The sequence below is a fragment of the Phaseolus vulgaris genome, chromosome 10 (assembly GCF_051622355.1).
Source record: "Phaseolus vulgaris cultivar YP4 chromosome 10, ASM5162235v1, whole genome shotgun sequence".
In the NCBI taxonomy this organism is placed as follows: Eukaryota; Viridiplantae; Streptophyta; class Magnoliopsida; order Fabales; family Fabaceae; genus Phaseolus; species Phaseolus vulgaris.
Genome location: NC_143507.1, coordinates 3,264,504 through 3,336,592, shown reverse-complemented (window position 1 = coordinate 3,336,592; position 72,089 = coordinate 3,264,504). Strand labels below are relative to the sequence as shown.

The window sequence follows — 72,089 nt, the reverse complement described above, 5'->3', positions numbered from 1 at the left end:
GCTCCAAGTAGGTGTCTCTTCCACTCTTCCACTCTTGAACCTCCAAGTTCGATTGCCACCTGTCTTCTTCTCATAGATACCAAATCTAAGCCGAAAAACAACATACACAATGATGAATGTCTGGTAAAACTTTCAGACCAAAAGACCCAAGCAATAGGGCATAGTAACTCCCAGATCGAGAGTGAACAAAACCGGTTTTCCGAAAACAAAACGTCCCGCCTTTTCTTCCCTAATCTCATTTTTGTAATTTGTTTATAGACGTGCCTCCTTAGCTGGGTGCAAACAACATATGAAAGTACTTGTGTGATTTTTTTCAATGTTGTATGGACGCAAAATAAAATTGAAGAAAGTAAGGCGGAATTTCACAAATTTTTGTAGAGGAGATAGCCTTAGTTTGCATAAAATTTCTGAAAAATTCTCCGGAAATAATTTTTTGTTGGAATTCCATGTAAGAATCTCCACTAAATTTGGGACAAAATGCGAGAAAATTCGAGTCAAACGGATGAGTATTCCCCTAGGAAAAAAAGTCAAATACTTTCACACACAGACGAACCTTCCTTTCAGCCCTGGTAGTGATCAATAAAAAAATTATTGCAAATCTTGTGGAACGAATTTGGGGCTCAAATCTCAGCCGAAACTCAACACACACAAAGAAAAATGTCTGGTAAAAATTTCAGACCAAAAGACCCAAGCAATAAGGCGTAGTAAGTCCCAGATCGAGAGTGCGAAAAACCGATTTTTTGAAAACAAAACGTCTTGGCCTTTCTTCCCTATATCTCCTTTTTGTGATTTGTTTATGGATGTGCCTCCTTAGCTGGGAGCAAACAACATATGAAAGTACTTGTGCAACGCAATATGGACGCAAAATAAAATTGCAGAAGGTAAGGCGAAATTTCACAAATTCTGGTAAAGGATAGCCTTAGTTTGCACAAAATACTTGTAAAAATCTCTACGAAAATAATTTTTTGTTGAAATTCCATGTAAGAATCTCCATTGAATTTGGGAAAAAACGCAACAAGTCTCGAGTCAAACGGATGAGTATTCGCCTAGGAAAAAAAGTCAAACAGTTTCACACACAGACAAACCTTCCTTTCAACCCTGCCAGTGATGAATAAAAAATTTATTGCAAATCTTGTGGGACGAATTTGGGGCTCAAATCTTAGCCAAAACTCAACACACACAATGACAAATGTCTGGTAAAAATTTCAGACAAAAAGACTTAAGCAATAAAGCGTAGTAAGACCTAGACCGAGTGTGAACAAAACCGGTTTTCCGAAAACAAAACGTCTTGGTTTTTCTCCCCTATATCTCCTTTTTGTGATTTGTTTATGGACTTGCCTCCTTAGCTGGGTGCAAACAACATATGAAAGTACTTGTGTGAATTTTTCATTGCAGTTTGGACGTAGAATAAAATTGCAGAAAGTAAGGCAAAATTTCACAAATTTTGGTAGAGAATGATAACCTTGACCTGCACAAAATTTCTGAAAAATTCTTCGAAAATATTTTTTTGTTGAAATTTCATGTAAGAATCTCCACTGAATTTGGGACAAAATGCGACAAGTCTCGGGTCAAACGGATGAGTATTCACCTATGAAAAAAATCAAACAATTTGACACACAAACGAACCTTCCTTTCAACCCTGGCAATGATGAATAAAAAATTTATTGCAAATCTTGTGGGATGACCTTAGGGCTCAAATATCAGCCGAAACTCAAAAAATACAATGACGAATGTCTGCTAAAAATTTGAGACCAAAAGACGCAAGAAATAAGGCGTAGTAAGTCGCAGACTGAGAGTGAACACAACCGGTTTTCTGAAAAGAAAACGTCCTGGCTTTTCTTCCCTATATCTCATTTTTGTGATTAGTTTATGGACGTGCCTCCTTAGATGAGTGAAAACAACATATGTAAGTATTTGTGTGAATTTTTTCATCGCAGTACGCAAAATAAAATTGCAGAAAGTAGGGCAAATATTCAAATATTTTTGTAGAGGATAGCCTTGGTTTGCACAAAATTTCTGAAAATTTCTCTGGAAATTATTTTTTGTTGAAATTACATATAAGAATCTCCACTGAATTTGGGACAAAACGCGACAAGTGTCGGGTCAAATGGATGAGTATTCCCCTAGAAAAAAAAAGTCAAGCAGTGTCACACACAAACGAACATTCCTTTTAGCTCTGGCAGTGATGAATAAAAAATTTATTGCAAATCTTGTGGAATGAGTTTGGAGCTCAAATCTCAGCCGAAACTCAACACACACAATGGCCAATGTCTGGAAAAAATTTCAGACCAAAAGACCCAAGCAATAAGGCGTAGTAAGTCTCAGACCGAGAGTGAACAAAACCGATTTTCCGAAAACAAAACATCCTGGATTTTCTTCCCTATATCTCATTTTTGTGATTTCATTTATGGACGTGCCTCCTAAGCTGAGTGCAAAAAACATATGAAAGTACTTGTGTGAATTTTTTCAATGCAGTATGGACGCAAAATAAAATTGCAGAAAGTTGGGCGAAAAATCACAAATTTTGGTAGAGGATAGCCTTGGTTTGAACAAAATTTCTGAAAAAGTCTCCGGAAATAATTTTTTGTTGAAATTCCATGTAAGAATCTCCACTGATTTTGGGAAAAAACGCGACAAGTCTAGGGTCAAACAGATGAGTATTCGCCTAGGAAAAAAAATCAAACAGTTTCACACACAAACGAACCTTCCTTTCGGCCCTGGGATTTACTACGCCTTATTGCTTGGGTCTTTTGGTCTGAAATTTTTACCAGACATTTGTCATTGTGTGTGTTGAGTTTCGGCCGAGATTTGTGCACTGAATTCGTCCTACAAGATTTGCAATAATTTTTTTATTCATCACTGCTAGGGCTGAAAGAAAGGTTCGTCTATGTGTAAAACTTTTTGACTATTTTTCTAGGGTAATACTTATCCGTTTGACCCGAGACTTGTTGCGTTTTGTCCCAAATTCAGTGGAGATTCTTATATGGAATTTCAACAAAAAATTATTTCTGGAATGTTTTTTAGAATTTTTGTGCAAACAAAGGCTATCCTTTACCAAAATTTATTAAATTTCACCCTACTTTCTTCAATTTTATTCTGCATCAATACTGTGTTGAAAAAATTCACTCAAATAGTTTCTATGTTGTTTAAACCCAGCTAAGGAGGCACGGGCATAAAAAAAGAACAAAAAGGAGATATAGAGAAGAAAAACCATGACGTTTTGTTTTAGGAAAACTGATTTTCTTCACTCTCGGTTTGGAACTTACTACGCCTTATTGCTTGGGTCTTTTGGTCTCAAATTTTTACCAGACATTCAACATTGTGTGTGTTGAGTTTCAACTGAGATTTGAGCCCCAAATTCATCCCACAAGATTTGCAATAAAATTTTTATTCATCACTGCTAAGGCTAAAAGGAAGGTTTGTTTGTGTGTGCAACTGTTTGATTTTTTTCCTAGGTGAATACTCATCCGTTTCTCCCGAAATTTGTCGCATTTGTTCCAAATTCAGTGTAGATTCTTACATGGAATTTCAACAAAAAAATTATTTCTGGAGAATTTTTCATAAATTATTTGCAAACCAAGGCTATCGTCTACCAAAATATGTAAAATTTTGCCTTCATACTGCGTTGAAAACATTCACACAAATAATTTCATATGTTGTTTGCAACCAGCTAAGGAGGCTAGTCCATAAACATATCACAAAAAGGAGATATAGGGAAGAAAAACTAGGACTTTTTGTTTTCGGAAAATCGGTTTTCTTCACTCTCGGTGTGGGACTTACTACGCCTTATTGCTTGGGTCTTTTGGTCTCAAATTTTTACCAGACATTCAACATTGTGTGTGTTGAGTTTCAACTGAGATTTGAGCCCCAAATTCATCCCACAAGATTTGCAATAAAATTTTTATTCATCACTGCTAAGGCTAAAAGGAAGGTTTGTTTGTGTGTTCAACTGTTTAATTTTTTTCCTAGGTGAATACTCATCCGTTTCTCCCGAAATTTGTCACATTTGTTCCAAATTCAGTGGAGATTCTTACATGGAATTTCAACAAAAAAATTATTTCTGGAGAATTTTTCATAAATTATTTGCAAACCAAGGCTATCGTCTACCAAAATATGTAAAAGTTTGCCTTCATACTGCGTTGAAAACATTCGCACAAATAATTTCATATGTTGTTTGCAACCAGCTAAGGAGGCTAGTCCATAAACATATCACAAAAAGGAGATATAGGGAAGAAAAACTAGGACTTTTTGTTTTCGGAAAATCGGTTTTCTCCACTCTCGGTGTGGGACTTACTACGCCTTATTGCTTGGGTCTTTTGGTCTCAAATTTTTACCAGACATTCAACATTGTGTGTGTTGAGTTTCAACTGAGATTTGAGCCCCAAATTCATCCCACAAGATTTGCAATAAAATTTTTATTCATCACTGCTAAGGCTAAAAGGAAGGTTTGTTTGTGTGTTCAACTGTTTAATTTTTTTCCTAGGTGAATACTCATCCGTTTCTCCCGAAATTTGTCACATTTGTTCCAAATTCAGTGGAGATTCTTACATGGAATTTCAACAAAAAAATTATTTCTGGAGAATTTTTCATAAATTATTTGCAAACCAAGGCTATCGTCTACCAAAATATGTAAAAGTTTGCCTTCATACTGCGTTGAAAACATTCGCACAAATAATTTCATATGTTGTTTGCAACCAGCTAAGGAGGCTAGTCCATAAACATATCACAAAAAGGAGATATAGGGAAGAAAAACTAGGACTTTTTGTTTTCGGAAAATCGGTTTTCTCCACTCTCGGTGTGGGACTTACTACGCCTTATTGCTTGGGTCTTTTGGTCTCAAATTTTTACCAGACATTCAACATTGTGTGTGTTGAGTTTCAACTGAGATTTGAGCCCCAAATTCATCCCACAAGATTTGCAATAAAATTTTTATTCATCACTACTAAGGCTAAAAGGAAGGTTTGTTTGTGTGTGCAACTGTTTGATTTTTTTCCTAGGGACTTACTACGGCTTTTTGCTTGGATCTTTTGGTATGAATTTTTTACTAGACATTCTTCATTATGTGTGTTGAGTTTCGGCTAAGATTTGAACCCCAAATTTGTCCCACAAGATTTGCAATAAATTTTTTATTCCTCACTGCCAAGGTTGAAAGGAAGGTTCATTTGTGTGTGAAAATGTTTGATTTTTTTCCTATGTGAATACTCATCCGTTTGACCCGAAACTTGTCGCGTTTGTCCAAAATTCAGTGGAGATTCTTACATGGAATTTCAACAAAAAATTATTTCTGGAGAATTTTTCTGAAATTTTGTGCAAAACCAAGGCGATAACTCTATCAAAATTTGTGAAATTTTGCCCTACTGTTTGCAATGAGAAATTGCAAATCCTCTCATTGTTTTTGGTATCCAAGTTTTTGGTATTAATACTCGTACTGGTATTAATTCCATCCTAACTTCACTCCAAGTTTTTGGTATTAATACTCGTATTGGTAAAGTTCTTCGTCCTCTTCCTGTTAGATGGGAGTTCTCTTCACTAGGTTGGCTTAAAATTAACACTGATGGGGCTGCTAGGGGATATCCTAGTTTAGTTACTTGAGGAGGTATTTTTCGTGGGAGTATGGGGAAGTTTATTGGTATTTTCTCTACATTTCTTGAAATTCAAACTGCTATGGTTGCTGAGGTTTATTGGTGCTTACTAATGTATGGCTTGAATGTGATTTTGCTTTGGTTTGTGTTGCATCTATTGCTATGACTAATGTTCCGTAGATGCTTTGTAATCGATGAAATACTTGTCTTAATTACTGTGGAAAAATCACGTTTAGGGTTACTCATATTTTTCGTGAAGGAAATGTGTGCTGATAAGTTAGCTAATTTAGGATTTATTCATAGAGAATAATTTCATTGGTATAATAGGCCTTCATCTAGTCTGTTCTTAGAATTCTTTATAAATAGGTATAGTCTACCTATGTATTATTTTTGTTAACATGAGTTTTGGTCTAGTCCCTCCATATCTTTTTTGTATTTTCTTTTTTTTAATAATATTTTTTTCATGTGATAGCATATGATTGTTGTTACTTGAGGTGTCAGTCTAACTGAGATGACAAGTTGCATACTAATGCCTAATATGAAAGCTTTTATAAAAAGAAATTGTTTGAAGAAGAAAAAGAAAATAAAAATAATTTCCTTTTATCATTACATATACTTTTAATATATTATAGTTAGTAATTCTTAAAAATGTAAACAAACTTTATTATTTTTGTTTGGAGATTAAAATCCAGATAAATTACTCCCAAATAGTTCAAATTTAATATATAGGAATAAATTATAAGCTTAAAAAATTATAATTATTTTTAGTAAAATTACACTATTAAAAATGGAAAGAAAAATATATTGTACACTACTTAGAGTGCTATGAACATGAAAAACCATGACGAAGAAGAAATGCCAAAAAAGAATAATTATAAGTTGTAAAGGAGATAAGAAGATAGTATATATAACACATAAGTGACTTAGTATAAAATAAAATTATGAGCTTATACTAACTTTTGATATCCTTTACATTATCATTATTTAACTATTTGTTTATGAAAATCTTTATAACTCTACATAAACCTTTTTTATGGTTAACATGTTTCTCTAATTATTGTAATTGATTAAATTAATTAATTATTAATTAGTAATAGTTTTGGTATCAAGAATGATTTATAGGTATTTTTTTAATTCATCCAAGTATCTATGAAGGATAAACTTGTTTGAATAAGAGCAATGCAAATTGGACACACTACCTTATTATATTCGACTTGAAGATTTGAATATGTAACATTTATTATAGAAAAGGGTATGAGCTAGCAACACAACCACCACACCTTTTCTTTAGTCCCAATTAAGATGATATTGTTTTAATATATTAAAATTATTTTATATTGATTAAGAATCAAAATTAAAGCTAATTTATAGAACATCTCTTAACACTTTGAAATATATCAAACTAACACAAGTAAATAATAATGTTTTTACAAAATATTGAAAAGATTTATGTGTATCGTTTCGTTCCTATTAATCTTAATATTTTTAATAAAAATTTTCATATTAAAGATTAGAATAACCTCATTAAGTCTCTTTCTTCAAACTATTATAATGGAATCATAAGTAAACTTTGATGGACCTATTCATCTTAATCACTAAAAAGCATCCCCCATTGATCAACATCAATATATGATTTTATTTTATTTTGAATACCAATATACTCTCTTTTTTATAAAAGAAATAATACCAACACTATTATATCTAATAATAAAAGATACGTTACAAGAAAATTATTTAATAGTAATTAATTTTAGAAACAAAAAATAATTAGTCAATGTTTAAATTAGATAATATTTTATAAAATAAAAAAATTATTGATATTTAGAATAATTTTTTTTTAATAAAAATCTATAAAATAATTTCTAAATCAGTATCCAACATTTTAGATACAGATATTTTAGCTCTTACCTAATTAGATTCTAAATTAATTTTTAATTTAAAATTACAAATTAATTTTAGAATCTAAAATCATTAATATTAAAATTTTAATAGTTAATATATGATACTAATTTAAAATTTATTTTATAAATTATTATTAATAATTAAGTTATCTTAAATATCAATAATTTTTTAGTTTATAAAATAATATCTTTGTAATTAATTATTTTTTATCATTGTTATGAAATGATTTTTTTTATTTACCAGTAATTTGCCTTTATGTGTAAAATGTTTGTAATGATATGATATTTTTTTATCATTTCAGTCCTTTTCTGATTTACAAGAACATCTTAAAATGGGAACAGGTAAGAAAAGAAAGAAAAAGAAATCCAAAAGTTATAGAAAAAATGTGGATTTTCATTCTCCAATTATTTGTGTTTCTTTAGGACTACTACTGTATATATTCGTATTCAATCACACTTTCCAAGTTCTATCTGCAATTTATTCTCCATTTCATTTCTTGACATGAAAAGGGGACCTACAAATTTGTTCTTCAATTTGGCCATAAGTCTTCGTATATATTCTTAACAAAATGGACTGCAATATTCTTTTGGTTAGATAAGAATGAATATATATATTATGATTTATTTTATTCATTTGAATATTTTATTTCACAAATTCATTTAAGATACCACAATCAATTACTTAATTGATTGAAGTCTTAGAAAAATAGAAAAGTTAAAATTAAAATTAGATTACAATGAAGATGAAACTTGATTAAAATGAAGATGAAATTTGATTAAAATGAAGATGAAATTTGATTAAAATGGAGATGAAATTTGAACAGGGAAATTAAAATTATATTTATTTAGAAATTGGAGGATGGAAGAAGATAATTGTGGGGTGTAGAAAGGTTTGAGATTGATATTAATGGTGGGGTTCTTCTGAAATTCTACCACTTGTTGTGGACATGGAATCCCTTTCCATGTTGTGACCCAAAAGCTCATTGACTACCTTATTATAAAGATTAAGTAATTGATAACTTTTTAAATTAAACTTAAAAGAAAATAAAAAAATAAGTTAATGTATAAGTTAATTTATAGAAAATTTAATATTTAATTTCTAAAGTTATACAGTTTAATTGGTTCATAAGTTAAATTTTAACTTATAAAAAAGCTAATTTTTATTCTTATTTTTATTTTCTAAAATTACTTTTGGAGAAAAATTTTCTTAAACAAACCATAACCTTCATTTGTATCACTTAAATATAAACCTTGACGAGTAGGTCTTATCGATTGTTAATTTAATTATTCAAAGACTAAAAGAAGTAATATGTCAGAACACAGCAAAATAATTGAATTGTATTTTAAGATTTTTGAATTTTTTTAAAATATTTATTTTAATAATTACGAAAAGAGAAATTTTAATATTGTTTATTTTAAGATATGTGTTTGAGGAAACTTGATATTATAAAAAAAAGAAAAAAAAAGAAAGTGAATACAAAGAATATAAGAAGGAATAATTTTATTATTATTTTTATTGAAATCAAAACAGAGGTTAGAATATATACAAGTAGTACATTTATTCTAGGTCTAACTAAAGAGAGAAAATGTAAGGAGTCAATAAAGGCTAGAATCAGAAAAGACAAAATAAAGGTTAAAACATTTGTACAAATACAAATAACTAAGAATTAGAAAAGAAAAAATTGATATTAACTTCCTTTTACAAGCCCTGTATCCATATCCTTTGATATATCCCCTGCAAGCTAGGGAGAAAATATGGATGAGATCCAACTTGAAACAAATACTCTTAAAATATTGAGAAATTAAGGTTTTGGTATAAATGTCGATTAGTTGCTCTAGGGTGGAAATGGGAAGCAAATGGATGAGACCCTTCTTCAATTTTTTCCTAACAATGTGACAATCTATTTCTACTTATTTTGTGCGTTGGTGAAACACTGTATTTACTACATGTATCTTGTTGAGTCATTATCATAGTATAAAAGAGATGGTTGTTCAAAAGAAACTTTGAAATCTTGAAGAAGATAAGTTAGTACATGTAACAGTGGCCATTTCCTTGTATTAAGCTTCAGAGGAACTCTTTAATATTATTCCTTTCAAGATATGAGAGAATTTCCAAGATACACACTAAAAGTAGTCACTGATTGTCTTGAATCACTGCAGGTGCCCCAATCACTATCACAAAAGGCTTTTAAATGAGAAGAAGTGTCGGAAGAGAAAATAAACTAATATATCTGAAAATTCTAATTGTTACGTATAGTGAGCAATTGTAAGCTTAGCAAGAAACTAAGAAAGTTGTTGCACATAAAAGGTTATGTCAGGTCGGGTATTAGTGAAATTCGAAAGCGCTCTAATCAATCATTTGTAGGCTTGAACATTTGTGAAATGAACACTTTCAATAGAAGACAATTTTGCATGATTATCAATAGGAGTGAGTGCAGGTTTGCAGGCTAAAAGACCTGCATCTGTTAACAATTCCAGTACATATTTCCTTTTATTCACCATTATCCCTTTTTTACTTCTTATTACTTCAAAACCAAGAAAATATCTTAAATCCCTCTTTTAAAACCAATAATAAAAACATTTTGATGCCCAGATCAAATTTTCTTCTATTTGTTCACAAAGTGATAGCATAGCATAAAGATCCAAGCACCTTTAATCCATTAAAATCTACTACAGCTTTGTAAAACATTTCATGAGGAGAAAAATAGTTTGAAATAGGCGTGGGAAGCATGTTTATAATATGCGCAACATATATCACAAAATATAACCAATAAATTTTGGGTAAATGAGATTGTATCATGAGAGTTATGAGAGTTCTTGCTATATTTAATAAATTATCATTCCTTATTAAGTAATTTGTAATGTAATTTTATGTTCCAGACTACATAATTTGGAATATTGACACAGATCTGGAAGAAAGTTATGGATAACCCAATCCATAAGACATATGAACTTTTTATTTGGATACATATTATGTAATTTGTATTAGCTTTCGGTTTACATAACCAGAATATATTATTTGAAATAATTGGTTCTAGATTACATAATCTGGATTACATTTTTTCATTTCAATATTTCCTTTCGATTTATTTAATCCAAAATATTTTCAAAAACGAAAAAACTCAACAACAAATAACTCGACTAAAGCAAATGCGTGCTTGGGGTGCAAAGCTAGGGGGTGTCGTCGTGAGAGAATAAACAAGAAATAGTAAGGTGAATAATTATGTAGGGTTTTGGGGTTTTAATTATTTAATGAAGAACAAAACAGTAATTTCATATTTACTATGGGGTGCAGGAAGAAGCAGCCTTATTTCTTTTCACACCCTTTTCTATATATTCACCATGTTTACGCATAGAAGCCTGGGCCCATTCGGCTGGCTAGAAACTTTTCTATTTACCACTCACTTTTTATTTATTCATTTCCTATCTTTTATTTTCTTTAAATAAATGTATAGGTCAGTTCGTTTGACCCAATATTTCTCTGATATTTGCCACCTTTTTTTTTCATGTACAATCATTAATGCTTTTTAAAAGGGTAAAACATAAAATATAATTAATAAAATAATTTTTTTGGAACTTAGATACTTATATAACCGCACGTGTCATCTTGTGTTTGATATTTTAAATAAACACAAATTTTCATAAAAATAATATATTTTTGTCAAATAAAATTTATGCATACACTTTATAGTATCGTGGTATAGTTTGAAATACTGTATGATTTGTAAAGATTCTTTAACATAGTTGCTTGCATTGTCTCATACTCTAAAAACGTGAATTATAAAAACATAAAACCTAAAATGTATAAAAACTTCAAAAATTAAAAAATATCAAATAGATGTATTGTTTGATATTAAGAAATATGTGATTCTTGATTTTCTATTACAAATAAAAATATGTAGGAGAAATGTCAATCCTTGTTTATTTAACTTTTTCAAAAGCTCAATTTCAACTGACGAAGTCCAGTTCACACCGACACAAAGTTCACTTTTTTCAAATACATCTTCTTGACCTGTACAACTACGTAAACTTTGATTTATTTATTATGAATGAAATATGTAGGGACCAAGGTTAATCCTTACAAGCCCAAATAAAAAATTTTAAAAATATTTTCTTTATTTTCACATGCACTTTTTTCTTTTTCAGGAAAAAAATAAACATTCTAAAAAACCACATTTGTTTTACATATTTAATTAAACGTATCGCCTTAGGATGAATGTTGTAGGATGTTAACACCTTACCTACATACCCTAAATCCCATTTTGCAAACCTTTTTTTTTTTTTGGTTTTCTTGTAATTTTTCATAATAGACTACGGTGGTGACTCCTCTGTTTTTTTTAAGTTTTTTTTACGATCCCTCATGACCTTCGGTTGCGACACCAACCATAAAGAACCTATATGTATGGACACCTATAAATAAAATAATACCTCTTGCAGATGTTCTTAATTCAAACAAAAAGACCCCTATCATGGTACCTGGACCTTAAACCCTAAACTCTAAACCTGAACATAACCATGTAACTCTAATAACTTTTATCGTATTTTCAAGAATGAAATTTTGAACTCAACTAGGAGTGAGACTAGGTACTCATGCTTAATTTTGAAAGAAGATAAATAATAACCATAAATTACTATGTTCTCGGTTTTAAGTGATAGATTACACAAATAATTCTCCCAATCATTGATTATTTGGAACCCTTTTACATTTGTTAAAAAATAACTAAATTTAGTTCAAGTTGAGGTAAAGCAATATCAAAACAAAAATGTTTATTATTTCTATTGTGCGTGTATAGACCCTTGAAAATTTTATAAGTATTTGTAAAAATATTTTATAAGATTTATCAAACCGTTTTCTAGAGTTGACTTTCTATTTCAATAAAATCCTAATCTACTCATGTACCCACATTTATCTATTGATTAACTCCTTTTAGTAGCCTTTATTCAAATATCAAATTAGTCTTAATAAAGAGTAATGTAAAAATATGAGAAAAAGGTGAATGACAATTTTTTGAAATGGAAATTGCACACATAATTTTATGTCACATTACATGATACCATAAACAACTACAACAAAAATTTAAACTCTTGGTTGGATCATAAGCTGTTTGACAATATGCTTAAGATGAAATTTAAGGCTTCTAACAGTAGAAACATGTATACTTTGTTCATGGGAAGAAGAAACTTTGGTCATTTGTTCTGAATAGAATTAATTTTCACTAATTGAAACTCTAATATCTGCTCTACAATCATCTTCATTTTTCCCTTCATAACAATCAGCCACTGCTAACTTTTGTACATTCTTGTAGTTATACTTGTGAGCAAAGAACACAAACATGAACAAGTTCACTGAGGTGATGACTGCCATAAGCCAAAAGAATTTGTCCAAGCGGCTAGTATTCAAATCCTTACCAAACCAACTCTTCCCATTCTTACCTGTCACATCATCAACAATCGTTATCAACAAACTACTAAGAAAACTTGCAGCCCCAATCACACTAAGGTAAAGTGCTATTCCCAAGCTTCTCATTGAGTCTGGCACTTGATCATAGAAATACTCTTGCAAGCCAACAAGAGCAAAACCATCACCAAATCCAATGATTACAAATTGTGGGGCCAACCAAAAGGCACTCATTGAGGTAGAACCCTTTATTGGCCCATTCATCTCAACAGCATGAAGCCTCTTCCTTTCTACCAAAGCTGCTACTATCATTGAGAGGACTGAGAAAACCATTCCAATACCAATCCTTTGGAGGATGCTGATTCCTCTTTCATTTCCTGTTAGCTTTCTGAACGTTGGCACAAGGATATTGTCATACAGGATCACTGAAATTATCATCCCAATAGCAGCAAGAGTGAAAATTGAAGCGGGAGGGACCTCAAACCCACTGCCTATCTTTCTGTTCATGATGGCACCTTGCTTGATGAAGAAAGTGGATGTTTGTGCAGCACAGATTCCAAATGGTAAAGTGAACACCCAAATGGGGATCATGTTGATGATAAGCTTCAGTTCTTCAACCTTAGTTATGGTTGCAAGTCTCCAAGGACTCTGTTTCTCTTCTATGTTCCCTTCATTTTCAATAATTGCTGCCTTGTCAAGAAATCTGACAAAACCAATCATAGGAAAATGGTTTCAGTTACTTAAAAAGAACACATTAAAACTCTTGTACTTTTTCAACAAAAAAGTTGGTTTTTAGGGAGTGTGTGGAGGTATTCCTATTTGAGAGCTAAGAAACTAACCTCTCCCATTTAAAATTCATATAAGAAATTTACATTTCTCAAGAAATGTTCATTCCAGTCCTAACACATGTTTCAGGACATACATTTTTCAATTTCTTAAAATGAGTGTCATGTATTTGAAGAACCAAATATATGAGCTTCTGAATTGAACTTTGTCAAATGTAAAGATTAAGATTTTGTACTTACTTGAGTTTCTTGGTGTGAACCAGACATCTTTCACCATTTCCCTCAACCTTGGAAACTTCATACAATTGAGTTGGATTGGAAGGATATGGAAGGTTTCTTTTGGAAATAGCAGCAACAAGAACCTGCAACATAGGCTTCAAGGGGCTCCCAGTTGGACTCCTATAACGATAAGATGGTCTTCCTATCAAGAAAATGAGCAATGAGATAGCCATGACCACTGTGAGGATGATATAAGCAGCCCCCCAATTGATATGATCTTGTACGTACACAATCACAGTGACTCCTAGAATGATTCCACTGCACAAGCCACTGTTCCACCAATTGAAAAAGGACATTTTCTGCCTTCTTTCTTTGGCATTATTATCATCAAATTGATCAGCACCAAAGCTTTCCAAGGAAGGTTTATGGCCCCCAGTACCAATGGATATCAAATAGATGCCTAGGAAGAAAACCACTTCATGAATCCTCCTAGTTTCTGTGCATGTACTAGTATGATCACATGGTCTCAATCCTGGTACGAACCATGACAGAGAAAGCACAACCAAACCCTGTTGTTTTTTGCCACAGAAAAACAGTTTTTAGTAGTTAATAATAACTGTAACATGATGCTAACTAAGTGCTTAATTGAAAGATGATCGGTTACCATGAGATAAACAATGCATGATGCTATCACAGTTGAGTAACGCCCCAAGTAAGCATCAGCTAGGAATCCTCCTAACAATGGCATCAAGGTGGTGACACCAGACCAATAGTTCACATTCTTAACTGCTGTCTTAAGGTCTTGGTGAATAACTTTTGTGAGATAAAGAACCAAACTAGTTGCTATTCCGAAGTAGCTCAATCTCTCACTAAATTCAATTGCTGCAGATCAGAATAAAAAGAATATATTCATGTAAATTTATCACTCCATCATCATCATCACTAGTATCATTGAAAAGAATGAATGAACTCAAAGTTTATGAATATATGCAATGCATGGCTAGTTGTGGACCAGCTCACGAGTGATTGTGAACTTGTGGATTCAAGCAAATGGAATAACTCTAGTGTAGAAATTAAATGGTTTCAATAGATATATATGCTTCCTTTTTTACGTTTGAAAAAGAGAAAAAGTTTGAAAGAGACCAAGCATCCTGAGCCCACATCGAATAGCTTTTTAATTGCCCTAGAAACGAGCACGCAGGTGTAGTATATTCTTGTTCAATGAGTTTGGCACGCACAATATGCGGTAAGAATAATAATCAACTTAACTTTAGAGTTATCATACAGGGAAAACCCATTATCTCATATAACCTTTTCACACTCATCTTTCTTCTATATTCATTAAATAAATTTTATTCTAATTATTATATTATTTTTGCAGTTTAATATTTCATTATTAAAGAATAATTGACATGTGAGTGCTGAAAAGTTAATGATTGTAACAAAAAGGTTGAGCACCTTAAAACTAAAATGTTTGAGAGATCAATAGTAAAAATATAATAAAATAAAAAGAATGTTATGAACTAAAAGTGTAAATAATTTTACACAAATCATCATTTATAATTATAAGAACTAAAAAAAATTATTAAATAAAAACTAATTTTAAAAAATTATTAAATAATAATAATTTTTTAAAAATAATAATTAATTATTATATTAACTAAATTAAATATTATTTTATAAATAAAATTAATTATTAATATTTAATATAATTTTTATTATCAATAAATAATTTACAAAATTAGTATTTAATTAATTATTTAAATCTTAATTACTATTATCTAAATTTTAAAATTAATAATTAAAATTTTGGTAGGATACCAAAATGTTTTTAGTAAATATTTTAGCTTAAAACATGGATAACTACTCATTAAGTGGAGCATCTTTTTCACTAGTAATAGTGAAGAATATATAATGCCTATTTTGTGTAGTCCATATCCATTATATTTACTAATAATGAAATAAAAGTATATATCTAGTTGTAGGTAATGGGACCCACCCATTTGTAGGTTGTACTAGTGTTGACCATTTGAGTGCATGGTAATTATCTCAATATATATATATATATATATATATATATATATTCTTATTTCTTAATTTGATTAGTATAGCCTAATAATTACAAGATTTAGGGTAGAATATATATGGACATATAGTGCAGAACATTCAAGATTAGGAAGGACAAAGATGTAAGCAGCTTTATCCTAATTAAGCACTAAACAACTACTTGTTCCTATTAGTAGATAGAACTAAAATATAAATTCTTTCTACTTTGTATATGCATATTGTTAAAAATTAAATTGTTAATATGAAAAATCTGAACATTAAAGGAGTGTAAACACCAGAAAAAAAAGTAATAAGTAAATAAATTATGAATTAAATATGTTTTTTTCTTATTTGTACTTCCATCATTCATATGAAACTGATTTTTATCATTAAATTTTAGATTTTTATTTATACTAATAAAATTATTAGAATAAGTCACTCACAGTTTTCTTAGATTGACAAATAAACTTTTAATATGGATTAAGATCTTATAATATTTTATGTTAATTTATTATTAATATAAATATTATAATATTATAATAGGATTAATGTTAAAAATTTATTTGTTATGTAAAAAAGTTATTAGTAAAAATTTATTTCAATAATTTTATCAGTACAATTAATTAGGAGATTTAAAATTTGAATTCAAAAAATACAAGACAAAAAATATATATAAAAAGGAAAAATATATGAAAAAAAAAGAGTATATGGAATTGATGCTACTACAGTTTGAATTTTAAGGGCTAATGTACTTTTGTTAATATTAATATCATTAGTCTATTTCAATAAAAAAAATTGCTGTATATAGTAACCATCAATTATGAATCCAAAAGTATGTATATCATTCAAACTCTCCATTATATCGACCATGACTATTCAGATATTTTATTGGGTATTGAATTTTTTTTATCTTTCTACTGTACTTTTAATTCTTCTATGAAAAAATATAAAATATAAAAATTAAAACAATTAATTTCAATAATTTAACATATTAATATAATATTAAAAAAACTATTATTATAAAATCCACTACCTCAATTATATACTTTAAAATAGTTTATATATATATTATATGTGTGTGTAATATTACACTAGTAGTATGATTGACATTGGTAATATGATATACAAATAAAAAATTGTTTGCATGATGCTTTTAGGGTAGTGAATCTAGCCTTTGTAAAGGGATTTTTAAACTCTTAATGGGATAGGTATATCATATAAAACTCTATAGAAGTACTCATTTTCTTGAATCATACAAAAAGTCTTCCACCATCTAAACTTGGTTCGTATCAGGGTTGAATTAATACTTGAAGTTGTGATAAATATTTTGGGACTAATTTTTTCCTAACAAAATTAAAATAAAATAAAAATAATTATTTTTTATAAACTAAAATTAACTCATAAATAAATTATTGTACCGATATACAAATAAATTTTAGAATTGAGAATAAGTTAAATTACAAACGATATTGTATATGCCAATTATTATTAGTTTGTACTTTGTTTATAATAGATTCACCTTCTTATGTTTTGTATAATTTAATTTTTTTGTTTGTTTGGAAGTGTTTTTTGTTTTTTCTCCATATGGGGACATGGGTTTGATTTAGTTCCCTGTGTTTGTTTGGATTTTTTTTTGGAATGATGACAAATGAAGGTTGAATTTTAAGATGTTAGGTGAGATGTCAAAATTCACAATAATGCATAGCATGAACTTTTTAATAAAAATAAGAATTAAAATTTTCAGAACCCTTTTACAAATTAATTTATGCATAAGCTAGTTTAGTTTATGAAGAATTTAGTTTTTTTTCTACTTTTAAAAAAATATTTATTGATAAGTATTCATATATGTGCTAAAATATAAGAGCATTCTCATTTCCTAATTTTCTAATTCAGAAAATAGTTTGTAGTGATTAATATAATAAAGTATATTTAATTAATATATTCTTTGCCTGAAATTAATATTCATCACATAAAGAAGTGTTTATAAAACAAACACGCCATAGCAATAACATGGTGTTTAAAAGTTTTAGTTCAGCTTACATACTAAGTCAGAATATAATTTATTAATATGCAGCACCTTGCACGAGCTTTTACATTCAATAAAACAACTCATTTGGTGAAAATTTAATTAATAAATTAACACAAAAAGTAGATAACAGTATCAAAGTTTTGAATACTTTTGTTGTATTTTAATAAGTATTTGTTTTTACACAGTTTGTTCATTAAATTATTGGATTCAGCTTCTCTAGAATAAAAAAAAATATAGCTATAATCATATATATATGCACACTAAATTTGTAATTTTTATTTTATTTTATAATATTTTGTAAATTAAATTAAAATAGAAAAGGATATTTCAGTTGCAGAGAAAAGTAAAAATAAAAAATAATTTAAGATAATTTTCATTATATAAATGAATTAAACATGTAAAGGTCAAAATCAAAATTTTAATTAAGTTTGATTTAATAAATGAATTAAGTCTGAGTTATCAATTCTAAACTTTATAAGAATTTGGTTTAGCTCATCTTGTTTACTACTTATATGTCACTATAGTTTATTTTAAAATAAATAATTGATGATTGTGATAAAGTCAAATAAACATATAATATAATCTAAAACTAATTACATTGTGAATAATTATTTTCTATATTTAGTATATTACTTTGTTTCAAGTGAAACCCTCAATTAAGTTGTGGGATCCATTGTATTAAGATTAATTATATGATTAAAATTAGTTTATTCATACCATGAAGCACGTAAAACTATGTTAAAGATTTTATATAGATTAAATATAAGTGACGAAATCTTCACTCGAGATGCTGAGTAGTCAAGTTACAATTTATATATTAGAAATTGAATAAAAGTACAATAAAAGTTTTGTTTTTAACCATTAGGGTGTTTAATAAATATAAATTCTTGGAAAATACAGTAAAAATATAGCAATAACATGAAATATTTTAATTTGAGAAAACATTGTATTAACTTTTTCAGTAGTATTGTGAAGAACGATTAACTTCTTATAAACCACTTGTAAAAAAATGATTAAAGCTGGAACAAAAAATTGGAGAAGCTAAAGTAAAAGAAGAAAAGATTGAGTAGTGTTATGAATGATGGTGGTGTGAGAATCTAAAGGAGTTAGGAAGTGTTCCTCACCAATAATGAAGAGAGAAGATTTCCATGAACCAGTTGAAGCTCTCAGAGGGACTCTTCCTCTGTGATCCAAAGAAGAATCAAGAACCCATTTCATCTCATCATTGATTTCCTCACAATTTCCATCAACTTTGTTCTTCTCCATGAAGATGAAGATGAAGATGAAGATGTTGCAAGTAGAATACTTGCTTTCTTTTGTTCAAGTTTTTGGTGAATATTGGATTTTGTGGTTTGCAGTGAGAAGCATCACCATGGACCCTCCTTATATAGAGGAAGATAATTGCCTTTTTGACCCACCAGTCTCAGCTGAGGTAGGGTTTGAAAAAACTGAAATCTCTGTCAAATATTGCGATTTCGACAAAGACTTCTTAAAATATATATATATATATATATATATATATATATATACCTCAAGTTCGAGAGATAGTATCGATATGTGTTTTCACCTCAAGTTCGAAAGATAGTATCGATAGAGTCAATCACCACATTCGAGATATTGTCTGCTTTGAAAGTTGATGTTTCGTCACAGTTTTATCTTGAAAAGACACCTCGGTAGGTTAAAGAAGAAAGAAATATATAAAGTGTCGTTAAACTCTACGTATAAATATATTATTTTTTAAGAAGTGATAGGTTTGTACTTTTGAAATTATCTATGAAATGATAAGAGGGAATATGGTACAATTTTACGGTGTACGTTTGAGTGTATGTAATTATTTATGAAATGGTTGTTTTTATAATTTTTTAATGTAAGATTTTATTCTTTTTAATGTTTATAAAATTATAAAGGTGGGTCTTATAGGGAAAGATATTGTTTTTAATCTTTGTTATTTTGGACATGTCAGAAATTTTTTTAATAGATGGTTAAGACGTTGTTAGTGAATAGCGACAGAATCTGAAATTGTAAAGTAAAATTTTGTATACTCTAAAATACCAAAGAGTTATAAAAATTAATGGCTTAGAATGAATATATGGCATGGAACTAAAAGAATTTTTATGTCCTACTACGTGTTTGCAAAATCTCAGAAGATTGTGTACATATTTAAAGATATAAAAGGTAGAGGAACAAGATTTTGGGTTTAAGGAAAATTAACTTGACTTTTTAAGAAGAAAGCAAATAAACTGTAGCGAAAGAAAATTCAAACACCATATTAAAATTAAAATCTGATAAATTTGTTATTGGGTCATCTCATCACGTGTTCAAAACATTTACACTAAAAAATCCGTATTATCTATGGATTTTTACCCACGGATCTGACTCCGTAGATAAATTCAGCATTACTTATGGATATTACTTACGAACAACATTACCTACGGACATTACTTATAGATTCTGTATCCGTAGGTAAATTCAGCATTACCTACCAACTATTACTCACGAATCTTATTATCTACCAACTTTTATCTACGAATCTTTATTACCTACCAACTATTACCCACGAATCTTATTACCTACCATTTTTTACCTACGAATCTCTATTACCTATCAACTATTACCCACAAATCTCTATTACCTACGAACTATTACCCACAAATCTCTATTACCTACCATCTATTATCATAATAATTATATACATAATATTAAAAATATTAATATAATATGAAGAATTATAAAATCATAAATCATAATATTAATAATATTTAATTTTAATTAATAATATTAATAATAATTAATAATATTAATAATATTTAATAATATTTAATAATATTTAATAATATTAATAATATTTAATAATATTAATAATATTTAATAATATTAATAATATTTAATAATATTAAGAATATATAATAGTTTTAAGAATATTTAATAATATTAAGAATATTAAAAATATTTAATAATATTAAAAATATTTAACAATATTAATAATAATAATGATATTAAATATATGAATAATGTTATTAATTTTTATTTTATTAATTATATTTATATTCATAATTATACTTATAAGTATAATAATAATCATAACATGATAACAAAACTTAACTGGTGTAATGTGTCCCACCTGTTGCAGTTTAGTTTTAATATTAATTATAATTCTCATATCATATATAATAATTGAAAAAAAAAAGATTCAAATAATAATTAAAATTTTAAAAATAAAGTATATTAACATTACCTACGGACTGCAGTTAGTGGGTAAAACTACTGTTTTCGTTACCCACGGACACATTATCCGTAAGTAAATTACCGACACCCACATTACATACGGATTTTTTTCCGTAGATAATGTTGATTTACCTACCAATTTTGGCTGTTACCTACGGATTTTTTCCGTAGATAAATTAGATTTTTCTTGTAGTGTTAAAATTTTTGGCTAATTCTTTGTCGACCACTCACCTTCCTTCTTCCTTCTCCATTTTCATTTATGTTAATTTCATCAATACTCATTTTTTAATTCCAACAATACTCTTCTGAGTATGGTGGAGAGTGTGACACATTTCTCTTTATGTTCAAATGATGATGGACGGTGGTGTTGTTGATGATTAAAATATATTTTTATTAGTTGTGACGGTGTTCTCGTTTATTTATTTTTTTCCATTTTTTTTACAAGTCACAATACTAAAAAAAGACTAAGACTAGCGAAAGTGCAAAAACAAAGTATAAAACTCAACAAAAATGATCGTTGTATTGGGAAACTTTAAATACAACAAATTTTCTCGTCAACCCTCTTACACACACTCAAGTGATGGAACTGTTATCTCAAACACAACGGCTGAAGAAGAATTAAAGTGTTACAACCTGAAAGAGAGATACGAGAGTGTGAAGATGCAACTGAGATTATTTAAAAAAGGTGATATTATACTTCATTTTAGATTATTTACAAATTTTAAAAAGTTGACTTTTCATAATTTATATTGAGGTAGGGAAGAAGGTATGGAAGTGTGGAAAGAATTTGTCTAAATTTCCGTTATATTTATTTGATTGCTTGATTTTTCCTTAAAAATTAGGCCTTATTTCAGTCTTTCTTTAACTTTCCGACATAAGTTTTTGACTAATTAGCTTTTCAATAGAGAAATACCGTTATAGATTCGTTAAGAATAATTAGTGGAAATCTTTGTGTAATTCCAATGAGTGTGAAAATTGTTAGCAGCCACATATACACTAAGTATAACATTAATCTTTAGAATATTAGGAAAAAAATGGTTAACTGAAAAAAAAAAGTGATGATATATTGACAAAGAAATAGCATGAGGCCTTAAAATTGAAGCCATATAAAGATGCCCTTAACTTGCACTTGGAAAACGTCATTGTTGCAAGGGAATACATTCGACCCATTTTGTTGCATAGGACCACAGCACTGTTCAATTGGCACAAGATTTTCGTGTCATAAAGAAAAAAAGTCCCTAAGTAAACATCTCAAGGTTTTGTCGACCCTCATGTTGATGGATACATTCAACAATTTTCTTATGTAATCAACTATAAGTAAGAAAAAAATTAGTATAATTGTTGATACTTTATCTAGAAGATGTACTTTCTTATGCAATTTTAGAATTTTTAAGATTTAATCACATTAAGGAGTTGTATGAAAATGATGATAACTTTTCTTTGATTTTTAAATATTGCTTTGAAGGATTCATAAAAGATTTTTCAGACAAAGTGGATTTCTTTTTATAGATAAAATTCATTTATTCTACAAGGATCTTTAAGAGAACTCTTAATAAAGAAGACTCATGAATGTGGACTTATGGAGCACTTTGGAATTATTAAGACTTTGGATATTTTAAAAGAACATTTACAATTCCTAACATTTATTGGGAAGATATTTCAATAAAATTTGTACTTTGATTGATAAGAATAAGGAATAGAGGTGATTCCATTTTTGTGTTAGTGAAAAAATTTTAAAAGTTACTCATTTTATACTATGTCACAGAGTTAATGTTAACTGATACAAAATATTGTATAACGATATTTCATAGACTATGATTAATAAATAATAGTGGTCTATTTAAATATGGTAAATTTTTTTTACAGTTGTGGTTGCTCCTATTTTTTTACGTATGAATTATTTTTTATTACGCCATTTGTATAAATTTGAATTAGAAAAATCAGAGTCAAATAACCAACCTTTGTTTAAATTGATTACATTTTTTTAATAGCCCTTTTGGGTCAATGGTTTCTTTTCACCCTGAAACTTAATTAATATATTTTCCTACCTGTTAGCACACTTAGGAAAGGAGAACATAGATGCAATTTATATATAGAAACGGGGATGGTTGGTTTTGGTTGTTTTTAATATTGGAAGTTTAAATAATTCATTTTGTTGGAAATAGGAATAATCTATTTCTATTAAGAAAAAGAAAAAAATATGATGAATCCAGGATACGAAATGAAAATGGGAAAAATGTTAAGAGAAATTGGTAATTTGATAGCACAAATATAACCGTACTTGAATTGTAGGTATGTTCTTCTTCTTTTAAAGTGTGCATTTTGTTATCTAAAAAAACAATAATTTTTGTAACCTAATCTCATTACAACCCTGTAAAAGACCTTCAAGATTTGTGTTGTGATTGTGATATGAAAAAAAAAATGAAGGGCAACTATGATTTATTAAGATTTAGTGGAAATTGAGAGCAAAACACTACTCGCCTGTGAGAATATGAAGAGAAGTTCCTTACTAAAATTGTCATTTCATTGTTATAGTTGTTTATCTTGGAAATTGATTGCATTTATATCTTGCTATATTTGGAGTTGGAAGCATCACATGTTTCTAATTTAATCTATTGTCCATTGAATGAAGTTGTTTTGATAATTAAATCATGGTCTGGTTTATCTAGATTTATTTATTTTGCTTGAGGACAAGTAAGATTATAGGTTGTTAGAGTTGATAAGTGTCATTATTTAGTGAAATTTCATTCAAAAAGTTAGACATTTATTGATTTTAATTGTTAATTAAGTTATGACTCAACCCTAATTTGAAAAATTAGAATTTAATAATATATTTTGGAGTTATGATATTAATAGAATTATTTATTCCCAATTTTGTGTTATTTTCATGAATTTTACGATTGATGAAGCAAAGGGATATATTATGAATAGAGATGTCAAAGGCGTAAGGCAGAGAGAAAGAGGAGGGAGGAAACCTTAGGAGGCAGTCGTCAAGGATAAACGCTTTGGATCTTCTTCTTTTGCTTTCAATCATCTTTTGGTGAATGTAATGGCTATCATGAGTGACTATATTATTTATTTTTTTGAAAATACAATTCAATAGTATATGATAATATAAAAGTAATTAAATAATTGTTTTTAGAAAGTTATATTATATAGTTTTGTGTAAAATTATGAATATATTTATTTAGATAATGTAGAGCACAAACACAATTAACTAGATCATCTAATCAATTAACGTAATATGTAAATGGAAAAAATTGAGAATGTGAATGTAAGATGCACTAGAATAGAGTAGGAAAAATCACACACAAACAATATACACACAAACAATATACATGATTCAACTATAACCAATTTCCTATTATAATTTTTTAGATTTAAAACTTGAAGTTTCTATCTAAATCTTCACACTGAAACACTCAACTCTTAATTTAAATTGTAATTGTCAAGTTCAAGTTTTTAAATATAAGAAAAAAAATTGTCTCATAACTTTCTATTAAGGACGTTTCTCATACAATTAGTAATTAAACTTGAAATTGAATTTTATTATCAAGCTTGTTTGTGCGAATAATTGCTTCTATTGTGACCTTCGGTTCTGCAATATGAACATTTTTTTTTTGTTTATTTAGAATTGAATCATCTATTTCATGGATTAAATTAGACCTCATAAGCTTGGAAATATTGTGGAGACTGTACAGTGGGACGATAAATGTCGTTAGCTGTAAATGACAAAATGAGTAAACAACAATTACATGTGGACAAGACAGACGTATAGCTTGAAACTCCCCACAATTCTCTATTTATTTTCCAAATAATTAATTCTCATTTCTATTTATTTCCAAATGCAATAACAATTTTTTCATATTTTTTATTAATCTAATAACCAAATTAATATATTACATTACCGTCAAACATGATCCATATACAATTATTCATTTTTTTATTGCTTAAAACTAACACCCTTAGAAAATTATGTATCAAATTAATTTTAAACATTACATAACTTACTACTCAATATATAAATAAGAAATTTTTTACAAGAAAATTAATATATATATATATATATGACGTGGACAAAGTCGTGCCAAGTTGGCACGACTTCAGGGGTTGACGTGGTAGAAGTCGTGTCAACTTGACACGACTTCAGGCTGACGTGACAAAGTTGTGCCAATTTGGCACGACTTCTACATATGAAGTCATGCCAAGTTGACACGACTTGCCCAAATTTGTAATTTTTTTGAAAGCAACCCCATTTTGGTAAAAACGAAAAAAAAAGACCTCACGATGGTCAAAATCCCGTATATAGTGGTGCAGTTTCAAAATAACATGAGATGTAGAAAAATTAAACACAAGGATTAGACGATTAAAAACATTCGTTCCTCAACATACGCTGATATTATATGATACCCATTAGACAATTTTGAACTTCTAAACGGTCTAACACCTCTTCAAGAACTTGAACTTAGATTTTATCACAACCAATCTTCACAAACAACCTATTATATTTTCAAATATTTAAGTATAAATCTTTATGTATTATTTTATCGTGAATGAACATAAGTTGCCCTGATTAGGATCATAATTTATAACTAGCTGATTTTGATGACACCTCACATACCTTTCCTAGCATACGGCAACACCAATGAAAACTCAGTAGTAAGATTTGATTCGGGAAAAGCAAGTGTTTTTGAAATGATTACTTTTAAAAAATATGTGGAAGATATGTTGATTAAGAAGATACAAAATTATTTATTTTTAAAAATTAGTGGACAAATAAATACATTAAAACAGAAACGTGCATACTTTATATTCTAAAATGAATATGCTTTTACATAAGCACTTTATTTTTATTATAAATTTTCTCATACCATGTGTTAAATTTTTATTGTGTAACCTAAAAAATATACCACACCTGTCAAAACAAACAACCACTCCCACCCAACTAAACCCCGTGATTCTAATGATGTTTTCTACCGCGGATTTAGAATTTTCTCCCTTTATTTTATTTTATTTTATTGTAATGTGATCTTAGTGATGCATATGTTTTATTGGGATGCATATCCCCTTCACGTTTATTTCATTTTTTTTTGGGTTGTGTGAGTCGGTCAATTTAAGGATGAAGAATATTTAGACCGCGGTGGTTTGCGAGATTTTGAGTGATAGAAATAAAATTTTTTAAAGATGGAGTTTATTCTGAGATTTTTCTTTTGGCTCAATTGAAGGTATGGTCTTGGATCATTTTTAAATTTTCATCTGATTGGTGTTTTGATTTTTTAGTCTGTCTTTTTTCGCTTTAGCTTGTTTACGGCAGTTGTTTTTAGTAGAGTTTGTTTTGAGTAGTTATCTGGAAGGTATTGTGTTGTTAGATTGTCTTTGTTTCTTTTATATATGAGTTATATCATCCCGAAAGTGATTCATATATATATATATATATATTGTTTATTATTGATAAAAAAAAATTGTGTGAAGATTTGGTTTCTTCACAGTTTATTTTATTTTATTTTTTAAAGAAGATTTCAAATTATCATAATAAAGAACTTGATAATACTGCACCCAACCAATTTGAGTTGATAACTGTGTAATCAAAACCCTAAGGGGAGTCATGAAAAGTATAATTGAAGAAGTCAAATGGTAATTAAGCTGAAAAGTTTTGGTTGTGGCAAGGATTAGCAGCAAAAGGAATGTGGACTAAGCACTCCTACCTCCATCATGCAATCACTATAATGCAAAAGATAAGCGCTTCTTAGTTTAACAATTTTTGTAGCCCTGGTCAACCATAATTACAAATAAAAAAACATTAAAGGCCAAGTTGATGGATTAATGATTGTTACGTACCATATCAAACCAAATGCAACACATGGCATAGCACCAAGTCCTTTTTAGTCAAAGAATCATGTCATTTACATCTTGATCTTGAATTTGTTACTAATCAACATTGGAAGACTTAAATATTTTTTTTTTTAAATTATTTTTCTTCCCGTTCGATTTTAAGAAAATTATTAAAATAATTTTTTACCAGTTTTTTTTTATTTTTTAACGTAATAAACAATTTTTTAACTACCAATTATTTAGTTTTTAATTTGATAATAAAACATTGGTTGCTAATTAAATACCAATTTATAAAATTAATTTTGTTTTAGTTTCTAAAATGCTTTCTAATTTAGTTATTATTGTAACTAATTATTTTGTTCTCTAAAAGTTGGTTTCTATTTTTTTTAATGAAACTCACAAAAACTTATTTTAATAATTCTTTTACTACAAATATTAAAAAGGTTTAAAGTTTATCAATTTCATATAAAAATAAAAAAAAACAAAAAACATATTTAATTTATATAAAAAAAACTGAATTACAAGTAATTTTAGAAATAGTGAAATATATATATATATATATATATATATATATATATATATATATATATATATATATATATATATATATGGGACCACATTCCATTGAATTATAATAACATTATTAACATTCAAATTCCACTCTATTGTTACTTAAAATAGAAAACTGCAATCGTTTTAGTAGTTGGAATGAGATAAAGAAAAGGTTTAATACGTCTAATAATCACATAACATTTACAAGTTAAAAGCAAAGATAATTTAAATTCATATTATTTTTTAACCTTTTAAAATGTTATTTAAAAATTAAATTATAACAAAATTCTAAGTTTTAAAGCAGATAGATATATCACGACTGATCGTAACTTATTTCAGTATCTAACAGTTTTATATTATTTAAAATTGTGGTTTAGAATAATTAATTTTTTTTTTCTTTAACTCTTTCAAACATATTTTAAAAATAAAATTATAATAAAATATAAAAATATGTCATTATTACACATAATTTTAACATAAATTTTAGAAAAAGTTTAACCACATATTTATGTTAGGATAGCTTACACCAACACTTTTTTTTTATCAAGATTAGAAATAATTCTTTAACATATATATTATGTTTCACTAAATTCTATACTTATAAATAAATAAAAAACTATATTTTATATATAGATTATAAATAAATAATTTTAATCAATTAAATATTGTATAAAAAATATAAAATACCGTCATCCACCAGTAAGAAGAAAATGATTTTTTTATATGAAATGTTCTCCCTTATCTTCTATATGTTACTTATCCTCTTAAATAGAAATTTTCCAATTTACCCAATTCTTCAACGTATTGTTTATTACATCCATCTCACAAAGTAGCTTTTTAATAACAAATTGAACTTGAAAAATAAATTATATACTTGTTTAATCTTTTATATAAATTTACATCAAACAAACATGCTCAACCAAATAAAAATATATTTTGAACCTTCTATAAAATAAAATTATTCTGTTAAATTAAATATTGCTATGTAAAACTAAGGACTATAATAATAAATTTCCTTTTGCCTTGTTGTTGATTGATTATTCAGTCATTTACATTAAATATACACATTGAAAAGCATCTAAGCCCCCAAAATTGAACATTTTCCTCATCATCACCAACACCAGTAGTAGCAACCCTTCCATATATGTGAAATGTGCAAAATTATATATTCATAAATTTATTCAAAAATAATAAAGTGTAAAAGCATATTTAGAAAACTGATTAAACATATAGAAGACAAGTTGGTATAATTTATACCAAAAATTTATATAAAAGACATTCAAAAGTAAATTTATTCATAAATAATAAAGCATAAAAGCATATTTAACTGATTAAGAGATACATAGTATAAATATACCAAGAAATACAAGTGGCAATTTTTTTTTTTAAAAACCACCAAATTTTTACCAATTTTAGATACTATAAATAATTAATATTAACTAAATTAGAGACATTTTAAAAATTAAATTTTTAAATTAATTTCTATTATTATTAAAATAATTGGTAGTTAAAACCTTGGTAGCTAATTAAATATTAATTTAGAAATTATTTAAAAATAATAAAAAATAATTTAGAAATTAATTTATATTTAAAATATCTCTAATTTAATTAATATAGTAATTAATTATTTTTTATTATTAAAATTAGTTTCTATTTCATAATTTTTTTATTATTATGAACCATAAATTCTATCAGTTAAACACCGACAAAGATGGTAAATGATTTGTGGGAAAGCATTTTTTATGGGTGTTTTTTTAGTGCGTTGTTTGGTATTGGTTACCATGGGAAAAAGGTTCATATCAGAAAGTTCAAATAAGAACAGTAAATAACTTTAACAACGTTGCCAACAAGATAGGCAGTTTCTTATTAAGTGAAACATGTAATAAATAAAAAAATAGCCAGAAAAAAAATAGTTAATGTTAAAAGAAGATAATTATGGTTATATAGCCTAGAAACTAATGTTTGCATCAGTGTATAATCCAAGTAATAAGTAATGATATAAAATAAAGCTTGAGTAGCTGATTATAAACAGTATAGTTATAAAATATATATATGTTAATAAAAATTATATATTTTATAAGGAAAGATACTTCATAAAAAAAAATCCTTGCAACTAACTAGGGAGAATTTATATGAGGTTTTAGTCCTAGACCTAGTAGTTCAGCCACTAGTTTACTTAATGATTCTACATATAAAGAATGCTTAACAACTATCCAACATTAGCAAATAATTTACTTAATTATTCTACATAAATAGTTCTTTGCAACTAGTGATTTGAAGTTTAACCATTAATAAAGCTCTAGCTTTTTCATTAATTGTACAATATTATTTTATTTTTTAATTCAAAAAATTACATTAGTAAGTTTAATATGAGTCGATGACACATAATATGAGTCGATGACACATACAAAATACATCTCTATATATGTGAAGAAGTCAAATCACCATTGTATTGTCTCAGGTAATGAATGACTCAGTCAAGTGATGTAACATGATTGGATAGTCCTTTAGATAATTTAAGTGTGAAGTTATGATAATTGGTTCTCGAACGTTATGTTTTTATTCTAAATGGACGATGAGTGAATTAAGTAAATTGATCCTTGAGGTATTGTTCCTTAGAAGACCCAGTAATTAGTGTTAATCGACCCTGCAAAATCGATCCTTGGAAGACCTCATCAATCTCTACTATATATGTGGAATAACAACCCACTAGTATCAAGATTCCAGTGAGATTCCCAACTTGTAAAGTCCAGATTCTAACTATTGGTTATTAGACGTGATCTGAGTTGTCAATATCGTTTCATGAGTAATGTATCATTTAAACGGTTGAATCGATCCCTATATAATCACGTGATCGACTCATGGATGATCAAGTCGTTAGGTAAGAGTCGACCTCTGGGAGACCCCCTCAATCTCGACTATATTCGTAATGTAATAACCTACTATTAAGATCCTATCGCAACTGACCCCAAAATACAACCATTTGGTTTTACTATTACATGATATTTTGTGACGATTCCAAATTTTATTCAAGACTTGAATTGTCTATAAAAACAACATTGAAAGAAAAAGAGAAGGAATTTCTTACTTTCATTGATTTGGGAGGAAATGGTTCCTCATAACACTTTACCCAAAACAATTGGCATCCATCGTATAACAAGTAAAATTTTTCCAACCTCCAAAAAATCACGAGAAACCTTAAACAAACCTCGTTGTTCAATTTCTCTTCAATCCACTTACCAACGAGGTTTTCCCCCAATACGAGGTTTGTAATGTTGTTCGCATGTTTCATTGGGAGGTTCGGAAGACATACCGTAACAAAGAATAGAAGAAGTAGAGGTATGATATATCCTTCTCATGTTATTCCGCTCCACCAACAAGAAACGTTTGTCCTACACTCTCACCGTTAATCTTATGCGTCACTCACTCACTCTTCTTTTGTTATTGTTTGTCCGTTTATGTTGTTTGATGTTGATAAAATTTGATTGATTTCACGTAGCTAATTAGTGTTGATATTTTAGTATTCTTAAAAAATAAAATACATTTTAAACTTCATTCAAAATAGTTAGAATAACAAAAGAAGTTAATTAAATCTAAAAAATGGCAATTTCTATTCTAATATTTTAGTTTAATACAATTTTTTCTAGTAGTATAAAAACGAAATTTATAAAATAAATTAACAAATTATATATATATATATATATATATATATATATATATATATATATTTGAATATTTATATATTAAACATATTTTTAATTTTGTTTTTTTTATGAACTAGTAGAGTGATCCATTGGAGTCACAAATCACTACAAAAACTTGAATTAAGGGCGGCCAAAGACAGACGCAACGAGAAGAAAACTGACGATTAATCGTCGGATGTATACTGGATAAGCAGTTGACGTTAAAATTGTGGAAGCAAAATGAATTTGCGTTGATTTTGAACGAGACGCAAATATCGTGGGTTAAGTCCATGCTACGGCAAACGACATTATAATTGTGTGGATTAAGTCGACGAAAAAAGAAGACAATTTCGTCAGCTAGACTGACGAAAGAGTGATATTTTTAAAAAACAAAAAAGCATTATGTATCTTTTTCTTTTTCAATAGATCAAATAGTCTTACACAAATTAATTGTCAAGATTAAGGATAATTTAAATAATTTTTTTTTCTAAAACGTTATTTAATGATAAACTAATGCTATTTTAAAAAAGTTAAATTTAACGTTATAAATCAAACACAAACAGAATTAAAGTTACTATAATAACCTTCTAATGTAGCCTTCATACAAGCAATAGAGACGTATACGTATTCTCTCATTCTCACTATATGCATTTTATCACCCTTCAAGTACTATATAGTGCTCACGAAAACGACAAGACAATGCACATGAAGCACGTGGTCTATAATATAAAGGACTAAATCTTTTATTTAAAGTTGAAGTGAATCTGAAATGATTTCACTTTATGATCTTCTTATTTTTCTTGTTTTCACATTCACTATTTTCTCCATTATTTTAGGTCATTTGAGTTTATGATTTTTTATAATACGATCATAATTTATTTCACTTAATACAATTATTAAACATTAATTCAAGTGTTGTCTGCAGATTGGTGAGAGTGTTATAAGTGATGGAGATCCCACATCGACTAGAGATTAGAACCTTTCATTGTATATAAGTAGGTGCAAACCTCAACTTTATGAATCGATTTTATGGTATTGAGTTAGGTTTAAAGTTCACTTGGTAATAGTAAGTGCTCTCTGATAAGCAAACACTCTGTAATCTTTCTCACTGATTCACTTATGCAATTGTTTTTTTTTTTCATCACTTATCAATCAATCCAATTTTTTCTTAATCTCTCACTGTGAGACAAGTCCATTTTCTTCTGAGTTCAATCCCAATCCAACCTCCAACTCATCACAAATGTAATTTCTGTTGCGAAATTGGTCAGTAAAATAAGGCCAGCACAAGAAGGGCACCCCACCCCACTAGACAAACTTTCTATGTTAGAATTCCAGCCACAATAGCTAAAAAAGCAAGCAATTAAAGGGTGGTTTAGGATTTGGGTCAATGGTTTAGGGTCTAAAATTTAGGGACCAAGATTTAGGTATAGGGTTTATGATTCACCTTCAGTTGAGGGTCCAACAAAAATCTTACCTTTACTTTCAAAGAGTTCACAGGGGTATGCCATCTTATTGTATTGTCTTACAACCCAAGGAAAAGGTCTATTGGTGAGATCAAGTGAAGTCTAAGAGCTACTTCATTGAATTGGTTTTGGTCAAAAAGAGTGCAACTACCAAAGACAACATAAAAAACAGAACAATGGGGATGTCACCTCATGAGCCTCCACGTTCTGCTAAAACCCTTTTGGCAAAAGCTATTGCTAATGAATGTCATGCAAACTTCACGAGTGTCAAAGTTCAGAGTATAGTTACTATTTTGGAGGTAATAATTTTGTATACGAATGACTTTTATATTTACATCAATATTAATGAAGACTGAATATTATAATCTTTTGTAAAAATACAAACAAGTGAGAATGATGAATCCCAATTTCAATTTTTTCAATTGAATCAGAACAAATTTTTTACTTTGCTTTATTTACATTCTTACAATTTCATCATTTCCAACAAACTTTTCAACAAACTTTTAGATATTATTTTCTATTTAGTGAATATTATACTTGAGAATTCACCTATTCCTTGTGGGTTTGATATCTATCCTTAGGAACAAATTTATTACTTATGATACGGTACATTTGCAGTAAAATAGTCATCGGTATTAAGTATAGGGAAATCATATTTGAAGAAAGAATTTGAAATCCCTCACACGCTTCAGACATGCAAAAATAAAAAATCAATCAGAGCAAGACTTACCATATTGAGCATATAATGCATTAATGAAGAATATCGACGTGACAGATTGATCAAGATATTGAAGTTAAGAAGATTAAATCTACAACGTTCATATTTGAGAAATATAAAAAAATAATTTAAAATGTCTCACGCGCAAAGGCGAACAAAGATCAATCTAAGTAAATGTTTCTATATTTAGTGTCTAACCGCTACATGAAGAAGTGAAAAACCCTAAAGTCTCAATATTCATATACAAAAGTCTATATAAAGATCTCAAAGGTAAAGAACAAAAGATAAGAGAAATGTACAAAGAAAAACAAGCTTTCAAGAAGCACTTAAATGTGATTCATAGTTGTGTGATTAGATTTGTGCTACAGAATTTGTATTTGTGTATATCTTCACTTTCTCTTTTCAATTTTATCTGCTTTAAGATTATTCTTTTCTCTTTAAACACTTTATTTTTTTCATTCAATATTTATACACATATTATATTGTCTTTGAATGTTTGCATTTAGGAATAATAAAAAGTTTATATTTGTTTTTATTTTCTTAAAAAGGAATCGATGACCATTAATATTAAAATAATTATCAATCGCAAGCCTTTGTATAAGAATCTACTTTTCACTTAAAATACAAGAAAAACGTTGAACCATAGCAAATAATCTGAATGTTCAAGGCATATTGCAAAAGAACCTAAAATCTTGAAAAGATAATGAATGTTCTGAGAACAATTTCAATAAAATGAAGTTCATTCGAATTTATCCATATTTTACTACATATAACAAATCTAGAAATAAAAAACAATGATATCTAACGTTGTATACTACATGTGTTTTCTTTATGTTTAAATAATGTAACTCACTTTCAAGATACAAGAACCTTTCCAACAACATCTTTTGAGATCCTTTCATTGTTGGTATGTATCCTCAAGCCAAGCATGGATCATTCATTTTCTAGAACCTCAAAAGCTCCTTTGTCTCTTTTACCTTCACTTCATGATCCCACTGATGCATGAGCTGGCTCTGGTACCAATTGGTTTTTGTTTAACATTTTTCATCAACCAAATTCAATTCAATTATAATAATTCACAGACACCTACACCGACACAAACCAATAATCAAACAGAATCCTGTGTTGGGCTCTCCGGGAACCGAGGTATGCAGAACACCTTTTACTTAATGATCATCAATATTATGTTTTGCTAATCAATTAAAAACAAGTTTAAATTAATGGTATTGGTGCAGCTTCTACTTCAAAAAGTGTTTTGATGTCTTTCACTTTTTGTCACACTAGTAAATGCAAGCTCTACATTCAGAATGTTTCTATGTATATGGAGATAATATCACATTTAAATGTGGTTTGTTTTAAAGTTTTTTATAACAGTAGTTAGAACACCGAATGCCGAATACTAATTTTTGATTTGAGAGCTCAGAGTGTCTTTTGCATGTATTATCCGATTCTGGATTTTACGAAAACTGAAAGGCAGAGTGACAAAATGATAGCAAGGGTGTTTAGAAAGAAGAAGTTCCAATAGTTTTCTTGATTCCAACTCCGTTCAAAAAAAAAAAAAAATAACATCACAAATTGTATACGACAATAAAAAAATAAGAAAAAGTAAATAAATTATCAGTGATGGAGAATAAATTTGAGCAAGAAACTAAAGAAATTGGTGGAAAGGAATGTAAGCACTATTTCTTGTTGTATACTTTTTCTTCAACTTGCATTGATTTATTAAGAGTCCTTTCCTACCTAAAAAGGAATCACTCTCATTTATATTTTAGCAATGATTCTATTTTGTAGTAGGATTGACCTAGCTAGTAGGAAAAAGATCCAGCCACCGAAAGTGTGGTTCGATAGTATGCACGAACCCAATCTTATCATTAAACTCAAATTTTGACCAACAATAGGGAAAATGGAAAACCAGCCACTACAAAAAGCAACAACAAATAAATAAAAAATCACAATATCTTTTTGAGTACTTGATCAATGAAGTCTTCAAATGTGTACTTTGACTTGCTCGCTTATTATTATAAAAAAAAATTAAGATTATCAAAAGAGAAAAAGAAAGACAAAAGATACGAGAATGAATATTTCTTATATTTTTTTTCTTTACTTAAATTAAAACAGAGAGCTAGAATATATACAAGCAATACACTCATTATAGGTCTAGTTAAAGAGAAAAATGTAAAATAAAGAGCCAACAAAAGATTAAAAAATAAAATAAAGGCTACACATGTGTACAAATAAAAACAACTAAGAATTAGAAAAGACAAAAATTAATATTAGCTTCATTCTAGAAGCCTTATATCCATATCATTTGTTATTCCCTCGCAAGCTGGGGAGAAAATATTGATCACTTCAAAAGAACTCACCCAAGGCTCGCTTAAGCGAGTTCACTCTAGTGAAGTTTAGCCTTTTCTTGTCAAAGTCGCTTAAGGAAGTAATATCTCGCTTGAGTGAGATGTCACTTAGCCCAATCCCAATTAGGTTAAATATAAGGCGTGAGGTATAACCCTAGACATCATTGGGAGGAACTAAAGGAAAGAAACTCTAAAGGAGACAATTGTCAAGGAGAAACACTCTGGATATTCTTTTCTTGTTGTCCATGCTTGTAATAGCCACCATGAGCGGCTAATTCTTTTCTTTGGGATTGAGAGTAATTTGTTCACACTCATATGTATTGATGTGATATTTATCTATAATATTCAATTCTTGATTGATGATTGATATTATCATTTTATTCTCAAAGCTTGAAACTATATATTCATGATTTTGATCCTTAGATTTGACTGGAAAGTACTTCTAAGCATCTGGCCTAAATGATAATGCTTAACATATTTGAATGATAGGAATAAATTTGAAATGTTAATTACTTCGTAATGATAATGAGTTTTTATAAATATGCGAGGAATCAATATTTAGGAAACTCTCTTAATAATGTTGTATGTGAAGAATTGACATGAATGATTTTTATATGTGCATCAATGTCAATCAAGATAGAATATTATATGTTTAAAACTACAGACGAGTGAGAAGGATTAACCTCATTCCCAATTTTCTTAATTGAAATCTTTTACTCATTTATTTTGTTTTCATGCAAACTTATGTCAATATCTTTCAAATCAAATTATTGTACATACTCTTATACTTAGTGAATGATAATATTAGGATTTTAAATAACTTTTCCTTGTGGGTTTGATATCCGTCCTTATGGACAAATTATTACTTTTGACTCGGTACACTTTCCATAAAAAAATGTCATCGCCAAGTTAGGTTATTTTCCTATCTTGGTGCCACTCTTTCTCCCAGGGTTAGGTTTATTTACCCTAAACTATTCACGACCCAAATACATGGTTCAAAATAAATCCTATACTATTTTTGCCCAGAATACAAAGCCCAAAATAAATCCTACACTATTTTTGCCCAAAATACAAGGCCCAATAAACTCCTATACTACCATGTATATCTATTTACAAGGTTCAGGAGAAGGAATATTTTATTAAGACTGGGTCATGCCTCTTCAGTGTAGCTATTTTCCTCGTTTTTTGATGGAAACCGTCTAACCACACACAACCACAAAATAAGGAGGTTGAAGACCTAGAGTTTGTTTATGGACTTACTTGCAAATATGGGCCTAATTGGACTTTTATTTATCTTTGTAGGCCCAATCAAGAGGACAACTCTAGGACGAAAGAATGTATAGAGCATATCCAAGAAGATCTCCAAGTCATCAAAATTTTAACTAGAGCTTTGGTCAAAAGAACACAAGAAGACTGAGTTTCGAATGACTTTAAAAGAGACTAGTCAACATTATTTTTGAGCCAATCTTTAGCTTAAATAATTGTATAAAATTGTTTCGGATTTCATGAGCCATGTATTGGGCCTAGTAGCATAAAATAATTGGGCCAAGTAGTGTATGTTTTGGGCCAAGAGTAGAATAGGGTTAGAATAAGGTAGCATGAGATATTTAGGGTTACACTTGGGCTTCCTTAAGCCCATTGTAAACCTAGAACATCCAAGTTGAAGCAATAGGCACACCAAGGAGCTAGCTACACACATAATACACATTTAACATGTGCTACAGATGGGAGGAAGCATGGAGAGTGGGACTAACCACATGGCACACTCTCATTGGTTCTTCTAGATTTAGGATTTATTTTAAATTTGAATTATTTTGAATTTGACTCTCTTTTACGATGACCCTTGTCCTATAAATAAGTACGCTAGCCTCTTGTTAATCCAAATTAATGAGAGTAGTGTTATGTTGAAGAAATTCTCGGCCAACTTGTCTTCCTATCCCTAGGGTAGACTTCTTCTTAATCTCCTTCTACACCTTCCAAAGTGAGTAGGCTGAACCTCTCTCTTACCATAGCTCACCTCTTCTACTCCACGATTCCATAAGCTCCTCTTGAGCTGTAATTTGCTTCTGCTCAACCATGGAATCATATCCTTCATCTCTATTCAATAAAATTCAACACATCATGGAAAAAGGGCGCCATCATTTTGTTAGGTTTGATGGCTACAACAATAGGGGGGTGAATTGTTTTCAAACTATTTTCACAAATACTTTGCTTAGAATGAAGTTTTAACAAACAACACACAATAGCAGTTCAGAAAACCAATTCAATAGCCAAACAGAAACTGTAATAAGAATTTTAATCGGTTAAAGTTACGATTTAACTAGTTGTTTATGACAGCGGAAAATACAAACAATTTAATAAGAGATGAGATAGAGAAAATTACACATAGAGATTATACTAGTTCACTCAATCACAGAGCTGCATCCAGTCCTCAGTCAAACCACTAAGTTTTCACTATGCAATCAATCACATATTACACAAACACCACACACAATAAGGTGACTTTGAATCCCACAAAGCCTACTCACCCTTCTTGCACACCTCAAGCCAGAATCCCATTGACTTTATAGGATTTTACACAGTTATACAGAAATGTTATATGAACAATTACAAGAACTTGAACAGGATTAGAAAACACCTGGTAAGACACAATACACCAATACCCTATTGATAAGTTCTTTCAAAGACAGCAAAGCACAAGACAATCTTGCTAAAAACTTAGTTGAAACCTTTTCACAAACAGTTTCGTAATCTCTCAAATCAATCTCAACTCAAAGTTTCAAAGGTTTCTGTTTTTCATCAATCTCAATCACTTTCATCATCTTTTAAATGTTTGAACCAAACACATATTTATAAGACTTAAAATGCTAACGTTGGAGCAAATCAGTTAAAAATAGATTTTCAAAAAACTGTTACAAGCACACACATTTAATCGATTAAGACCAAGAATTAACCGATTGAATGCTTTTGTCAGTTATAAAACAGTTTTAAAACCTTCTTTGCCAACTAAGTTACAAACAACCGATTATCTCGACACTTTAATCAGTTGTTTTTCCCTTTGCATGGAAAAACACTTTAATCTTTAAAACTGATTGAAATGAGCTTTGTCTGAGATTCAGAAATTGATCTTACAAAGATTCTAAACCCCAAACCAAATCCTAAACCTAAAACATCACACAGTTTCAGGCTTCACTTGAATTTGGCACATCAAAGCTTCCCATCTTCAACACATTTTTCTTATCTGAAGGTATGGCAGGATTGCATCAAATGCTCTCGAAACACAAGCAAAGACTCAAAGAAATTTCTTTGGAATTTTTCTAATTATCTATTAGCAAAAGAAGAAGTCAAAACACAAAAGAATTAGACAGCAAAAAGAAGCATATATGATTTAGCTAACATGTTTTTAAGTAAGAAAAAATATTTTAAAAAAATTATGACTACTCTAAGGATTTTATGAATATATTAAGAACGAAACACAACTTTAAACATATTTAAAGACTCGAGAAAAATTAAAGTCAAGTAAGGTGCAAAAACTTAAATCAAACTAGACTAGCAAAGCATGCCCTAGACATGGCATATCAGTGATTAAGCATTTGAATCAACTAAGGAACAAAATTGACATGGATTAAGCAAGGAATTTAAATTAACCTAAACATAAAATAACATGCAAGAGATAAAAAAAACAAGATAAGAAGAAGAAAAAAGATGAAGGAATGATCTCTTAAAGCCCGACTCTTAATGCCAAATTGATGGAAGCATCTTCATGGCCAACGAAAGGCTAAAGAAATTATTAAACTTTTTCTATCTTTCAAGTATGAAACTTGCCACTTGGTTGTTCTTCTAAGGAATGATCCTTGGTGAAGAGCTTAGGAGAACATGACTCTCATTTTAGTGACTTCAAATGAACAAAGTGATTGCATAATGTTATATCAACTCTCATTCAAATTCAAAGTTTCTTTGCAAGAGGAAATGTGCTTTATTTATACATGCCTAACTACAAAGTATGTGGAACAAAATGTGAATACAAGGTTGCACAGCTAGAGAACTTCGATGCTCACCTAGAAGTCTCACCCCAAGCAAATCAGTAATAAAATAGACCAAAATGTGCACTAACTTTAAAGAGTGTATGTTGGCTGAAGTTTGACTTCGTCTTCTAAGATTTTGACCATCTAATAAGGCCCAATTGAGGCCCACATTTACTCTACAAAACTACAAAAGTGAAATACCAACACCAATACATGTATCTATAATTTTACAAGACTAAAAATGGTGAAGGGGAAGTTTTAATAATTTAGACTCTAAATAATGAGTTTTTTTTTTCTTGACTTCTTCAATCCTTATAATTATGGTTATTGTCAGAGATCCAATTTGAGCTCTTCCATATGGTTCTCCATCAATTTTACCTTTCTTTTTTAGTTAACAATAAGCTGAGTTAGAGTGACAATTTCTTAATAACTTTGATTCAAATAGAATTAGAGTAACAATTTCTTGATAATTTTAGTTAGATCAAGAGATTGTGATTTCGCTCTAATTCTTCTTTCTTTCTTTTAATTAAGATAATTTACTAGTTAATGTGGTTAATGACGTTTGGGGGGGCGATTTGGGTTGGTGTTGTGAGTGGAATTTGGAAACATAGGAACTCGGTGACCTTCGACAGGGGCGTGGTAGATGCGCTCGAGGTATTTGCACTGGTACAGGTAAATGTTTGGTTTTGGATTTTTGCAAAGTCCTGTTGTAATTCCTTTACATACCCAATTGGGTTTTGAACCCAGTGGATTGTATGAGGCTGGTTGTTTAATACTTTCTTGAGTTTGGTTTGGTTGTTCCTTATTTAAGTTGGAAGGTGTTCTTTGGTTGGAGGTTGGTAAAGCGCTAGCTCTTTATGTGTAAGGGTTGGACCACTCCTAAAGTGGTTTTTATTTATTTATTTTTTATTGCTGATAAAAAAGCTAGTTAAATTTATGAGTAGATGTATATGAACACACTACTATTTTAAAAAAAAATTGAAATACATATAAAATCATAAATACCTAATAAATAAATAATATATATCACCAAATTTTTAACTTTCAATATTACTTGTCAAATTTGTGAGCAATTCCATATTTATATTTGTGGCTTCTAGCCTCGTACAATACTACCAAGTAAAAACAGTAGCATTTTCATTGCTATTCTTTACAGCAGATCTATTCTATTGAAAATAGTCAAAATACATAAAGGTTTTTCTTTTGGTGTCTGCATGAAATGAATTTTCCATGCTGTTGTAGGACATGGGTGTACCCATTTTCACTTGACATGGAAAACAAAAGGGTTTAAAAATCAGGCCCTTTCATTGCAAATTAAGCAGCTTCCAATCATCTTCCCTAGTATGAATTTTTTTGTAGAAACTGGCTCTGATTTTTATAATTATGGAATCCAATTCTGTCACAACTCTGCCTATAAAACATCAGTGACATCTTGTTCCCTGTTGTTTCTTAGTTGTATTTCTCTTATTCTAGTGTCTCCACATGTGATTTCATTTCTCCTCTCCCTCAGACAACTCCACAGAAAAAAATATAAAATAAAAACTGAAAATAAATTGTTTGTCAGAATCCACAACAGGAAATTTCAGGCAAACCACACGATTGTAGGATCTCATTATATATAATACACAAGCTATAACCAAAACCATCTTCTTCTCCATAGCCTCAAGCCTATAACATCTTGTGAAATCTATAACAATGGCAAAGTTTCTTTTCTTGTGCTTCCTTTTAGCAAATACCCTTTTGAATCTAACCAATGCTACAAACCAACCTCAAATTATGTTCCAATCTACTTCAACATCATCCTCAAAATCACCTTCTGAGAGTCCTTGTGGCCAGAGATCAAACACATCAGAACCCTCCATTGGAAGGAAACTTGGTAAGCACCAACATAATGAAATCAGGTCCTCTGACACCAAAAGTCCTACCCCATCTGAAGCACCCAAAAGTGAAAACTCTAGTTCTGAAGGGGGCATTATTCCTAGTCATGAAAGAACTTCTGTTGAAGGTGAAGATGGAACAGTTTTAGGTTCTCATCATGGTGAGATGCATTTGACAAAGCAGCAGCACCACCACTCATTTGACAAGTCCATAGCAGGTGCAGGAGTGATTCTAGGAGGTCTTGCCACCACATTCTTGGTGTCGGTTTTCTGCTATATAAAAGCTACCGGAAGAAACAAGCTAGAAACAACAGCTTAGAGCCCATGAACAAACCTTTGTTTTCTTCTTTTCTTCTACCTCAGTTTCTGGTCTCTGTATATGGATAGTGTAAATGACATTAGTGAAAAGATTAAGATTTGTTTGAAGGTTAAATTTGTTCAATTTATTAAATTTGTTAATAGATGTAGAGGTGTAATATTTATAAGATTAAATTAGATTTAAAATAAAACGACATTTTGAAAAAAAGATAATTTTTTTTTAAAACAATTCTCATCAGAAATTCAACTGTTCAACTTATTTGAGAGAGTCTGTCTCTGTTATTCCAATGATAGTAGAATCCATTTTGGTTGCATTTCATTCTCAAGGACCGAGTACTACATGAATCAAATTTATAGAAAATTTGAAAAAGAAATTACTTAAATTAAAATGAATAAGGTAAAACAATTAAATAGAACCAATAAATTAAAATTACCGTTAAATCCACTTTCAGTCTTGTAAGTTTACGAATGTACAATTTCGGTCTATATAAAATTTTATACAAGGTTCGGTATAAATTTTTTTGTAGTAAGAGATTTGATATGTATATAAGCAATAATAGTAACAATTATTCAATCACGGAAAATATGAATAACAAAGTTTAACAACAAATTTTAATAGATATTGTTCTTATAAGAACGAAGTGATTTCAGGTTTCATTTCATCGGGTGCACTTCATACTATTTTCGTTATTACCGTTTTATTTTTTTTTCTATAATATTCGGTCTGTACATTCTCGGTCTCTCGATGAACACCTTCTCAATCAAAAGAGAAATGTACGTACAAAGATACTTTAGCGATAAGTAAGTTTTGTGTGTTTAGACTGTTCATAAATGTCATTTCACCTATCTTTTACCTTTGCATTGAACTTCTATTTACATACATTTGTGGTGGGTTCTTAATGGATTATGAACCGTGTTGGGTAGGATCTAGGTATTCTTTCTGGTCCATATTGCTATATTATTTTATCTTTAAAGTAAATACACAAGTGGTTGAACCACAAGGCGTGATTGTCGATGTCAGCTTGTGAGTTTACCCGAATCGATAAGATCGTAGAGTAGTTTGACCAAACGATTTATGTGCTCGGATAAAAGCTTAAATCGTGAGACAGATATACCAAATGATACACATATTATTCTAATAATTATAATAATACTTTCTATTAATGAAATTAAGGTTAGATTAAAATTATTTAATAATTTTAGATAATTAAAGAACGAAATCTAGTATTAAAGTTTGTAGGGGAAAACACATATACATTTATAAAATTAAAAAAAAAATGATTTAAGCCTTAAAATTAACTTATATGTTAACTTTTTCATAAAACTTTTCATTTAGAAATATGTAGTGAGTTTAGTAGTTACATGTTCACTGCGTATATTGTCGATAAATTAGAAGTAACATGTTATAATCCATAGTTAATGTGAAAGTAACTTTGTTATTATCCTTTTTATGAATATTTAAAATAAACTTTATTCACTCTCCTCGACTTATAATGAAACATATATCATGGACTGGTTCTCAACATTATTTATACTATAATATGGTAAATAATTGTTTGATTTGCTTTTCCGTTTAGAATAAGAAGAATAATGATACAATTATATATATTATTATATTTAAATGATTAATCAATATTTACCATTTTGATTTGTATCGATCACTACCGGACAAGTCAGTCTCAGCCTTTATTACCGACCGAGTCAAAATAGTTTTTATGCACTTAATAAATAAGATCAACGACAGTTACGACAACATTTAATGAGTCAAATCTACGATCCGGATTATAAGAGAAATATCTTCGACAAATCAACTAAATATTGATTAATAACATAATGGTACAAATATCTTTTAAATATCCTAACATACCAATATACCTCCCTACAAATTAGGGATCACGATGCATATCAGTGAATAACTGATACTCAACCTATCACAACAAGGGCCAATAATCAACACTATAAAGAAACCCTCTGCGAAAGTGTAAGGTATGTTTTTATCAATTGTGAGTATACACTCCTTTTTATGTTTTTACACAAAGTACTTACTTGATAATCAGAGTACCTTTTTTCAAGTAAACCGCGACCGAGCGTTAGCATTAGAGGAAGAAGACTTGAAGGAAGGGACGAGGAGATCACCGACATGTCAGCAATTGTACAACCAATTTTAGATACTATCTAGGCCCTCTTTGCATGTACAAGTACATGATTATTGTAAAATCTCTTCGACTGCGGAACGTAGAATACAACGAATTTTTTGCCAATTCTCTCACACACGCTCAAATGATGAAATTGCTCTCATGCGGCTAGAGAAGAATGAAAATGGTGTTGCGAATGGAAGAGAGGTATGGGGGAGTGGGGTATAACTGAGGTTATTTTAAAATGTGAGGTTATGCTTCATTTAGGGTTATTTAAAAAGGTCAAAACCAACTTTTCACAATTAATATGGAAGTGCGGGAGGAAAGTATGGAGAGAGACCTAGTTCAAGGGCTTCAACATCCTCCTCACCACTTCCTTCTAACCCCCGCTCGATATCTCCCCCTATCAAACTCCACACATTTATCCTACCATCAAAACATAATAGTCCACACCACACCACCCAAACCAACCCTTTGTTATTTAAGACAATCTCATGAACACGTTACAATTATTACCTATTGTAGATTTGATTTGCAGTTACTCACATCAGGTTAGGAAAACCCAAGCTAGAATTTTGAAAACTGGGGTGGGGGTGTTAAACCTTCCAATGCAACCTGCAAAGAATAATTGTGAGTGGATTTTGAATGGGGAACAATGAATTTGATGAACAAGAACACATTCATGCAAACATAAATCAGGATAGAGAAATAGAGCAAACTGGCCTAATTATACAATCATGTCCCTCTTAACAAGCATTCACAATGGTAGTTTTAGGCAACTTCGAATTCACAATTCCCACAACTTGGAATACCCTAAATCGAAAGAAAAATAGTAGTCTCATAAACAAATATCTATAAGGATAGTCAGATCAACTTTCTCACCGGGGCTTCATCGTCTTGTTTCAATTCGCTTCATAATTTGTGCTTAGGGCACACCACTATTTCACATCACATTGCATTTTAGGTTAGGGCAACTAAGATTTTGGGGAAAGTCAAATTGGAGTGGTTAGATGGACGACAATGACTTAGATTTACAGCTTGGAGAAAGAAGATAATGGTCAGTCAATGTTTAGGGGCGATAATGACTTCTCTAAAAGTAGGATGCTTTAAAAAATCTCTCAATAATGCATTGGAATTTTACCAAACTAATGACAAAAGCTTCACAAATTTATTGTTTTAGTGAATAGTTTATAAAAATCGTATGAAACATTTGTATGTAATGGATGACTTCCTTTACATACGGATGGAGTTAACATTACATACGGATTTCATCCTTAAAAAAATTTCCTATCTTAACGCGCCAACCTTACATACAAATTCTTTCTATAGATAACTTCTACTAAATTTACTTACCGTTACCTAAGAAAATCGATATGTATAAACGATTTACATACGAATATGAATCTGTACATAAAATCCACATGTAACTCACAATTTACCTATGGATATAAATTATAGTTAATTATCAGCAGCTAATGAGCAAATTTCTTGTAGTCATTCCTCTAGAGTTGACAATTTGCCTAGTTCAAGGAATTGTTGAAGAAAAACAGTTTTAGCTCTTTATCCAATAGATCTTCTTAAGTGACTTGTCCTTTGCTTAACAAATTTCTTTGACAAACAAAAGTAGTAGACATTCCTTACAACATAGAACAAGCATTTACATGTTTTCATTCTATATGAAGTTATTATTATGAAGTGGACTTTAAGCCTAATTCAACCCCATAAAACCGGCTCATGAGGTTGAGGTTTGCACCCACTTATATACAATGAAAGGCTATAATCTCTAGTCGATGTGGGATCTCCAACACACCCTCTCACGCCGAGACTGCCAACTCGTGCGTGGGACTATATATTATGGGTGGTCCGATAGCGGCCCGATAGCGGGTGGTCTGATAAGCCCAACAAATACTCGCTAGGATAGGCTCGAAATGGCTCTGATACCATATTACGAAGTGGACTTCAAGCCTAACTCAACCCCATAAAACCGGCTCATGAGGTTGAGGTTTGCACCCACTTATATACAATGAAAGGCTTTAATCTCTAGTCGATGTGAGAACTCCAACAGTTATCTCACTTTTATGTATTTATTATCTTACCACATTTGTGTTATGTGAGATGTAAAATAGGATTATACTCAATGTTATTTCGTCTATCAGACTAAATAGTTATGTCTTATATGATCGGTTGTTGAGTTAAATCATCATCTTTCAAAGAAAGCATGATCTGTTTTTATACTTAGACAAAATTATAAGGTGTTGGATTTTTGTTCTGACACCCTGCTAATTGAGATGTTTATGACTATTTATCCCATCAACATAGACTTCAGTGGTTAACATATTTTTTAACAACTTATTCCCATTCTTTGCTACTAAAGCTTTTGCCTATACCCTACGCCTGAGTAATATCCTTGGCCTTTGAGTAGGTTTCGTCTCCAACATCCAAAATTCCTTAGCTTGTGTTAATGAACATGCAAGTGTGACTAATCTTTGTATACACACAACTTCCAACACTAATCTAGCAAATAAAATTTGGTTTTGGTTGAGGTGGGAGGGTGCACTTTTTATAAATGGGTAGTGCTTTGAAGAGAGAATGAGTGTTAAGTTAAACTGTTAAAGTAACAATTAGAAGGTTGGTGTGAATTCGACGTTTAGGAATTTGCTGGCTGCTAGTTCTAACGTTCCCCTGCATGTGAATGGATGATAGAGATAGAAAGCTATATTTGCCTTTTCCCTTACCTCTTCTTGTCTTAAACCTTCCTCATCCTTATTATATTCTTATATATTATTGTTCAATGCTTTCTGGTGATTTGTGCTGAGTTGGAATTGTTCTACGTAAACCAATCATGTCATTATAACTAATCGAATTATAAGATGTTACAAGTGGTTATTGTGTTCATTTATCACTTATCACGTTGGTTGATGTAACTCTTATGTTTTTCACTCCTCTTAGTATTTGTACACACATAGTATGTGTAAAAAGGGTAATGATGTTCAAGTTAACATGTTCTTACAATACAAGAGACCAAATATTTCCTATCAAATATCTTATATTTTCTGTTTTCTTCTACTATCCATCCGTCAAGTCCGAAAGGTGGGGTACCTGTAAATACACTCCAACGTTTAAGTCAGCAGAAGTGTTGATGTGTTTATTTAGCTTTAGAGTTAGAACAGTCATTATCTTTTACTATGAGGACCATCCTTTATTTATAGCTTTCTATTGGGTCTTCCTTTTTAATAACGTTGACCCAGGTCTAATAAGTCCTTAATGATACTTTGCAACCCCTAATTTGGATTAGCCTAATTAATCAACATGGTTTCTACTTCATGACCTTTGTCGAGAGACAATGTAACCTTTCGTCTTATTAGCCATTCGATCCACTAATTCAGAGTAAGTGTAACCTTTCGTCTTATTAGCCATTCGATCCACTAATTCAGGATAAGAGATAATCTAATAATATTCAAACAATAAATTTTAACTTAGAATCTTAATTTTATATATATATATATATATATATATATATTATTGGATTTTCTCCATAGAAAATGAGGATAGAAAAAAGGAATAATGATAAAAACAAGACATGAAGTGTTTTGATTATTTGGGAGACTAAAAATTAAACTTTTTTTAGATAATGAATACGAGAACAGTTTTATTCTTAAATATTTTGAATTTTTTTTATTTGGTCTTATAATATAATGGATGGTCTAGGAATGAAATCTGTACTACTTTATCTTTATCTTTATCTTTATGAGATGGTGAAATAGGAGAAACAAACAGGAACATATGCACTGAAGTTCCATCACTAATTTTGGCAACAAAACATCTTATTCTTAAAATATTTAATTTGTTTGGATAAGAGAAATGGTGAGTGATCATTTGATCGATGGGGACTCTGAAATGGAACAGGTTTCATTTATCATCAAACTGTGCATGCAAGTGATAATTCCAAGCACTGTTGGAGCAATGAGTGCAGGAATAAGAAGAATGGTTCACAGCATCAAGTGGATTATTCTAATGTTAATTTATGCAAACTTCTCCGAGGCAGATGCCACAAAACAATGTTGCGTTGTCAACACAATCGCCCGAAACAGAGGAATCCTTCCAAAGGAGTTACTAGTGTCATATGCATGCAAAAAGGGAAATACGATAACAAATAAAGGCCACAAGAAATGGAAATATTTTGAAAATCCAAGTCGAAATTAAGACGTGATTCATCACGGAATATAAGACTAGGTTAAAAATCATTACTAAAGGTCTACTTGTAGAATGTGAAATTCTTATTATCTTGATTTTATTTGTATTATTCCCATTTTTTTTATCAGCTAGAAATAATATATATATATATAAATCACTTTTCAGAGTGATCCAACTCATATAAAAAAATACTAAGTTAACTTTATAACACAACACATTCCAGACAACAACATATCTAACTCTGTTCAACAACAATCACAAAAAAAAAAAAAAAAGTTAGAAGATCAAGACACCAATCATATATTTAAAGTTAAATAAATTTAGATTTGTCTCTACATAATTATTTTGATTTTATTTATACTTATCCATATATAAAATCAAATTCATTCAGGTTAATAATCACTCATTTAATATAACTTTTAAGCATTATTATTATAAAATCTATTTATGACTTATAAAAATGCATTTTTAAATGATCGGATTGATAAAAACCTATATAAATAGATAGATAATGATTATAGGAAGAATCTCAACTTTTACTTACTAAATACACTAATTTTTTTTTATATATATATATATTTTATTTTTTTTCACAAATATTTTTATGTTATTATTAACTTGAACATAAAAAACAAAACTTTTGTAAGATGAAATTTCCATTCAAATCACTTTCGGCAGAGGAGTTATTTGACCACCACTTTGGGAGGTTACCAACCTTATTCTGGATAAGAACCCAAACATAGGAAAATGATTTTGCTAATAATTTAGATATTTAAACGAATCTTCGAGTCTACATGATCCATGTATATGCTTTTATTATAATCTCTTATAAGTGCTAATCAAGTAAAATCAAGTAAAGAGTTTATCCAATGCATTTGCACCCCTTTGAACCTACACCCCCACAATTGCGTGAAATGACCAAATTGTTTTGTCTACAATTAGAAGAATAAAAGCAGAAATGTCATTCTAGAAATCTTTTTTTAGAACACGTTTGATGTATTTTAGAAAGCTTTTTTCCTAACACATCTGGAAAACACTTTCCGAAATACATTTAAAAAAAAAATTATTCTGAAAAATGTATTCAAACTGTATTATATACATTCTAGAAATTAAGTTTACTCTAAAAATCTTGTTCCTAAAAAGTTTCTTTCAAGAATCATATTCCATAAAATTTATTCGAGAATATATTTATGTGTTTTGGAATTTAATTCAAGAAATATTGCTCCAAAAGTTTTATCCTATTCTGGAAAACATACGTTGAAATGTATTTATGAATTAAAAAAAAAAAGTATTTTTCAGAAAAAACAAACTTCCAAAAAGAATATTTCATAAATCACTTTAAAAAAAAACTAAAATAATTATTTTAAATACTATGGAGGTGGAGGAAGTAATCACCCTTTTTAAAAGTCAACGATTTAGCTGTCTATTTCGTTATTAAACCGCAGAGACCCTTTTCTTTTTAGGAAATTACTTCTTACACCTGATCAAATTTGAACCTACACTTGATTTACATTTGAAATAACAAAAATGCCCTTAACCAAAAGAAGAGTGCGGATGAAAAATACTTCTAGAACCCTTTTTCAAAATAAGTTTCTGGATTTGGATTTCTAGAACACTTTTGAATTTCTAAATTTTTTTTCAAAATGCGATTTCGGATTTTCCTTTCTAGATTTATTTTTTAGGAACGTATTTATTTATTTATTTTGGATTTGTTTTTCTGGAACTAGATTTTGATTTTTGAATGCTATTATTTTCTGAAACACAAATTATTTATTCCATATTTGTTTTTCCCAAAAGGTATTTTATGAATTATAAATTTTTAAATTCAAATGAAGGATAATTTTGAAAGTAAATCATGTACATGTCACAATTGGTGAGATGCAGGAAGAATTTGCTCTCTTTTTGTATTGGTCACAAAATGTGTTTCACACATAATAGAATCTCCTAAAGTCAAACTTCACCTAACACCCACATCCATATACCATATAATTCGGATTTGTCCAACACACTAATATAAAATGTCTGTTTTATTCTTAATGATTTAAAATTTTGCATTCCAGATATTCATATCTGAAAATCAAATTACAAAGTTCTGGATATACAAATTCAAAATTAATATGTCACTTCCGGATTTCACAATCCGAAAGTTTATCTGAACAGTATAAATAACTTTTTGGATGTCAAGATCCATAAACAAACATAAATGAGTTCTGAATCTCAATTCTCAGCACCATTTACACTATTTACAGCACACCATTTCAGATTTCTAGAATTTTCATAACATAATCTATCAAATACATTCTAGAATAAGTTTTCCATAATAAGATTTTCAAAACAATATTTTCAGAACACGTGAAATATGTTCTAAAAAAAATTCTTGAACAAACTTCTTCTTCCTCTACAACGTGCTCCCTCTCTTCTTCTTCTTCTACAACGGCAATGGTATATCAGTGGCAGCAATTTCACAATAATAGTGATGTGGTACAACAAGGGAGAGAGAAATGTAAAACCCCCGTTTCATGTCAAAATATGGGGGCGCAAGAAGAAAAAGCCCACATATTTCACATTTGGCCCATTTACATGTATCCAACCCATCAGGCGCATTTATAAAAGCTAGGTAAAAACATATGTAGTTGTCTTGTCCACTTTCCATTTCTAATACTTTTAAGATAATTTTGTATCACCACCTCTCCATTAGTATCTCTTCATCAAAAATGGTGAGGTTGACATCAAATTGCTTAATTGTGAGTATCAATTGAATTTCATGTTTATGATATTTGAATTTAATATATAAAAATATTCAATTTCAAGTATGTTTGTTTGTCCGTATTTATTTAAAAAGTAATAACTAAATATTTTTATTATAAATATGATAATCACTTAATTAAATTAGTTTTGAGAATAGAGTAATAATTTACTAAAACAATTTTTGTTTTTCTACTTGTACCATTTGTTGTTACCAGAAAACAAGGTTGTAAAGTGGTTGAAAAATTGGTTCAGTTGTAAAAGTTAAGGAGGTTAGGTAGAATAAGGTATATCATTTCATATTTTATTAGTTGTATTTGGTTTAAAAATTTTAATTGCGTGCTTTGTAGTTATATATTTTTATCATTTTTTAACTATTTTTTTATCATTAAATAGGCATACATGTTAAAACACTATATGATTTAGTTATTGTTAGGCTATCTACTACCCACTAGATGGTCTCATGATTTAGTTTTGATGATAACAAATAATATAAAAATTGTTAAATGAAATAACAAAGTTCACTTATATGCAAAAATCAAGTGTTAAATGATAAACATTCTAAAGTATCAAATGATTTCAAGAAAGTAAACACAATAGACTATCTAATAGTAAAAAGATAAATTAGAAGGTCTTCTCAAACGTTTTAACAATGTTCAACATGCTAGATCATCCTAAAGAACAAGACGAGTCAAAAGATAATGTCACCATGAACATATCAGATGGTATGGTCATCATCTTCATAATAGACGATCAAGTCTTCATTTATATGATAGACGATTTATTGCGTCAGGGAGTTTGTAAACTCAATGCTCATGATTTAAAACTATTTTCTAATAATTCTTAAATGTTTTCAAAATTCTATTTCATGTTATAATTCATATAAATCATAGTTTTTTTTGTGTTTATTACAAGATTTTCATTTTCTAAACAGAGAACAAAACATTTCGAAAACAATATATCTCAATCTCCATCTATCAATGTCACATGACCATGTTGATGTTTGACAAAACTAATTCCTAAGAATGTCAAGAATCTCACTTTCTCACATTTCACAAATGTCCCATTATGGTGGACCATAAGGTCAAAAAAACCTTCATACATGATAACGAATTTATAAAAGGTATCCCCTATAAAATATACTGTGGACAAAAATACTAAACAAATTACAAACCAATCCTTCATTTAATAAACTGAAAAAGGAATACTGGACCACACACATGAAAAATTTCCACATGGGGAGACCATAAACCCTAAATTACTATAAAAGTTTTCTCAAAGTAATCAACTACACAACATACAACATATAAAGTAACCCAATATTCAAATAAACAACATTTCAGACCCACCATAAACCCCCCAAATCAACCAATCGTTAACGCAGACAGTGAAAATGAAGCATATCTAACATTTGCAAAACGTTGAACTGCAACACAATCAATAATTCAAATCTTTGAACGTGCGAACACTAAAACTAACACTCTACCACAATCAACAATCCAAATCACCGTAAACTAGATTAGTGATTGTAATTAAACAAACCCTAATCTCTTATTTTCCCAATTTCATTATGTTTAACAATCTCCAAAACCCTCCAATTGCCACGTCAAAATAAATTTCTCTCTATATTCACACTTCACGTTTGCATTTATTCGTATCACATCAGAAACACTTAACACGTCCAAAACTAATGGAAGAGACCAACTTACATACAGTTTAGAAAAGGTGAGAACCAAATTAAATTTTAAATAACCACTATAATAAATTGAATATTGATCTTAAATTTAAAAATTAAATAAATAATTATATCTAAAAACTTTAAAAAAAATAAGTAATTATATTTAAAAAAACTTGTTTGAGACGAGAACCAACAACTACTTCCTCGAGTATTAAAAACCAAAATTTTATAATTCATACCATATTAATTCTTTTAGAGTTATTTGATATTTCCTCTTTGATATATATATATATATATATATATATATATATATATATATATATATATGAATAAGAAATTGTACTAATATATAAATAATTAAAATGATATAAAATTAAAATTTAACAGTTGAATCAATAAAATTTATCTTTTGAATACTGTCATTCAAAATATAATATTTATATAAAGAGGATAAACATACAATCTTTTCATTTTCCATTTTGGTTGTTCCTTTTGTCACTATGCGCGATATGAGTACCCTTTTAGTCTCTTAGAAGTCCACCATTTATCAAGCAATCATGCAACAGTTAACCACAGTTAATTTTTTTCATTTTCATGCTAATTTTGAAGTAGTAGTACTGCCACAGTGGGCATGTGGTGAAAATTTAGAAGCTCATATATTCACAAAATTTACACTGAAGAGAACATAAAACCAGATTGAAGAGTTCAACAAACAGCAAACAGAAGCCAGAAAAGATCTATGAGATTATCAAGTGTGATTTCCAAGGAGAACATTGCAGGTTAGAGCAAGACTCTGTCCATGTGCTTCTGCAGTCACCTCCACCTCCATCACAGCACTTGCAAACAACTCCAAGCTCTGCTAAATTCTTTGAGAACCCTGCAATTTCACCACACACACACACACAATTAGCAACCATGCCACACACAGGTACAAAAAGGGATACAAATTCTGAATCATTAATTCTTTTACCTTGAAGGGGTTTCAGGGAAAGTGTTCTTCCTTCCACAACAGAAGTTTTCTCTGCCACTGAAGAAGCAATCAAGACTACCAACAACACCAGCACATGAGGCTTGTTCTTGGTGATAACAACAATACCCATGTCACAAAATTTGAACTTGGAGCTTCAAAAACCCTTTGGGGTGGAGGAAGAATGAAGAACTGAGAGAGGGGTTTTTGGGACTTGAATAACTCCAAGAGAAATATGAATTGTTATATGAACACAATGAGCATGACCAAAAATAGTGAAAGGGACATGCCTAGTTTTGTGACATTTTTATATGTAGTTATCTAGAAGAATGAGATTGTTTATGGTGTTAGTTTTTTCCTTTTGGTTTGTTTGATAACTTGAGATGTTTGTTGGGTTGGGTGGGGTTGGCTTCTGGAAGAGACACAGAAATCATGCCACACGTTTCCAACTCCACCACGTCTCCCTGAACACGACTAACGAAGTTGGATACCACTTTCCTGCCGAAACCTTTGTCTTTTTCTCTAAAATTTAACTTAAGTGGGGTCCCCTATGTTTTCTATCACTAAAAATTATTAAATATACAAAACTTTCATCATCTAGATGATATAACTCCAAATTTTTATTCATAGATGTAATTTTATATGATAATTATCAAAATAAATACAAATTTAAAAATTTATTACATTTGATTATTTTAAAATTTTAGTTTAGATATATTGAGTCATATCATTTTCATATAATTTTTTTATAATGAAGTTGTAGATTAACCCAATTTATTTATTTTAATAATTTTTTAAAATTTTATTTATTTTAATAATTAATATATAAAATTATACAATATATTCATAAATATATTTTTGATTATTTTTTTTATAAGAGTTCAGTCTGAAGTATATGTATAAAAACTGGAACACTGTATAAAAGCTGGAACACCTTTAAGGTGTATGTATAATAAGGATTGAGATATTTTTAAAGTATCTCATTTGATTTTATTTTTTTTTCTGATAAAAAAAATCAGTAAAAAGTAAAAAATTTATATAATTCACTCTAAATACAATTTTAGTTGTGATAAAAAAATTGATAGAAAGTACACATAATAAATGTACCAGCAAGCACTTGAATTTACAAATACTACTTATTTCAAATAAGTCTTTAATATTTAATACACTATTGCGTTAAATATTTAGTGAGGAAATTATATGTGTAATAATTATCTTTCGTCTTCCGAAAAATACTTGTAATTTCTTAACAAATATTTGTACAATATGTTTGGATTGGTTTTGAGTTCTATTTGAAATAATTAGTTTGAATCAGTTTGGACATTTTTTTTTGTATAAGTGTAGTCCAAACTGAAACATTTTAATCAGGCAACAATTGAATTTATTATATAATTTTATTATCAAAACAAAAAAAATCAAAAGAAAGAAGAAATTGAAATTGATAGTAAATTACTATTAATTATTAAATCAGTTATAATTAATGTCAGTCAACATTAACATTTAAAGTAAGAAGACGTTGTCATTTCTTACTACCGAAAGGGTTACTCTTAATATGAAAAAAAGAGAGAAAGTATTATTTAATCAGGTGGATAAGTTGGGTTTAAGTTTCTAAAATCAAAATCGAAGGTTTAATTTGGGATAAAACGCGACAATTTTTCATGTCAAAGGGATGAATATTCACTTACGAAAAAAACCAAACCGTTTCACAAACAAATGAACCTTTCTTTCAGTCCTGACAGTGATGAATAAAAAACTTATTGCAAATCTTTTGGGACGAATTTGAGGTTCAAATCTCAGCCGAAACTCAACACACACAATGAAAAATGTTTGGTAAAAAATTCAAATCAAAAGACCCAAGCAATAAGGCGCAGTAAGTCCCAGACCGAGAGTGAACAAAACCGGTTTTCTGAAAACAAAACATCCTGACTTTTCTTCCCTATATCTCCTTTTCAAGATATGTTTATGGACGTGTTTCCTTAGCTGCGTACAAACAACATATGAAAGTACTTGTGTGAATTTTTTCAACATAATATGGACACAAAATAAAATTGAAGAAAATAGGGCGAAATTTCAAAGATTTGGTCGCCTTGGTTTGCACAAAATTTCTAAAAAATTCTCCAGATATAATTTTTTGTTGAAATTCCAAGTAAGAATATCCACTGAATTTGGGACAAAATGCGACAAATTTCAGGTGAAATGGACGAGTATTCACCTAGAAAAAAAATCAATCAGTTTCACACACAAATAGACCTTCCTCTCAACCCTGGCCATGATGAATAAAAAAATTATTGCAAATCTTGTGGGACGAATTTGGGGCTCAAATCCGAGTTGAAACTCAGCACAAACAATTACAAATGTATGGTAAAAAGTTTAGACCAAAAGACCCAAGCAATTAGGCACAGTAAGTCCCAGACCGAGAGTGAACAAAACCAGTTTTCCAAAACAAAAACGTCTTGGCTTTTCTTCCCTATATCTCCTTTTTGTGATTTGTTTATGGACGTGTCTCCTTAGCTGATTGCAAACAACATATGAAAGTACGTGTGTAAATTTTTTCATCGCAATATGGACGCAGAATAAAATTGGAGAAAGTAGGGTGAAATTTCACAAATTTTGGTAGAGGATAGCCTTGGTTTGCACAAAATTTCTGAAAAATTCTCTAAAAATAATTTTCTGTTGAAATTCCATGTAAGAATCTCCACTGAATTTGGGACAAAGCACGACAAATTTCAGGTCAAACAAATGAGTATTCACCTAGGAAAAAACTCAAACAGTTTCACACACAAACGAACCTTCCTTTCAGCCCTGGCAGTGATGAATAAAAATTTTATTGCAAATCTTGTGGGTAAAATTTGGGGCTCAAATCTCAACCTAAACTCAACACACACAATGACGAATGTCTGGTAAAAATTTCAGACCAAAAGACTCAAGCAATAAGGCATAGTAAGTCCTAGACCGAGAGTGAAAAAAACCGGTTTTCTGAAAACAAAACATCTTGACATTTCTTCCCTATACCTCCTTTTTGTGATTTGTTTATGGACGTACTTCCTTAGCTGAGTGCAAACAACATATGAAACTACTTGTGTGAATTTTTTTAACGCAATATGGACGCTTAATAAAATTGCAGAAAGTAGGGCGAAATTTTACAAATTTTAGTAAAGGATAGCCTTGGTTTGCACAAAATTTCTGAAAAATTATCACGAAATAGTTTTTTCTTGAAAATCCACGTAAGAATCTCGACTAAATTTAGGACAAAATGCGAAAAATTTCAGGTCAAACAGATGAGTATTCACCTAGGAAAAAAATCAAACAGTTTCACGCACAAACGAACCTTTCTTTGAGTCGTGGCAGTGATGAATAAAAAATTTATTGCGAATCTTGTGGGATGAATTTTGGGCTCAAATATCAGCGAAAATCCAATAGACACAATGACGAATGTCTGGGAAAAATTTGAGACCAAAATACCAAAGGACTAAGGCATAGTATGTCCCAGATTGAGAGTGAACAAAACTTGTTTTTCGGAAACAAAACATCCTGGCTTTTTTCCCCGTATCTTCTTTTTGAGATTTGTTTATGGACCTGCCTCCTTACTTGGTGCAAAGCACATATGAAAGTACTTGTGCGATTATTTTCAACGCAATACGGACCCAGAATAAAATTGCAGAAAGTAGGGCGAAATTTCAGGAGTTTTGGTAGAGGATAGCCTTGGTTTGCACAAAATTTGTGAAAAATTCTCCCGAAATAATTTTTCCTGAAATTTCACGTAAGAATCTCGACTGAATTTGGGACAAAAAGCGACAAATTTCAGGTCAAACGAATGAGTATTCACCTAGGAATAAAATCAAACAGTTTCACACATAAACAAACCTTCCTTTGAGTCGTGGCAGTGATGAATAAAATTTTTATTGTGAATCTTGTTGGACGAATTTGGGGCTCAAACCTCAACCAAAATCAAAAGAGACAACGACGAATGTCTGGAAAAGATTTGAGACCAAAATACCCAAGGACTAAGGCGTAGTATGTCCCAGACCGAGAGTGAACAAAACTGCTTTTTCGAACAAAAAACGTCCTGGCTTTTCTTCTCCGTATCTTCTTTATGTCATTTGTTTATGGACCTGCCTCCTTGCCTGGTGCAAACAACATATGAAAGTACTTGTGTTAGTTTTTTCAACGCTATACGGACCCAGAATAAAATTGCAAAAAGTAGGGCCAAATTTCACGAGTTTTGGTAGAGGATATCCTTGGTTTCCACAAAATTTCTAAAACATTCACTCGAAATACTTTTTTCCTGAAATTCCACCTAAGAATAGCCTTGGTTTGCACAAAATTTGTAAAACATTCTCCCAAAATAGTTTTTTACTGAAATTCCACGTAAGAATCTCGACTGAATTTGGAACAAAACGCGACAAATTTCAGGTTAAACGGATGAGTATTCACCTAGGAAAAAAATAAAACAGTTTCACACACAAACGAACATTCCTTTCAGTCGTGGCAATAATGAATAAAAAATTTATTGCGAATCTAGTGGGAAGAATTTGGGGCTCAAATCTCATCCAAAAATCAATAGCCACAACAACGAATATCTGGGAAAAATTTGAGAGCAAAATACCGAAGGACTAAGGAGTAGTAAGTCCCAGACCAAGAGTGAACAAAAGTGGTTTTCCCAACACAAAACGTTCTGGATTTTCTTCCCAACACAATACTCATCCGTTTGACCTGAAATCTGTCGCGTTTTGTCCCAGATTCAGTGGAGATTCTTACGCGGAATTTTAGGAAAAAACCATTCCGGGAGAATTTTTTAGAAATTTTGTGCAAACCAAGGCTATCCTCTAGCAAAACTTGTGAAATTTCGCCCTACTTCCAGCAATTTTTTTTCGGGTCCGTATTGCGCTGAAAAAATTCACGCAAGTACTTTCATATGTTATTTGCACCCAGGTAAGGAGGCACGTCCATAAACTAATCACAGAAAGAAGATACGGGGAAGAAAAGCCAGGACGTTTTGTTTTCGGAAAACCGGTTTTGTTTACTCTCGGTTTGGGTATTACTACGCCTTACTCCTTGGGTATTTTGGTCTGAAATTTTTACCAGACATTCGTCATTATGTCTATTGAGTTTTGACTGAGATTTGAGCCCCTGACTCATCCCACAAGATTCGAAATAAATTTTTCATTCATCACTGCCCGGGCTGAAAGGAAGGTTCGTTCGTATGTGAAACTGTTTGATTTTTTTCCTGGGTGAATACTCATCCGTTTCACTTGAAATCTGTCGCGTTTTGTCCCAGATTCAGTGGAGATTCTTACGCGGAATTTCAGGAAAAAACCATTCCGGGAGAATTTTTCAGAAATTTTGTGCAAACCAAGGCTATCCTTTAACAAAACTTGTGAAATTTCGCCCTACTTCCTGCAATTTTTTTGTGGGTCCGTATTGCACTGAAAAAGTTCACGCAAGTACTTTCGTATGTTGTTTGCACCCAGGTAAGGAGGCACGACCATAAACAAATCACAGAAAGAAGATACGGGGAAGAAAAACCAGGACGTTTTGTTTTCGGAAAACCGGTTTTGTTCACTCCCGGTCTGGGACTTACTGCGCCTTTCTCCTTGGGTATTTTGGTCTGAAATATTTACCAGACATTCGTCATCGTGTCTATTGAGTTTTGGCTGAGATTTGAGCCCCAGACTCGTCCCACAAGATTCGCAATAAATTTTTTATTCATCACTGCCCGGGGTGAAAGGAAGGTTCGTTCGTGTGTGAAACTGTTTGATTATTTTCCTGTGTGAATACTCATCCGTTTGACCTGAAATCTGTCGCGTTTTCTCCCAAATTCAGTGGAGATTCCTACGCGGAATTTCAGGAAAAAACCATTCCAGGAGAATTTTTCAGAAATTTTGTGCAAACCAAGGCTATCCTCTAGCAAAATTTGTGAAATTTCGCCCTACTTTCTGCAATTTTTTTCCGGGTCCGTATTGTGCTGAAAAAAATTCATGCAAGTACTTTCGTATGTTTTTTGCACCTAGGTAAGGAGGCACGTCCATAAACAAATCACATAAAGAAGATACGGGGAAGAAAAGCCAGGACGTTTTGTTTTAGGAAAACCGGTTTTGTTCACTTTCGGTCTGGGACTTACTGCGCCTTACTCCTTGGGTATTTTGGTATGAAATTTTTACCAGACATTCGTCATTGTGTCTATTGAGTTTTGCTGAGATTTGATCCCCAGAATCGTACCACAAGATTCGCAATAAATTTTTTATTCATCACTGCCCGGGCTGAAAGGAAGGTTCGTTCGTGTGTGAAACTGTTTGATTTTTTTTCATGGGTGAATACTCATCCGTTTGACCTGAAATCTGTCACGTTTTGTCCCAAATTCAGTGAAGATTCTTACGCGAAATTTCAGGAAAAAACCATTCTGGGTGAATTTTTCAGAAATTTTGTGCAAACCTTGGGTATGCTTTAGCAAAACTTGTTAAATTTCGCCCTACTTTCTTCAATTTTTTACCGGGTCTATATTGCGCTGAAAAAATTCACGCAAGTACTTTCGTATGTTGTTTGCACCCAGTTAAGGAGGCACGTCCATAAACAAATCACAGAAAGAAGATACGGGGAAGAAAAGCCAGGACGTTTTGTTTTCGGAAAACCGGTTTTGTTCACTCTCGGTTTGGGTATTACTTCGCCTTACTCCTTGGGTATTTTGGTCTGAAATTTTTACCAGACATTCGTCATTGTGTCTATTGAGTTTTGAATGAGATTTGAGCCCCTGAATCGTCCCACAAGATTCAAAATAAATTTTTCATTCATCACTGCCCGGGCTGAAAGGAAGGTTCGTTCGTATGTGAAACTGTTTGATTTTTTTCCTGGGTGAATACTCATCCGTTTGACCTGAAATCTGTCGCGTTTTGTCCCCGATGCAGTGGAGATTCTTACGCGGAATTTCAGGGAAAACCTATTCCGAGAGAATTTTTCAGAAATTTTGTGCAAACCAAGGCTATATCCTCTAGCAAAACTTGTGAAAATTCGCCCTACTTTATGCAATTTTTTTCCGGGTCCGTATTGCACTGAAAAAAATTCACGCAAGTACTTTCGTATATTGTTTGCACCCAGGTAAGGAGGCACGTCCATAAACAAAAGAAGATACGGAGAAGAAAAGCCAGGACGTTTTTGTTTTCGGAAAACCGGTTTAGTTCACTCTCGGTCTGCGACTTCCTACGCATTACTCCTTGGGTATTTTGGTCTGAATTTTCTATCAGACATTCTTCTTTGTGTCTATTGAGTTTTGGCTAAGATTTGAGACCCAGACTTGTCCCACAAGATTTGCAATAAATTTTTTATTCATCACTGCCCGGGCTGAAAGGAAGGTTCGTTTGTGTGTGAAACTGTTTGATTTTTTTCCTGGGTGAATACTCATCCGTTTGACCTGAAATCTGTCGCGTTTTGTCCCAGATTCAGTGGAGATTCTTACGCGGAATTTCAGGAAAAAAGTATTCCGGGAGAATTTTTCAGAAATTTTGTGCAAACCAATGCTATCCTTTAGAAAAACTTGTGAAATTTCGCCCTACTTCCTGCAATTTTTTTGTCGGTTTGTGTTGCAGTGAAAAAATTCACGCAAGTACTTTCGTATGTTGTTTGCACCCAGGTAAGGAGGCACGACCATAAACAAATAACAGAAAGAAGATACGGGGAAGAAAAGCCAGGATGTTTTGTTTTCGGAAAACCGGTTTTGTTCACTCTCGGTCTGCGACTTACTACGCCTTACTCCTTGGGTATTTAGGTCTGAAATTTCTCTCAGACATTCTTCATTGTGTCTATTGACTTTTGGCTAAGATTTGAGCCCCAGACTCGTCCCACAAGATTTGCAATAAATTTTTTATTCATCACGGCCCGGGCTGAAAGGAAGGTTCGTTCGTGTGCGAAACTGTTTGATTTTTTTCCTGGGTGAATACTCATCCGTTTGACCTGAAATCTGTCGCGTTTTGTCCCAGATTCAGTGTAGATTCTTACGCGGAATTTCAGGAAAAAAGCATTCCGGGAGAATTTTTCAGAAATTTTGTGCAAACCAAGGCTATCCTTTAGCAAAACTGGTGAAATTTCGCCCTACTTCCTGCAATTTTTTTGTGGCTCCGTATTGCACTGAAAAAATACACGCAAGTACTATCGTATGTTTTTTGCACCTAGGTAAGGAGGCACGACCATAAGCAAATCACAGAAAGAAGATACGGGGAAGAAAAGCCAGGATGTTTTGTTTTCGGAAAACCGGTTTTGTTCATTCCCGGTCTGGGACTTACTGCGCCTTTCTACTTGGGTATTTTGGTCTGAAATATTTACCAGACATTCTTCATTGTGTCTGTTGAGTTTTGGCTGAGATTTGAGCCTCAGACTCGTCCCACAAGATTTGCATTAAATTTTTTATTCATCACTGCCCGGGGTGAAAGGAAGGTTCGTTCGTGTGTGAAAATGTTTGATTATTTTCCTGTGTGAATACTCTTCCGTTTGACCTGAAATCTGTCGCGTTTTGTCCCAGATTCAGTGGAGATTCTTACGCGGAATTTCAGAAAAAACCATTCCGGGAGAATTTTTTAGAAATTTTGTGCAAACCAAGGATATCCTCTAGCAAAACTTGTGAAATTTCGCCCTACTTTCTGCAATTTTTTTCCGGGTCCGTATTGTGCTGAAGAAATTCACGCAAGTACTTTCGTATATTGTTTGCACCCAAGTAAGGAGGCACATCCATAAACAAATCACAGAAAGAAGATACGGGGAAGAAAAGTCATGACGTTTTGTTTTTGGAAAACCGGTTTTGTTTACTCTCGGTCTGGGACATACTGCGCCTTACTCCTTGGGTATTTTGGTATGAAATTTTTACCAGACATTCGTCATTGTGTCTATTAATTTTTGGCTTAGATTTGAGCCCCATACTCGTCCCACAAGATTCGCAATAAATTTTTTATTCAACACTGCCCGGGCTGAAAGGAAGGTTCGTTCGTGTGTGAAACTGTTTGATTTTTTTCCTGGGTGAATACTCATCCGTTTGACCTGAAATCTGTCGCGTTTTGTCCCCGATGCAGTAGAGATTCTTACGCGGAATTTCAGGGGAAAACCTATTCCGAAAGAATTTTTCAGAAATTTTGTGCAAACCAAGGCTATCCTCTAGCAAAACTTGTGAAAATTCGCCCTACTTTCTGCAATTTTTTTCCGGGTCCGTATTGCACTGAAAAAAATTCACGCAAGTACTTTCGTATATTGTTTGCACCCAGGTAAGGAGGCACGTCCATAAACAAAAGAAGATACGGGGAAGAAAAGCCATGACGTTTTTGTTTTCGGAAAACCGGTTTAGTTCACTCTTGGTCTGCGACTTACTACGCCTTACTCCTTGGGTATTTTGGTCTGAAATTTCTATCAGACATTCTTCATTGTGTCTATTGAGTTTTGGCTAAGATTTGAGCCCCAAACTCGTCCCACAAGATTTGCAATAAATTTTTTATTCATCACTGCCCGGGCTGAAAGGAAGGTTCGTTCGTGTGTGAAACTGTTTGATTTTTTTCCTGGGTGAATACTCATCCGTTTGACCTGAAATCTGTCGCGTTTTGTCCCAGATTCAGTGGAGATTCTTACGCGGAATTTCAGGAAAAAACCATTCCGGGAGAATTTTTCAGAAATTTTGTGCAAACCAAGGCTATCCTTTAGAAAAACTTGTTAAATTTCGCCGTACTTCCTGCAATTTTTTTGTCGGTCCGTGTTGCACTGAAAAAATTCACGCAAGTACTTTCGTATGTTGTTTGCACCCAGGTAAGGAGGCACGGCCATAAACAAATCACAGAAAGAAGATACGGGGAAGAAAAGCCAGGATGTTTTGTTTTCGGAAAACCGGTTTTGTTCACTCCCGGTCTGGGACTTACTGCGCCATTCTACTTGGGTATTTTGGTCTGAAATTTTTACCAGACATTCGTCATTGTGTCTATTGAGTTTTGGCTAAGATTTGAGCCCCAGACTCGTCCCACAAGATTTGCAATAAATTTTTTATTCATCACTGCCGGGGGTGAAAGGAAGGTTCGTTCGTGTGTCAAAATGTTTGATTATTTTCCTGTGTGAATACTCATCCGTTTGACCTGAAATCTGTCGCGTTTTGTCCCAGATTCAGTGGAGATTCTTACGCGGAATTTCTGAAAAAACCATTCCGGGAGAATTTTTTAGAAATTTTGTGCAAACCAAGGATATCCTCTAGTAAAACTTGTGAAATTTCGCCCTACTTTCTGCAATTTTTTTCCGGGTCCGTATTGCGCTGAAGAAATTCACGCAAGTACTTTCGTATGTTGTTTGCACCCAGGTAAGGAGGCACGTCCATAAACAAATCACAGAAAGAAGATACGGGGAAGAAAAGTCAGGACGTTTTGTTTTCGGAAAACCGGTTTTGTTCACTCTCGGCCTGGGACTTACTGCGCCTTACTCCTTGGGTATTTTGGTATGAAATTGTTACCAGACATTCCACATTGTGTCTATTGAGTTTTGGCTGAGATTTGAGCCCCAGACTCGTCCAACAAGATTCACAATAAACTTTTTATTCATCACTGCCCGGGCTTAAAGGAAGGTTCGTTCGAGTGTGAAACTGTTTGATTTTTTTCCTTGGTGAATACTCATCCGTTTGACCCGAAATCTGTCGCGTTTTGTCCCAGATTCAGTGGAGATTCTTACGCAGAATCTCAGGAAAAAACCATTCCGGGAGAATTTTTTAGAAATTTTGTGCAAACCAAGGCTATCCTCTAGCAAAACTTGTGAAATTTCGCCCTACTTTCTCCAATTTTTTCCGGGTCCGTATTGCGCTCAAAAAATTCACGCAAGTACTTTCGTATGTTGTTTGCACCCAGGTAAGGAGGCACGTCCATAAACAAATCACAGAAAGAAGATACGGGGAAGAAAAACAAGGACGTTTTTTTTTCGGAAAACCGGTTTTGTTCACTCTCGGTTTGGGTATTACTACGCCTTACTCCTTGGGTATTTTGGTATGAAATTTTTACCAGAGATTCATCATTGTGTCTATTGAGTTTTGACTGAGATTTGAACCCCTGACTTGTCCCACAAGATTCGAAATAAATTTTTCATTCATCACTGCCCGGGCTGAAAGGAAGGTTCGTTCGTATGTGAAACTGTTTGATTTTTTTCCTGGGTGAATACTCATCCGTTTCACCTGAAATCTGTCGCGTTTTGTCCCAGATTCAGTGGAGATTCTTACGCGGAATTTCAGGGAAAACCTATTCCGAGAGAATTTTTCAGAAATTTTGTGCAAACCAAGGCTATCCTCTAGCAAAACTTGTGAAAATTCGCCCTATTTTCTAGAATTTTTTTCCGGGTCCGTATTGCACTGAAAAAAATTCACGCAAGTACTTTCGTATGTTGTTTGCACCCAGGTAAGAGGGCACGTCCATAAACAAAAGAAGATACGGGGAAGAAAATCCAGGACGTTTTGTTTTCGGAAAACCGGTTTTGTTCACTCTCGGTTTGGGTATTACTACGCCTTACTCCTTGGGTATTTTGGTCTGAAATTTTTACCAGACATTCGTCATTGTGTCTATTGAGTTTTGACTGAGATTTGAGCCCCTGACTCGTCCCACAAGATTCGAAATAAATTTTTCATTCATCACTGCCCGGGCTGAAAGGAAGGTTCTTTCGTATGTGAAACTGTTTGATTTTTTTCCTGGGTGAATACTCTTCCGTTTCACCTGAAATCTGTCGCGTTTTGTCCCAGATTCAGTGGGGATTTTTTCGCGAAATTTCAGGGAAAACCTATTCTGAGAGAATTTTTCAGAAATTTTGTGCAAACCAAGGCTATCCTCTAGCAAAACTTGTGAAAATTCGCCCTATTTTCTGCAAATTTTTTCCGGGTCCGTATTGCACTGAAAAAAATTCACGCAAGTACTTTCGTATGTTGTTTGCACCCAAGTAAGGAGGCACGTCCATAAACAAAAGATGATACGGGGAAGAAAAGCCAAGAGTTTTGTTTTCGGAAAACCGGTTTTGTTCACTCTCGGTCTGCGTCTTACTACGCCTTACTCCTTGGGTATTTAGGTCTGAAATTTCTCTCAGACATTCTTCATTGTGTCTATTGACTTTTGGCTAAGATTTGAGCCCCAGACTCGTCCCACAAGATTTGCAATAAATTTTTTATTCATCACGGCCCGGGCTGAAAGGAAGGTTCGTTCGTGTGCGAAACTGTTTGATTTTTTTCCTGGGTGAATACTCATCCGTTTGACCTGAAATCTGTCGCGTTTTGTCCCAGATTCAGTGTAGATTCTTACGCGGAATTTCAGGAAAAAAGCATTCCGGGAGAATTTTTCAGAAATTTTGTGCAAACCAAGGCTATCCTTTAGCAAAACTGGTGAAATTTCGCCCTACTTCCTGCAATTTTTTTGTGGCTCCGTATTGCACTGAAAAAATACACGCAAGTACTATCGTATGTTTTTTGCACCTAGGTAAGGAGGCACGGCCATAAGCAAATCACAGAAAGAAGATACGGGGAAGAAAAGCCAGGATGTTTTGTTTTCGGAAAACCGGTTTTGTTCATTCCCGGTCTGGGACTTACTGCGCCTTTCTACTTGGGTATTTTGGTCTGAAATATTTACCAGACATTCTTCATTGTGTCTGTTGAGTTTTGGCTGAGATTTGAGCCTCAGACTCGTCCCACAAGATTTGCATTAAATTTTTTATTCATCACTGCCCGGGGTGAAAGGAAGGTTCGTTCGTGTGTGAAAATGTTTGATTATTTTCCTGTGTGAATACTCTTCCGTTTGACCTGAAATCTGTCGCGTTTTGTCCCAGATTCAGTGGAGATTCTTACGCGGAATTTCAGAAAAAACCATTCCGGGAGAATTTTTTAGAAATTTTGTGCAAACCAAGGATATCCTCTAGCAAAACTTGTGAAATTTCGCCCTACTTTCTGCAATTTTTTTCCGGGTCCGTATTGTGCTGAAGAAATTCACGCAAGTACTTTCGTATATTGTTTGCACCCAAGTAAGGAGGCACATCCATAAACAAATCACAGAAAGAAGATACGGGGAAGAAAAGTCATGACGTTTTGTTTTTGGAAAACCGGTTTTGTTTACTCTCGGTCTGGGACATACTGCGCCTTACTCCTTGGGTATTTTGGTATGAAATTTTTACCAGACATTCGTCATTGTGTCTATTAATTTTTGGCTTAGATTTGAGCCCCATACTCGTCCCACAAGATTCGCAATAAATTTTTTATTCAACACTGCCCGGGCTGAAAGGAAGGTTCGTTCGTGTGTGAAACTGTTTGATTTTTTTCCTGGGTGAATACTCATCCGTTTGACCTGAAATCTGTCGCGTTTTGTCCCCGATGCAGTAGAGATTCTTACGCGGAATTTCAGGGGAAAACCTATTCCGAAAGAATTTTTCAGAAATTTTGTGCAAACCAAGGCTATCCTCTAGCAAAACTTGTGAAAATTCGCCCTACTTTCTGCAATTTTTTTCCGGGTCCGTATTGCACTGAAAAAAATTCACGCAAGTACTTTCGTATATTGTTTGCACCCAGGTAAGGAGGCACGTCCATAAACAAAAGAAGATACGGGGAAGAAAAGCCATGACGTTTTTGTTTTCGGAAAACCGGTTTAGTTCACTCTTGGTCTGCGACTTACTACGCCTTACTCCTTGGGTATTTTGGTCTGAAATTTCTATCAGACATTCTTCATTGTGTCTATTGAGTTTTGGCTAAGATTTGAGCCCCAAACTCGTCCCACAAGATTTGCAATAAATTTTTTATTCATCACTGCCCGGGCTGAAAGGAAGGTTCGTTCGTGTGTGAAACTGTTTGATTTTTTTCCTGGGTGAATACTCATCCGTTTGACCTGAAATCTGTCGCGTTTTGTCCCAGATTCAGTGGAGATTCTTACGCGGAATTTCAGGAAAAAACCATTCCGGGAGAATTTTTCAGAAATTTTGTGCAAACCAAGGCTATCCTTTAGAAAAACTTGTTAAATTTCGCCGTACTTCCTGCAATTTTTTTGTCGGTCCGTGTTGCACTGAAAAAATTCACGCAAGTACTTTCGTATGTTGTTTGCACCCAGGTAAGGAGGCACGACCATAAACAAATCACAGAAAGAAGATACGGGGAAGAAAAGCCAGGATGTTTTGTTTTCGGAAAACCGGTTTTGTTCACTCCCGGTCTGGGACTTACTGCGCCATTCTACTTGGGTATTTTGGTCTGAAATTTTTACCAGACATTCGTCATTGTGTCTATTGAGTTTTGGCTAAGATTTGAGCCCCAGACTCGTCCCACAAGATTTGCAATAAATTTTTTATTCATCACTGCCGGGGGTGAAAGGAAGGTTCGTTCCTGTGTCAAAATGTTTGATTATTTTCCTGTGTGAATACTCATCCGTTTGACCTGAAATCTGTCGCGTTTTGTCCCAGATTCAGTGGAGATTCTTACGCGGAATTTCTGAAAAAACCATTCCGGGAGAATTTTTTAGAAATTTTGTGCAAACCAAGGATATCCTCTAGTAAAACTTGTGAAATTTCGCCCTACTTTCTGCAATTTTTTTCCGGGTCCGTATTGCGCTGAAGAAATTCACGCAAGTACTTTCGTATGTTGTTTGCACCCAGGTAAGGAGGCACGTCCATAAACAAATCACAGAAAGAAGATACGGGGAAGAAAAGTCAGGACGTTTTGTTTTCGGAAAACCGGTTTTGTTCACTCTCGGCCTGGGACTTACTGCGCCTTACTCCTTGGGTATTTTGGTATGAAATTGTTACCAGACATTCCACATTGTGTCTATTGAGTTTTGGCTGAGATTTGAGCCCCAGACTCGTCCAACAAGATTCGCAATAAACTTTTTATTCATCACTGCCCGGGCTTAAAGGAAGGTTCGTTCGAGTGTGAAACTGTTTGATTTTTTTCCTTGGTGAATACTCATCCGTTTGACCCGAAATCTGTCGCGTTTTGTCCCAGATTCAGTGGAGATTCTTACGCAGAATCTCAGGAAAAAACCATTCCGGGAGAATTTTTTAGAAATTTTGTGCAAACCAAGGCTATCCTCTAGCAAAACTTGTGAAATTTCGCCCTACTTTCTCCAATTTTTTCCGGGTCCGTATTGCGCTCAAAAAATTCACGCAAGTACTTTCGTATGTTGTTTGCACCCAGGTAAGGAGGCACATCCATAAACAAATCACAGAAAGAAGATACGGGGAAGAAAAACAAGGACGTTTTTTTTTCGGAAAACCGGTTTTGTTCACTCTCGGTTTGGGTATTACTACGCCTTACTCCTTGGGTATTTTGGTATGAAATTTTTACCAGAGATTCATCATTGTGTCTATTGAGTTTTGACTGAGATTTGAACCCCTGACTTGTCCCACAAGATTCGAAATAAATTTTTCATTCATCACTGCCCGGGCTGAAAGGAAGGTTCGTTCGTATGTGAAACTGTTTGATTTTTTTCCTGGGTGAATACTCATCCGTTTCACCTGAAATCTGTCGCGTTTTGTCCCAGATTCAGTGGAGATTCTTACGCGGAATTTCAGGGAAAACCTATTCCGAGAGAATTTTTCAGAAATTTTGTGCAAACCAAGGCTATCCTCTAGCAAAACTTGTGAAAATTCGCCCTATTTTCTAGAATTTTTTTCCGGGTCCGTATTGCACTGAAAAAAATTCACGCAAGTACTTTCGTATGTTGTTTGCACCCAGGTAAGAGGGCACGTCCATAAACAAAAGAAGATACGGGGAAGAAAATCCAGGACGTTTTGTTTTCGGAAAACCGGTTTTGTTCACTCTCGGTTTGGGTATTACTACGCCTTACTCCTTGGGTATTTTGGTCTGAAATTTTTACCAGACATTCGTCATTGTGTCTATTGAGTTTTGACTGAGATTTGAGCCCCTGACTCGTCCCACAAGATTCGAAATAAATTTTTCATTCATCACTGCCCGGGCTGAAAGGAAGGTTCTTTCGTATGTGAAACTGTTTGATTTTTTTCCTGGGTGAATACTCTTCCGTTTCACCTGAAATCTGTCGCGTTTTGTCCCAGATTCAGTGGGGATTTTTTCGCGAAATTTCAGGGAAAACCTATTCTGAGAGAATTTTTCAGAAATTTTGTGCAAACCAAGGCTATCCTCTAGCAAAACTTGTGAAAATTCGCCCTATTTTCTGCAAATTTTTTCCGGGTCCGTATTGCACTGAAAAAAATTCACGCAAGTACTTTCGTATGTTGTTTGCACCCAAGTAAGGAGGCACGTCCATAAACAAAAGATGATACGGGGAAGAAAAGCCAAGAGTTTTGTTTTCGGAAAACCGGTTTTGTTCACTCTCGGTCTGCGACTTACTACGCCTTACTCCTTGGGTATTTAGGTCTGAAATTTCTCTCAGACATTCTTCATTGTGTCTATTGACTTTTGGCTAAGATTTGAGCCCCAGACTCGTCCCACAAGATTTGCAATAAATTTTTTATTCATCACGGCCCGGGCTGAAAGGAAGGTTCGTTCGTGTGCGAAACTGTTTGATTTTTTTCCTGGGTGAATACTCATCCGTTTGACCTGAAATCTGTCGCGTTTTGTCCCAGATTCAGTGTAGATTCTTACGCGGAATTTCAGGAAAAAAGCATTCCGGGAGAATTTTTCAGAAATTTTGTGCAAACCAAGGCTATCCTTTAGCAAAACTGGTGAAATTTCGCCCTACTTCCTGCAATTTTTTTGTGGCTCCGTATTGCACTGAAAAAATACACGCAAGTACTATCGTATGTTTTTTGCACCTAGGTAAGGAGGCACGGCCATAAGCAAATCACAGAAAGAAGATACGAGGAAGAAAAGCCAGGATGTTTTGTTTTCGGAAAACCGGTTTTGTTCATTCCCGGTCTGGGACTTACTGCGCCTTTCTACTTGGGTATTTTGGTCTGAAATATTTACCAGACATTCTTCATTGTGTCTGTTGAGTTTTGGCTGAGATTTGAGCCTCAGACTCGTCCCACAAGATTCGCAATAAATTTTTTATTCATCACTGCTCGGGCTTAAAGGAAGGTTCGTTCGTGTGTGAAACTGTTTGATTTTTTTCCTGCGTGAATACTCATCCGTTTGACCTTAAATCTGTCGCGTTTTGTCCCCGATTTAGTGGAGATTCTTACGCGGAATTTCAGGAAAAAACCATTCCGGGAGAAATTTTTAGAAATTTTGTGCAAACCAAGGCTATCCTCTAGCAAAACTTGTGAAATGTCGTCCTACTTTCTGCAATTTTTTTCTGGGTCCGTATTGCGCTGAAAAAATTTACGCAAGTACTTTCGTATGTTGTTTGCACCCCGGTAAGGAGGCACGTCCAGAAACAAATCACAGAAAGAAGATACGGGGAAGAAAAACCAGGACGTATTGTTTTCGGAAAACCGGTTTTGTTCACTCTCGGTATGGGATTTACTGCGCCTTACTCCTTGGGTATTTTGGTCTGAAATTTTTACCAGACATTCGTCAATGTGCCTATTGAGTTTTGGCTGAGATTTGAGCCCCAGAATCGTCCCACAAGATTCACAATAAATTTTTTTTTCATCACTGCCCGGGCTGAAAGGAAGGTTCGTTCGTGTGTGAAACTGTTTGATTTTTTTCTGGGTGAATACTCATCCGTTTGACCTGAAATCTGTCGCGTTTTGTCCCAAATTCAGTGGATATTCTTACGCGGAATTTCAGGAAAAAACCATTCAGGGGGAATTTTTCAGAAATTTTGTGCAAACCAAGGCTATCCTCTAGCAAAACTTGTGAAATTTCGCCCTACTTTCTACAATTTTTTTCGGGGTCCATATTGCGCTGAAAAAATTCATGCAAGTACTTTCGTATGTTGTTTGCACCCAGGTAAGGAGGCACGTCCATAAACAAATCACAGAAAGAAGATACGGGGAAGAAAAGCCAGGACGTTTTGTTTTCGGAAAATCGGTTTTGTTCACTCTCGGTCTGGGACTTACTGCGCCTTACTCCTTGGGTATTTTGGTCTGAAATTTTTACGAAACATTCGTCATTTTGTCTATTGAGTTTTGGCTGAGATTTGAGCCCCAGACTCGTCCCACAAGATTCGCAATAAATTTTTTATTCATCACTGCCCGGGCTGAAAGGAAGGTTCGTTCGTGTGTGAAACTGTTTGATTTTTTTCCTGGGTGAATACTCATCCGTTGGACCTGAAATCTGTCGCGTTTTGTCCCAGATGCAGTGGAGATTCTTACGTGGAATTTCAGGAAAAAACCATTTCGGGAGAATTTTTTAGAAATTTTGTGCAAACCAAGGCTATCTTCTAGCAAAACTTGTGAAATTTCGCCCTACTTTCTGTAATTTTTTCCAGTGTCCGTATTGCGCTGAAAAAATTCACGCAAGTACTTTCGTATGTTGTTTGCACCCAAGTAAGGAGG

General features: G+C 31.8%; 2 protein-coding genes across 2 annotated transcripts; one reads left to right on the top strand and one right to left on the bottom strand.

The window, feature by feature from the left end:
- Positions 1 to 12,585: 12,585 nt before the first annotated feature.
- On the bottom strand, positions 12,586 to 19,451 carry LOC137819693 (protein NRT1/ PTR FAMILY 5.6). The gene is made up of 4 exons (XM_068623610.2): positions 19,085 to 19,451; positions 14,550 to 14,767; positions 13,907 to 14,454; positions 12,586 to 13,584 (listed from the first exon to the last, which is right to left on the bottom strand). The coding sequence occupies exons 1-4, from the start codon at positions 19,224 to 19,226 to the stop codon at positions 12,690 to 12,692; spliced, it is 1,803 nt and encodes a 600-aa protein (XP_068479711.1). The 5' UTR covers positions 19,227 to 19,451; the 3' UTR covers positions 12,586 to 12,689.
- Positions 19,452 to 41,347: 21,896 nt separating this feature from the next.
- LOC150024156 (uncharacterized) lies at positions 41,348 to 42,112 on the top strand. The gene has a single exon (XM_090296740.1). The coding sequence runs from the start codon at positions 41,505 to 41,507 to the stop codon at positions 42,003 to 42,005; it is 501 nt and encodes a 166-aa protein (XP_090152866.1). The 5' UTR covers positions 41,348 to 41,504; the 3' UTR covers positions 42,006 to 42,112.
- The last annotated feature ends 29,977 nt before the right edge of the window (positions 42,113 to 72,089 follow it).

Coding starts and splice junctions, on each gene's coding strand:
- LOC137819693 (XM_068623610.2), bottom strand. CDS start 19,226: ATGGAGAAGAACAAAGTTGATGGAAATTGTGAGGAAATCAATGATGAG. Junction 14,768..19,084: donor ATCTTCTCTCTTCATTATTG/GTGAGGAACACT, acceptor TCTGATCTGCAG/CAATTGAATTTAGTGAGAGA. Junction 14,455..14,549: donor CATGCATTGTTTATCTCATG/GTAACCGATCAT, acceptor AAAAAACAACAG/GGTTTGGTTGTGCTTTCTCT.
- LOC150024156 (XM_090296740.1), top strand. CDS start 41,505: ATGGCAAAGTTTCTTTTCTTGTGCTTCCTTTTAGCAAATACCCTTTTG.